We start from the raw sequence: 58,505 nt of genomic DNA on the forward strand, positions 1-58,505 counted from the left end.
CCCAGCCCATTTTGCCCAGATCCATGCTATTTTGCAAGAGGGAGCATGACAATAATTGCGAGCTACCCCTCCTGGCAGGGTGCAGGGTGACAGCTCCCACCCAACAACGTGGCTGTGGGTTTGCTCCACGCTGATTCCTGCCCCAAAACTCAGTGCGGGGACCCTCAGCGCTCAGCCCCTGCTTTGGCTGGTGCAAACCCCATCCAGGCCTGCAAAAACATCTTCACGTGGTGCCAGATGAACGAGAGCAGAGGTGGGAAGGGGTGGCTGGGTTTTGGCCAGGGAAAGCCCAGTGCCGTGCAGCCCCAGGAGGCAGGGGGGACCACAGTGCGCGGTTCCATCTGTCCTTCCCGGCTGGGCACCCTTGCTTTGGGGAGTCAGGACACCACAAGCACGGTGGCACAGCAGGAATGGGGCACCCAGGAGCTCCTGCTCAGCTTCACATCCTCATCTTTCCATCAGGAACCAGGCCAGCACCACCTCCAGGACCTGCTTCTTTAACCTCTGAGACAGGTTGAGGTGTGGCACCTCTGGAGCCAGACCCCACAGAGATATGTCCATGCAGGAAAAAGTCACCCGTGCCCTGCATGGGGCTCAGGATCTGCTGTCCCACTGCAGCTGGAAGAGGCACTGGGATGGGCTGACACCGAGGGGGTGGGTTGGAGAGACCCTGGGGACAGCGCATGGGCTGGCATGGCCCTAGGTGGCACGGTGGGACACAGCTGCCTGGCATCCAGGGCGATGGAGGCAGGGAAACGGTGCCCTGGGGACAGCCTGGTGACCCTGGGAGGTACCAGAGCCAGCTGCCAAGGGGAGAGATGCCAAGGGGAGGTGGTGTGCTCGCACAGCCTGGTGCTCTTCCCGATGGACCCGTGGGTGAGTCTCCACTGTCACTGCAGAAATGGGATTGGCACCTTCTCTGGTGCATGGCGGGGCCACACATTTGCTCCCGGAGCCTGTAAGCATTTCAAACCTGCACGTCCTGCTGCTGGACTGCTCACCCTGCCCACAAGGGTGCTGAGATCCCAGCGGGGTAAGCGAGGTGCTCCCCGGTGTGTGCCACCGAGGGAAGGGCACGGCGATGTCCTGCCCAGTGTCAATGCCAGGTGTCCAGGCACCTCCACTCCGTCTGGAGAGCAAGGACACCCAAAAGAGGGGTGCCCAGCCTTCAGCAGAGCCGTGCCGTGCCGTGCTGTGCTGTGCTGTGCAGGAGGAAGGATGCTGCCTGGTTTCAGCAGGGGAGACACGGGGCTCCAGCTGGTGGCACACAGGTCCAGCATCACCAAAGCTGGTTTGGGGACCGCAGCACTGGGTATCCCAGACATCAAACGTCTGTTAAAACCATCAGAAATGCCTGCTGAAGCTTTCTTTAGCGATTCCCACCGTCTGGGGAGTCTGGGCAGGGACAGAGACCTTCAGGGCTGTTACAGCCAACCAGAGCAGAAGCTGCCTTGAAAACACAACCAGAGTAATCCAGAGCATTTGTTCACCTAAAAAACCTTCCAAGCAACATTCTCATCCTCTGCCAGCCTTTTCAGCCTGTCACTTTTCACTTCTCAAGTAGGTTTTGAAGTCCATCTTCTTTGAAAACCCCTTGTTCAAAGCAGGAGGAGATGCTTGGCAGGGCTGTGTTTTGGCAGCTCAGCAGCACAGGCTGCGGATTGAAGCTCAGGTAAGCACGGCCAAGAGGGAGCGAGGTGCTCCAGCATCACTCGCTTAATATCTGCCACTCTGCTGGGTTTTAAACCAGCGTTGGTGGAGGAGACCTTTGAGGAAGAGCCCTGCACAGAGCTGAGGGTAGCTCGGCCAAACGGATGGCTGGCCAACGTGCTGGTGGGCTCACACCCCAGTTGATTTATCAGCTGATAAGAGACTAAGTTTATTTGCATTCCCGAATGAGGGAATGCAAATAAACCTGCTGCCAGAGGAGGCTGAAGGCCAGGAGGTCCGAGGCTGAGCTTTCTTCCTCCTCCTTGCAGGAGCATCCTCCCCTGGCTCCAGACGCGGTGCCTGCTGCCCCGATCTGCTCCACGTTCCTTCCTCGTGGGGCTGGGAAGCTCGTGGCTGCTCAGGGCGGGTGAAATCACGGCGCTGTTTGCCGGAGGATTCTCGCTGCTCTCTCACAGGCTCTGTCAATGTTGACCCAACGCCGGTGGATGCAAGGTAACACTCCGGGAAATCTCTGTAAATACCAGCGAGGCTCCGTGAGCACAAAAAGCAGGGCAGCTTGTGCTCGGAGCGAGGCAAACCAAAGAGGACAGAGCGAGTCCCAGCCCTCCCTGGTGATGCAGAGGGAAACCGAGGTGCAGGAAAGGTCTGGCTCCATGAAGGAAACCTTGCTGCCAGCCACCCCCAGCGCCTCGGTCCCCCTCCTCCTGCCGGACCTCAGCACGATTTTCTTTCAGCCGGAGCACACCCAGCTTACAGCACGACAAAGCTGCTCTTGCGGGTGTTTGGGCACTTTCAGACTTACTGCGGCTTATAAATATATATTTATTATTAATTTTATTCCCTTTCTGGTGCCAGGGTGCACAGGATAAATCACCGCCGCGCTGCGATAAAGGGTCCAGGAGCCAATCTTTAGCTTTGCCTGAGATTTATGCCCCTTTAAAAACAAATATCCTGACAAAGAGAGAGATTTCCTGGCACAGAGCAGCTCTGTTTAATTAGAGAGGTGATTCATGTTTTCAATCACGGTTTAATACCGAGCCCTTTGCAGTCAGCAGCAAAGCAGGAGCCTGCAGGTCTACCAGGCTCCTGAAAGCAAACCCACCTCGGGTTGCCCCTCACCACCAGGGGCCAGCCCTGGCCACCAGGCTCAGCTCCATCCCCCTGTGGTCCTCCTAAGGTGGGACCAGCATCGCCCCAGGGCTGGGCAGCTGCTGCTGGAGAGGCAGAGCCAAGCTTTGGTGAGCCCAGCTGGAGGATGGGAGTCTCGTGCCACCCCTGGAAACCAAAGCTTTGGCCCTAATTCTGCTCCAAAGTGGGGGCAAAAGGTCCGTTTTGGGGAAAAACAACTGAGGAACGGGGACAGCGTGGTGGAGCAGCTCCTGCTTCTGGTGGCCGTGGGTCCAGCCGGTGTGGGACCAGCACCAGGAGCCCAAGCTGGCATCACCCCTGTCCCCGCACCCTGCTGAGCATCTCGACAGAGGGGTGGGAGCGAGCCTTGGGGTGGGACCTGGGGCGAGCCCCCAGCCCCACAGATGATGACTGGCAGCGTGCAGACACCGCAACTGCCTGGGCAGCTTCTGAGAGCCGGCGGACGCCCTGCATGCTGCGCTCCCGACCATCCCATCCCGGGCATCAATTCAGAAATAAAGCAGACGCGGCCAAGGCCCATAAAATTAATTAGCTCTCACTTGAAATTAAGCATCTCCAATGGCTGTTTCATGGAGATTTAATTAAAAGTCTGAAAGTTGTGCTGTAAGCAGGAGCTGCAGCTGAGCCGGAGGGGATGGGGCGGAGGCACAGGGCTGGAAGCCGGCACCACGTCCCCAGCCGTGGCTGCGTGTGCCACTGCGTAATGGGAGGGCACGAGCTGCTGTCTCCTGTCCCCGACTGCGTGGCCCTGGCCACCCTCTCTCAGCTCCAGAGGATGTGAGCTGGCGGCTCCCCCAGCTCACAGGAGGCTCCTTCTGCCCCCTGGGATTTGCCCCTGAGACAAAACCCAGCAAAGGGATGTGGGTTGGGGGCAGAAATCCCCTTGAAGTCTGCTTGGGGGCTCCAGGCAAAGCCCAAACCACTGCCAGGCTCCCCCTGTATGACACAGGCTTGATGCTGAAGCCATCGCTCCTAACATTCCTCCCAGGAGAACGCCCGTGCTGGCGTCTTGTTTTTCCCTGACACACTAATTTCTGGAGAAGGACAAGGAGCTCGAATCTGAATAAGGAGGCTTTGATGGAAAAGCATCCAGCCTCGCTTGCTGCCTCCTGATGCTCCAGCCTGCTCCACGGGCGAGCTCCCCGTTGCTCCCCACCTTTCTACACCCCTCTGTGCTGCCTCTGAGGTCCCATCCCGGCTGCACGCATCAGACAGACCCAATGGGTGTCGTTAAGTGTGAGTTACATAATGGCTAATTTATCTTAATTATATAAAGCCTATATCCACGCAGTATTTTATCTCATTCATAAACGATTTATGCCACTTTTTTTTTTCCTTTTTTTTTTTTTCTTTTTCCCTGCCATGCCCCGGCCTTGTGAACCCTCTCCATGCCCCCCCTCCCCGCAGCATGGCCCCAGCTTATTTTTGCAGGGGAAAAAATGAATTAGCATCGTGCTAGTGACATGCCAGCGTCCCTGCTTCTCCATCAGCGTTTCAGGGGCGTTCGTCAATCTGGGGGGACGGGGGGGTGCGAAACGCCCGGCATGGGGCCAAGGCGCTTTGCTGTCCCCCCGCGCAAAGGCACGGAAGCCGTTTTGCTGCGGATCCCTACAAATTCACCAGGTTTTCGGTGCAGGGGCTTGGTGGGAGGGGGGGTGACACCGCTGTCTCAGCGCTGGGGACTTGCTGCCACCCGGTGGCTGCCGAGGGCAGAGCTGGAGCCCGGCACCGGGGCCCCCGCGCGTGGGCGAGCGGGTGGGCGACCACGGGGACGCGTGTGCACGAGGGTCCTCCCGTGTCCCCCGTGTCCCCTCATCACTTCAGGGTGTCATCTGGAGCCACACGTCCCCCCTGGGTGCTCTGCGTGCCTTAGCCCACCCCAGGGGTGCCCACAGTTTGGGCAGCCTCCGTCTCCATCCTCTGACCACGAGCAAGCTCGGCAAGAAGGAGGCTTTGTCAGGTTTTTGGTAAATTAAAGTATCTCCCATAAATCAGCAAGGGGAGGGAAGAAGCTGTCCCGTAACTGTGGGAGCTTCCCGGGGAAGGGAATCGCTTTGCAGGGATTTAATCACTCGAGGGTTCTCAGGGGGCTGCGTGTGGGGTGGGTCTTCCCCAGGACCCGTGGCCCAAGGGTCTGGTGCTGGGATGGCCCAGGCAGGGTGGGCAGGACCTCACCTGGACCCCCCACAAGCGGCCTCCACCCAGCCCAGGCTCAGAGCAGCAGGAAAGGCAGGTGTAAGACACTGAAGAAGGTACCTGGGTAGGGTGGAACACCCAAAAGCCATCCAGGTGAGGCTCAGAAAATGAGGACCTGCTTGGGACCCTGCCAGGTTTAAACGGGACAGCCCCAGGGGGCATGTGGGCCACTCCAGGGATAATACCTCCGTGGCCCTCCATGCTCCCACCTCGTGATGTGCAAGAGACAAGCCAGCAGCACCAGGGTTGTGGTGGCACCAGCAAGGGGACTCGTTTGGAGCTGGCACCTCCTGGGGTGGCACCTGGCTCACAGGGCACCGGGCGTGACAGCCTCCAGCCCTGGAGGGCCTGGGGTGATTTCCCCGTGCAGAGGAGCACATCCTGCCCCGAGGAGCCAAGGTGAGGGCAAGTGGCTGCTGCACCAGGTTCCCCTGGTGGCCCCAAGAGATCCACCAGCAGCCACAGGGATGTCCGGACCCACACCTTGCCTGCATCGTTCATGTCAGGGCTGTGCAATCCCTGTTGGGGTGCTGGGACTGCAAACGAGGGGGTGCTTGCAGGGCAAGGGTGTGCAACGAAGAGTCTTGCACCATCTCCTGCTTTGCATCGAGATGTTGGGTTATGCTACGAGAGAGGATGGGCCTTGGTCGTCCTCCAGCAGCAGATATGAGGAAAAGCGACAGCATTTTGGGGGCCATCCCTTAGGTCATTGCAGAGCCATACGTTACAAACCCACTTCGGTCCTTCTATCTAGACAGGGTCTTTCCCTCTGAAAGGGCTGGAAAGACGGATTTCCAGCCAAAAGCATCGCTCACGATTCAAAATGCTCAAAGCTGGAGCTTATTGCCATGGGGAAGCAGCCTGCGGATCCCCAAGGAGAGGAGTGAATGTCTTGGTGACTGCGCGTACGCTCTCCCAAATGCCACCAGGAATAAGACGTCCTGCTACCTGCCGCCAGTGCCAAAACCGACTGCAGAGCAGAGGAGCCCTGCAGAGAGGAGGGGACGAGGAGGGGAAGCGCTCGCCCACGTGCAAGGGAGCAGGGTGGGCGCCCACGTTCCCCTCCCACCCCACAGCACGCGTGACGAGGCATCGCCCGCACCCCATGCCCTGCTCCCCACCGCCTCCCTGCTGCCCCACGTCCCCTTCCTTCCGCCAGCCAGCTGGAGAGGCTTCCAGAGCCGGCAGCTCGGTGTGCCACCTTGGGTTCGTGCAGTCTGAAGCAGGCGGAGAGGGGGACGCGGTGACACTCCTGACGCACGGGGACATCAGCAGGAGGCAGGGTGGGGGTGGCCAGACCCCCCGTGCACGGCGCGAGGCAAGAGGCACGGGCTGGAAATTAAGGCAGAGGAGCTAATGAGCGAGAAGAGGGGAGCACGGCAGAGGGGGGCATCTCCTGCAGGGTGGCTTGTCGCCTCCGCTCCTTCTCGGTGGCACCCTGGGAAGTGTTTAGCACTGCAGCATAATGCCTCTAATCGCAGCCACGGCACTCACACCCCCGGCACAGGTGTTTCTTCCTCATCAGAGCAACGTGAAGCCCATTCCGTGCAGCAAAACCCCCTGAAAACCCCTCAAAACCCAGCCAGCGTGGCTCCATCCTTGCTCAGCCTGCACCTGGAGAGCTGAATGTCAGCGTGCGTCGGAGCCGAACGCGTGCAGCGAGGTGGCCGATGGCCTCCTGAGCCACGAACGCCCTCCTTGAGGGCATCGGAGCGGGACGGATGGCGCGTGGAGACCCACGTGCGCCGAGGAGCTGCTGGGCCGGGGCCTGTCAGGGCATTTTAGGTGGTTTGCTGGAGCGTTACACGCGGAGGAAAACATCCGCGGCTGGCGGCGGGCTGCGTGACTCACCGCCGCCCGGTTATGCAAGCAGAGCAGCTGCGGGGCGAGCGGGTGCCCCGGAAAAAAGCCACCCGGTTTTGGGGCAGCACACAGGGCCTTGGGGGGAGCACAGATTCCCTCTGCCTTGCGGGGGGGGGGGGGGCAGGGGAGGTGAGCCGGGCTGGGAACGGCTGAGAAAGCTCCCCAAAAGCTTGGCAAAGGGGAAGGTTTTGTAGGGGTGGGGGAGGAGTGTTCTCTTTTTCTCCTTCCCCTGGGAAGCCCCGGTGCCTGCTGCCTTCAGGGGAACTCCACAGGAGCCCCCAGGCCAGCGGGGGACACCCACAGCCCCTCTCCTCTCCCAGCAGCGAGAGCTCCCCACGGCCCCGTGCGAGGGGAAAGGGCCGAGCTGGCTTGGAGAGCACCGGGGGGGCGCACGGAGCCACCTCCCCTCCGTGCCCGGTGCTCGGTGCCAACCCCTCCGTGTCTCTCTCCCGTGCCCGGAGCCCCGCCGCCGGGCGATGCCCTTCTCCCTGCGCCCACGGGATGGCAGCAGCCGCCCGCGGCTCCTGCTGGGCACCCACGGCCACGCGTGGGGCTTCCCCGAGCCTTTTTTTCGGAGCCGGGGGCGTGGGGAGAAGAAAGCCGGGGCCTCGGCGGCCGCTCGCAGGGCTGCGTAGCCGCGGTAGCCGCGCGCCTTCCCCGCTTACGGATGGGCTGGGAAGTGCTTCACCCTCATGTGATGCGAGCGCGTCTTCCTCCTCGCCAAATAGGGAACAGAAATGTTTATCCAACACTTCTGCCTCCCTCCCCTCCAGCCGCAGCAGCGGCCCCGTTAGCATCCCGTGCTCTGCCGCCGGGGCCGCCGCTTGCCCCGCTGCTGCCCCGGGTGCTGGTGCCCCGCCGGCCGGATTTTGACCTGCGCTATCTCGCCTTATCGCTCCCGTGCACTTCAGCCCCTCTGCTTGTTCCCTCGATCGATCCCGTCGCAATGCCTACGTGCGGGCATCCTCCCCGCTGCCCTCCCTTCCCCTCCTGCCTGCTGCGGGCTCCTCGGCCCAAAGCTGCTCCAGCAGCGCCCGGAGCCCTCTCCGGATGCGTGCAGGGAGGGTGACAGCAGCCAGCCCTGGGCGTGTGATCCCCAACTGGGACCTCAGTGCCCCCCCTACCCCTCCCAGCATCCCAGGGCAGCCGTCCCCACATCTCCACCGGTCTTGTCCCCTGTCCCATCACCATCAGGACAGCATGCCATGCTCCAGCCTGCAGCTCGCCGTGGGAGATGCTCCCACCGGGGTGCCAGAGCACCAGGGAGGTCACTTCTCCTCCCCTCTGCTGAAATTTCCTTTTCCCATTGCCTTCCCCTGGTGCCCCACAGGCAAACGAACCCTTCTGCCCACCTCCCTCGCGCACTGTCCTCCCGTGCCTCTTTCTGCCTCTGGAGCCGAGGGTTTCCAGCTGCAGCAGTGCTGCTGGGTCACTCCAGGCTTTCCTGTCACCCGGGGGCTTTCCTTCTCCATTTTCTTCTCCAGAGCCACATGGGGCTTTGCCCAAAGCCTCGGGGGCTGATGGCCACACTGGCCACACTCCACCCCATGAGACGCAGAGCGGGGGTGGCAGGGCCATGGGTGCCTGTGGGGTGGTGCCCCAGGGGGTGACAGGGCGGTGGGTGCCCGGGGGGGTCAGCAGGCTGCGTCCTGAGGGTGGGGGGCCAGTGGGCAAGCAGGTGCCGGTGGGTGCCAGCAGGGTGGTGCCCCACGGGGCGCAGCGGCAGCGGGTCCCCGCGCCATATCACGTCCCCAGTGAGTCAGCGGGTGCCAGTGGGGTGGCGTCCCGTGGGGTGGAGTGGCACGGGGCGGGGGGGGGGGGGGGACGACACCGGCTTCCTAGTGCCACCGCGGGTCCCCAGCGGGTCACCCAGTGGGTGCCGGCGGGGAGGTGCCCCACGGGGCGCAGCGGCAGCGGGGTGCCAGCGGCTCCGGGTGTCACCGCGTGTCCCCAGCGCCTACCGGCGGGGCTCCCCCCCCCCAGGGGAGGGCTGGCAGCGGCCTCGGGCGGGGCGGTGCCGGGGCTGGCAGCGGCGGGTGCCGGCGGGGCGGGCTCCCGCGGGGCGGCCCGGGGTGGGGCGGCGGCGGCGGCGGCGGCGGCTGCGGGGCGGGGAGCGGAGGCGGCGGCGGCCGGGCGCTCGGGGCCGCCGTTACCAATCAGCACCGGGAGGAGCGGAGCGGGACCGGGAGCCGGGAGCCGGGAGCCGGGAGCCGGGAGCCGGGAGCGGGGCCGGGGCCGTGGCCGGGGCCGGGCGGGCGGCTGGCTGTGCGCGGCGCTCGGTACCGGGCGCGTCCTGCCGCCGCTCGCCCTCCGCGCGGCCCCGGGAGCGGCCCGGTGGCGGCGGCGTTGGAGGCGGCGTTGGAGGCGCGCAGGGGCGCGGGATGTCCTCGTCGCCCGGCGAGGAGTGCCGGTCGCCCGTGGGGCTGGACTGCTGCAGCTGCTGCCTGGACTTGGCCAACCGGAGCGGGCCGGAGGAGGGGGCCGGGGGCGAGAACAACAACCCGGGCAGCCCCACCGTCAGCAGCTTCCGGCAGCTGCAGGAGCAGCTGGTCCGCAAGAACCTCAACACCGACAAGCTGAGCTCCATCATGCGCCAGGACTCGCTGGAGCCCGTGGTGCGGGACCCCTGCTACCTCTTCAACCAGGGCATCTGCAACAGGAACATCGACCAGACCCTGCTCTCCATCCTGCTGCTCTTCCACAGGTGGGTGCCGCCGGCGGGGACGCGTTGGGGTGGCAGGGTGCAGGTGTGTCCCGCGGCTGGTGGTGCCCGGCGTGTGGCCCCTGGCTGCGTGCCTCGGTCCCCAGCCCCGTGGTCGTCCCCCTGGCTCCGTCATTCCCGTGCAGACGCTGCCAGCAGGGCCGTGGGCAGCCCTCCTGCGAGGACAGGGGCAGCTGCTGCTCAGAGGCTGTGCCACCTCCGGAGCCACCTCTGGAGTTAGTGAGAAGATGTTGGGGGGGGGAGCCCAGGAGCCCCGCTGCCAGGCCCTGCTCCTTCAGCAGCTTCCCTCGCAGTAAACACAGCGGGGACAGGTTTGGCCTGGGTGGCATTTCCCATCACCCAAGCCATGGGGCTGGTACCATGCCCGTGGGCTGGGGATTTACACCCCCAAAGGCTGGGCAAGGGGCACCCAGAGCTACTTTAGGCATCTCCCCAAAGTGCTGGTGGCCCCCTGGGTCTGGTGCTGCACCCGTGGCACCTGTGTGACCAGCGGGGCACACGCACTGCCTCACCCCACGTAGGGTCCCTGCTCCTTCTGAGCCACCCTCGGCTCCTCTGGCACTTGCATAACACGGGGCCCATGCTCAGGTGGGAAAGGAGGGGCTGGGCTGCCCGCCAAAGCACCCGGCTGCACAGCGAAGCAGCCTGGGCGGGAGGGAAATTGGGGCGAGAAGCAGAGATTTCCCTCGGCGGCGTGATGCTGCAGCCAGCTGGCACCACGGGCAGGGGAGGGAGGCGAGACCATCCCCAGCGCACGCTGCGAGGGCTGGGGATCGGAGCCAAGCGGCCGGGTGCTCCCCCGGGGAAGGCAGAGGCAGTGCCCGTGGGCACGGTCTGCCCGCTTTGGGGCCGGTCCCTGCTGGGGCAGGACCCTGGTGAGCACCAGTTTGCTCTGCCGAGGTGGAGAGCGAGTGCAGGTGCTTGGGGAGCAGGGTTCCTCCCCACTGGTGTACATCGGTGCCCCACACTGCCTGACCCCGTCCCCTGGTGCCATGTCCTGGAGGCTGCGCTCGGTGCCGTTCTCAGGCAGTTGTGTGCCCACACCTCCGTTCGCTGCTGTTTTGCTCCAGCCTGAACTTTCTCCTCCTGGGGAATGCGCCAAGATACCCAAGAGGTGATAGCACACGGGGCGGGGGATTGTGGGTGCCGGAGGAACACCCCGATAACATGCCCGATAAGGGCACCCTCGCTGCTGGCACCAGGGAACTCGAACAGGTTGGTGGCCCTTGTTGTGACCGATGTGCTCCTGCGCTGGCATGGGAGGAGGAGGAGGAGGTCGCGTGGGTGCTCGTGCTCACGTGGGGCCAAAGCCCATGCTGGAGTCAGCACCATGCTGGGGGTTTGGCCAACCTGCATTCAGCATTCCCAGCCTGTTTCGGGGTTTTTCCCCCAGGTTGCGTGGTCCTTGCGGGGCTCTCCGTGCTCTTTGCTCACCGCCGGGACGCAGGAGGCAGGGATGCTCCAGCCCTCTGCTCCCGCACGCAGAGGCTCCTGCAAGAACCCCGGAGGGCACACGTTCAGAAAGGGCTTCCCCGTCCCGTGCCACCTTCCCCTGGTCCCGGGCAAGAAAATCAGAAAGAGCCAGGGCCGGGCAGGCGGCAGAGACTCAGGCAGGAACCTTGCAGCCCCCGCTTTCCAAGCACGGGGTCAGGCTGGCGAGCAGGAGGCGCGCGGGGTGGCATCTGCGGCACGGCACCGCTTGTTCCCGTCCGTCTGGCGTCCCTTGGCAGCAGCGATGCCACGGCCCAAAGGGCAGCCCCGGGGAGCACATTCCTGCCCGGCGAGTGGGTTGGAGCAACAAGGAGGCATTGAGGCAGCGGGAGCGGGCACGGGCGTGAGAGAGGGGTGGGTGTGGGACGGCGCTGCCCGGGGAGGTGGCCACGGGAGCATCCCCAGCCCACCAGGACAAAGCTGCCTGCGCCTTTCCTACGAGGCTGTGGCCGAAGGGGGTCACCGGGGTCTCAGCATCACAGCCTCACACGAGTGGGAAGCAAATAGACCCCGTCTGCGGTGCCCCGCTGGTTTTGGGGTGCACGACCAGGTGCACGTGGGCGAGGGCCACGGAGGCGTGGAGGCTGCAGCCAGCCCCGAAGCCATGCTCCGCCGATGAGCACCGAGTTATATTTATCCGGGCACTGCACATCGCTGGCTTCGGGACAGGAGTTTGTCACCCTCCGTCTGCGTTTATATCTGTCAGGAGGGGGGGCTGCAGAATGGCTCTGGGGGCAGGTGGGGAGCACAGGGTCCTGAAGATCAAGTCCAGCCTGGTGGCTCCTGTGGGGATGGCAGCACTATGGGACAGGTTGGGATTAGGGTTGGGGTTGGGTTAGGGTTGGGTTTAGGGTCAGGGTCAGGGTTAGGAATGGGTTTAAGGTTTGGGTGAGGGTTAGGGTTAGGATTGGGGTTAGCACTGGGGTTAAGGTTTGTTTTAGGGTGTGTGTTACGGTTGTTGTTAGGGTTGGGATTAAGGGTGGGGTTGGATTTAGGGTTGGGTTTAAGAGTTAGGGTTAGGATTGGGTTTGCAGCTAGGGTTAGGGTGTAGGGCTAGGGTTAGGTTTAGGTTTAGGATTAAGGTTAGGATTAGGATTAAGGTTAGGATTAGGGTTACGGTCAGGATTAGGGTTAAGGTTAGGGTTAAGGTTAAGGGTTAGGGTTAATGTTAGGGTTAGGTTTAAAGTGAGTGTTAGGACGAGGGTTAGGGTTGGGGTTAGGGCTGGAGCTGGGTTTACGATTGGGTTTAGGGTTAGGGTCAGGGTATGGCCTCGGGCTGTCCCCAGGTGGTGGCACGTGCCCGCGCACAGCTGGTGGCCAAGGCTGGGCCCGTGGGGGACGGCAGCAGTCGCAGCTACAGGTCCTGCTCGCGGCCCCTTTGCGTTCGCCCTGTTATTGTTTGGAAATGTCAGCGAGGGCAGGGTTTCAGCGACGCGGCCTGGCTCCGAAATGCCCGGGATGCTTCGCAAAGGCCAGGCGGGGTATTAATAACAGGCTCTGCCGAAGACTGCGCAGCTCCAGCACCCGTCCTTGCCTGACCTCCTCGGGGGCGGCTGGTGGCGCTCGGCTCCTCTCCTGCTCCCGACCCCACCACCCGGCGTCTGTCCGGGCTTCTCGCGTCCGTCTGTCCGGCTTTGGGGGCTGCCAAAGCTCCCCCAGCGCCCAGCGTCCCCAACAGCGAGCGCCAAGCCCGGGTGGCACCCCTGAGAGGAGAAGCTGAAGGACTCCGGGGTTTCCTTGGGCGCTGGGAAGAGGTTGCCCCGGGTGCTGCTGTGCGGCTTCCCAGCTCCCGTCCGCTCATTATTATAATGAGCTGCCTCCCAATTAGCAAGCTGGGCACTCCTCTAACGGGCCCTGCAGCCTCACGGCCACGTCCTCTCCGTCCCTGCTTCCCCCAAACCGGACGGGATGCTACCGGGGTGCGCTGGGGGGGTGAGCTCCGGGAGGAAGAAAGGGGGCCCGGTGACAAAGTTGGAGAAAGAAAGGAAAATTGCAGCTCTCAGCAGGCCGGCGCTGGGGTGTGCGCTCGCACGCCAGCGCGCAGAGAACTGGGAGTACGGCCAAGTACCTTTATCAGAGGAAGCAGGCCGCCCAACAGCTGGACGGGGGAGCCTGCCAGGGCCCCCCCCCGCGCCCTCCTCAGCCTCCCCCAGCCCCACGGGTCCGGGGAGACCCCCCAGTGCCACCGTCCTCATAGGGTGGTGGGCGGGAGAGGTTCTCCTCCAGCCGTCCACACCGCAAACCCTCGCCGGGTGTTTGTAAGGACTGTGATCGCCTTCCCACGGCTCCAGGGTGCCGTGGGTTGGGGTCTAGCAAAGCCCCCAGCAGCACCTCAGAGCTTGCACGCCTACAGGTGCACCCCGGGGGGGTTGTTCTCTGCTCTGTGGCCACTCCTGCCCTGCCTGGGGACATCTGTGAGCCCTCCGAGGTTCTCAGGATGAGGAAACCAGAGGTGGCCGACTGGCTCAGCACGACACTGGGGATTTGGGGCTGTGAAAGGCAGGGTTTTCTTCGCTGCGTGTTTGCAAGCAGTGGCTTTTCCTCTCCCCCCTGCCCCCCCCTCTCCGCTCTGACCCTTTGAGCCGGAGGTCTGGCTGTGCTGGGCAGCTCTGGCTCGGTGCCTTTCCCATATTGCTGCTCTCCAGCCTCTCCGAGGCCCGGCTATAAACATTTCCCACGCCTCAGCCCCTCGGAAGGGCCTTCCTCCCATTGAACCGAGTCCTTGGAAGAGAGCAAGCCAGCCAGGAGCGCTGCCACGGAGCAGCGGGAAGGGCCTGGGGGCCGGGGGAGAGCGGAGGCTGAGGCCGGAGGGCTGCTGCGAGCAGCACTCGCCGTGCAACGTGCCTGCAGGACGGGGTAGCGTGCGCGCAGCAGGGGCGTGCTCGCGGGGCATGCGCGCACAAGCGTGTGCATGCATGTGCGTGCGTGCAACTCTGTGCAAGGTGCACGCACGTGGGCTGCCAAGCGCACACGTGTGCGTGCCACAGATGCATGTGCTAGGCTTGCGTGCGTGTGCGTGTGTGTGTACACGGCACGCAGGTGTGGGGGGGGCACGCGTGGGCTGCAAGCTGTGCCCGTGCTCGTGTGCGTGTTGCATCCTTCCCAGATGGGAGCCATCCGGAGCGATCCGTGGGGGCTTCCCTCGGTGCTGCGGTGCTGGGGGCAGCCCAGATTTTCCCGATTCACCTGGGAGGGGTGCCCCAAAGCAGCCAAGCACCCACGGCACCGGGGCTGGGTGGGCACCCACCACGGGAGGGCCCCGGCACGGTGCCACCAAGCGCGTCCTGCCCCGCGCAGCGGCGTCCCAGGGGCTGTCACACAGAGCGCCTTTCACCCGCCCGCTCCCCAGCTCGGGGTGGCACGCTGGCCCCTGAAAGGGACAATTGAGCACGGCTGAGGTCACCCCCACCCCCCCCAGCGTCTGTACCCCGTGCCCGCGTCCCCTCCCCGCAGCCTGAGGACACTGCCAGCATCCCTCGGACATCGCTGCCAGCGCCGGGGCGCAGAGGGGCCGGAGAGGGGCATGGCCATCCCCCCGCCGTACTCCCCCAGCCTCTTCAGGAGGAGGGACCGGTGAGTGGGGTGCTGGGGGGGGCGCACAGTGCCTTGCTGGGGGCTTTGCGTGGGTCAGGGTGCTGCCGTCACGGGGCAGTGCACGTCACCTCCCCGGAGGGACACGGGGGGCCCTGCGTGTGTCCCCTCCTGCGTGTGTCCCCTCCTGCGTGTGTCCCCTCCTGCGTGTGTCCCCTCCATCAGGCCGGGGCACGGTTTGCGTCCATCCTTGGGGCACCGACCCCAGATGCGGGTTTTTGGGGTCCTCCACAGCATCAAGACTCAGCTCCGGGAGGGGGGGGTCTCTTGCAGCAGGGGGAACGCGGTGGGAACGGGGCTTGCACACGCGTGTGCGCACGCAGGATGCTGCCGGCTGCATCCACACACGCACCCCGAGGACCCCCCCAACCTCCCCTCCAGGACGCAGCTCCGGGGGTCCCGCAGCTCGGGACACGGTGGGGGGCACCGATACGGGGCCAGGGCCGGCTCCGGCCCCGCTGCAGCCCCGGTCCCGGCCGCAGGGGGGCGGCTCCCCCCCCCCAGGCGCGGCCCCGCCGTGCCGGGTTATGCAAGGCCGGGGCGGGGCCGCTGCTGGCCCCGGGCTTGTTTTGCGCCCCGGGGTTTGTTTTGCACTCGGGGGTTGTTTTGCACTCCCGTTTCTGTTGTGTTTGTGGTGGTGGATTCATTTTTTTTTTTATGGTGTTTTGATTTTTTTTTTCTCCCCAGTCCGGTTTTGTTTTGCTCGGCGTTTTTGTTTGGGGTTTGCCCTCCCGTTTTGGGTTTGCACTCCCGTTTTGGGTTTGCTCTCCATTTAGCTTTGCCCCCTTTCCCCCTGCGCGCCCCCTTTCCCCCTGCGCACCCCCTTTCCTCTTTGCGCACCCCTTTTTCTCTTGGCGCACCCATCGCAGCCCCTTTTTCTTCTGCACCACGACCCCCCCCGGGCCCTGACCCCCCAATAAGGGTCGCCCCCCCCCTCACCCCCCCATCCACCCCTCCCTGCAGGTCGCGGGGTGCAGCACCGGGTGGGGAGGGGACGCGGTGTACCGGGGGGGGGGACGCGTTGTACCGGGGCAGCCCCGCGCGTTACCGGGCGTTACCGGGAGCGGCGCTGCGGGGCTGGGGGCGGCCCCCCTCGCCGACCCCGCCCGCCGCCCATATAACCGGGGGGGCGGCGGCAGGAGCCCGCAGTGCGCCCCGGCCCCTCCGTTCGTTGCGTTCGCTCCTCGCCGCCGCCGTTCCCCGCAGCCATGAGCACCGGCGTGTACCAGTCCCCCATGGAGGTGGCTGTGTACCAGCTCCACAACTTCTCCATCTCCTTCTTCTCCTCTCTGCTGGGGGGGGACGTGGTCTCCGTGAAGCTGGACAACAGGTAGGGGCAGGCCTGGGGAACGGGAATGGGAATGGGAACGGGGGTGGGGGGGGGGGGAGCCCGTGCGTTGCCCCCCTCCGCCCCCTTCCATCCTCAAGCGTTGCCCCTCCGGTGAAGGGGGAGCCTGGGGCACTGCCCCCCGTGAAATGTGGGGGCTCTGTTGGATGCCCAGTGAAGGGGGGGGGTGCACCCTGGTGTGTGGATCCGTGGGGGCTTGCTGCTAACGCCCTCCCTCTCCGCTCTCTTCCAGCGCCTCCGGAGCCAGCGTGGTGGCCATCGACAACAAGATTGAGCAGGCAATGGTGAGCTCCAGCCCTCCGTCTCCACCGGGAGGGGTGCGGGGGGGGGGTCCCCGTTCTGTGGGTGGGTGTCTCCCCCTGGAGCTGGGGGTCCCCCCCGCTCCCCAGCCTGTTGCTGGGCAGAGCAGCTCCTTTGTCTGCCTGCTGCAGCTGGCAGAGCTCATTGGCTCCGGCTGCGCCGCAGTGCGCAGGGAAAAAAGGGGGGGGGGATGGATGGGGGACATGGGAAGGACCCTCCGGGGGTGTGTGGGGGACAAGCCGCGTCCCCCGGCTGCTGGGGACTTGCAGCCTGCCGGCCTCCCCCTGGGGAGGGGGGTGATGGATGCGGGTGCCTCTGGAGGTGGGGAGATGGGGACCCTGGGCTGGGGGGCACCGGGGTGCAGGGGATGAGGTGGGGGGGATGTGGGGTGGGGAAAAGTCCTGGGAAGCCACCCGCCCCAGGGCACGGCCGTGACGGGTCCCGCTCCTTCCCCCTTGCAGGACCTTGTGAAAAACCATCTGATGTATGCGGTGCGGGAGGAGGTGGAGGTGCTGAAGGAGCAAATCAAGGAACTGTTGGAGAAAAACTCCCAGCTGGAGCGCGAGAACAGCCTCCTGAAGACCCTGGCCAGCCCCGAGCAGCTGGAGAAGTTCCAGTCGCGGCTCCCCGCCGAGGTGCTGTGCCCGCAGGAGCAGAGCCCTGGGGCGGCCCCCCCGGCCCCGCAGGCGGGGGGCTCTGCGGTGTAAGGTGGCTCTGTCCTCGGGGTGGGCAGAGCCACGGAACTCTTTCTACTTCCATCTCCTGCAAAAAAAAACCAAACAAACAACCAAGAACCTAAAAACCACAAAGCCGTTTTTCCGCCTCGCGCGGAGGACTGCCGGAGCCCGGCGCTGAGCCGTGCCCCCCGGGCAGAGCCAGCGGCCGCCTCCCCCGTGAGGATGCTCGACCGCCGGGGAGGTGCTGGCAGCAGCTGACCTCGCCGAAATCTGGGTGCCCCGCGGCCCCAGGGTGGGACCCCGCCGTTGGAAGGAGCGCGCCCCGAGCCCCGTGCCTTTGCTGCGCTGATTTTGTTTTTCTTTTGTTGTTGTTGTTTTTTTGGGGGGTTTTGGGGAGGGAGGCAGCCGAAACCTGACTCTCGAGCAGCACGGGCAGTTGTGGTTGCACGCACGTCGGCGTGGGGATTACGAGGAAAAAAGGAGGAGAAAGAAGAAGAAGAAAAAAGCTTGTTTTACTAGTTCAGAGTCTTCTGTAGCCGTATCTATGTGCAAACATGAGCAGCACCCGCGATGCTGCGGGTGCTCGGGGCCAGCCGTGCCCTTCTCTGTACAGCTGGGGGATGTGAGTGGAGACTGGAACGACAAGCGGCTGTAACTGGGTGAACTGGGCGGCCCAAAGGAGGGAACGGCAGCGATGGGGGGGCTGCGCTCCTGCCTGCGCCCCCCGGGGCTCGCCGGCTTCCCAGGTGACGGGACGTCCCTGCGGACGTCAGACAGTTGGAGCGGTGACACGGTTGTGTAAATTTTATTAGAAAAGGCAATAAACTCTACTTTTTTACAGAAATGCCTCCCCCACCTCTGTGTACGTAGCTGGGGCGGGGGGTGCTGGGTGGGATGGGGCTGGAGTTCCCTGGGTGCTGCCAACCTGCTGGGTTTTGTGGTGCTGCTCCTCTGCTGGGGAGCCAGCAAGAACTGGGTCTTGTTCCCTTCATTTGGGGATCTTGTTTCCTTCATTTGGGGATCAGCCTCCCTGGCTGGGCTGAAACGGGATTTTAGAGAGGAGAGCATCCTATGGAAAGGGAAAGGCCTGATCCTGCGGGTCTTGCCAGGGCTGTGTGTAGGGTGGGGGCAGGCAGAGCGCTGTGCTCTCCCTCCCCAGCTCTTCCCATGGCTTCTTGCAGCCCCAATGCAATTTTTTAGCCATCCCGAAGCGCCCTGTGAGGGTTGGAGCAGGGCTGGGTGCATGCGGTGATCCTGAATTTGGGCTTTTGGCTGGGGCCAGACGCAGCTCCCTGATGGGTTTTGCACCCTGGGCCAGCAAAGGGACTGCAGCGGTGCCCCTGGGGAGCCCACATCCTGCAGCCTCCCCTGCTGAGGGTGGCGTGAGGCAGGGCAGGGCAGTGCCGGGGCGCTGGGTGCCCTGGAAACGCCGCGCAAACACCAAAACAGCAGCCCACGCAGCCGCCGGGGTGCCCGGCCCCATAGCCCGGGGCTGGGACTCCCCCCCCGCCGCAACCCTTTCGGGCACCCCCGGGGACATCGTGCAGCTTGCACACGCGTGTGCAAACGCGCTCCCCCCGCCGGGTGCGCGCACGGTTGCACGCGCGCTGCAGCGAGCTTGGAAAGGGCCGGGGGGGGTGCGCGCGTATGGGGCGATCCCTTAACACACACACACCCCAAAACCGCTCTCTCCAGCTACTCCTTCCCCCCCCCCGGGGGTGGGCAGAGCCCTCTGCAGCGTGGTGTGACACGGGGACAGCCAATGGCACCGCCAGCGCGGCCGCAAACCCCTCCCTGCGGCTGGCACCGGCCCCCCCGCACCCCCTCCCTGCGCCCCCCCCCCCAGCTCCTTAGGGCTGCGGTGTCCCCTCTATGGGACAGGGGCTGTGTGTCCCGCACCCCACACCCCCCAGTGGGGTCAGGCGTGGCTGTGGCAGCCCGGGCAGCAGAGGGTTAACGCGCCGCCTCAGGGAGTTTCCAAGAAACGGGCGATTTGTTAAAAATGTTTAAAATAACCAGAAGCGGCCGCCCCGGGCCAAACGGGGCTTTCCCGGTGGGATGGGATGCGGGGCGCACGGCTCCGGGTCCCCCTGCTCCTGAGGATGCTCTAGCCCCAAATGGGGAGCAGGACCCCCGCCTGGGTGTGGGGTGGGATGGGGATGGGGATGGGAGGAGGTAGGGAATGGGCCAGAAACTTCCCTAGGAGATAGAGATTGGGATGGGATGGGATGGGATGGGATGGGATGGGATGGGATGGGATGGGATTCTGGCTCAATATGAGGGGGCACTTCTTTACTGGGAGGGTGCCAGAGCACTACAAGAGGTTGCCCAGCGAGGATGTGCGGTCTCCTTCTCCAGAGATATTCATGACCCTGTCTGGACGCCGCCCGATGATCTCCAGAGGTCCTCATTCTGTGACTCTGTGGGATGTGATGGGGGAAAAGGGGCTCGCAGCCTCGCCAGCAGCTGCTCCAGCCACCTCCACCTCCCGGAGGCCGCTGCCTGCCTCGGGAAGTATTTTCCTGCATTTAAACAAAAAAATCTCCCCATTTCCTCAGGTGCCCCCCCCCCCGCTTCCAGCAGCACGGCCCCATGCAGGCGGAGGAAGCGGAGCCTTGCCACGGAAAGCCAGCTTGGGGAAGCCCAGCAGTGGGGAAATGAAGCCAAACGGGGGCAGGGGATCCAGTGGGAGCTAAGGGAGGTGCGGAGGGGCCCGAGGGCGACCTGAGCGCCCGAGCAACCCGAGCTTCTTCTGCCTGGCTGTGCCAGAGCCAGCGTGACTGCTCCGCGGGGTTAATGGGCCCTATTAGAGGAGATAAGGAGTCTGCCCAGCAGTAAAACCTTCTGAGGAACGCCAGCTTCCTCATTCCTCACCAGAAAGGGAGATGTGTTTAGAGGAAAACAGCAGCAGAACAAATCAATTGGTGACAAACAGGGCCGGGCAAGCACCTCGGGGGACCCGCAGGGCTTCGGTGTGGGCTGGGAGCAAACGCTTCCACCCCGGGGAGCGCAGTGTAATGAATGAGCGACGCGAGTGCCAGGGATTAGCCAGGATTTAGGGGCCTGGGGGACCTGGCCAATTTGGTTTAATTGATCATTAGAAGCAGCATTAATCCCCAGGAAAATCAGTGTGGGAAAGCCGGGCACCGGGGAGGACTTTGCTGGGGTTTGCAGGCAGACAGAAGGCAGCTCCTGCCCTGGTTCCCCCCGCCACCCCCACAAACATTTTGCTGACACAGCCGGCGGCCTGGTGCCACCCCCTCCGCCGCCACCCAAAATCAGGAGACACCCCCGGCTCCCTGCCCGTGAGGAGCTGAAATCTGATTGCAGCTCCGGGGCTCGCCGGCACCCGGTTATTCATTCTCCCGGAGGGAGACCTTTGGACCATGCAAAGCACGGGGAGAGTCCGGGCTGGCATCCTGCCCTCCGGCAGCCCGCTTGGGGCTTTTTGGGATGGCAGGACGCGAGCCAAGGGTTCTGCCCCAGGAGGATCCACGCTGCGGTGCCTTCTGCTTGTGCCGTGGTCCCTAGTGTCCTCCAGCAGCTCGCTGAGACCTCGCCATGCGTGTCCCCGGAGCATCTCCACCTCTATCCCCACGCTGACCCCGCACCGGTGCCGCCGGAGCAGCGTGGAGGAGCGGCCGGCGCGCCGGCTCCCAGCTTCCTCCCAATTAAACTGATTTCTCGGACGGCTCCAGCCATGCAGCAGCTTTGTAGCTGCCACCGCCGGGGTCTCCCTGCCCTCCCCGTCCACCTGCTCGCTTGTGTAATGCGTGGCCCCCAGCCCCGCCGCGGGGACATGGCCCGGCAGGGGACCGTCCCGCCCGGCCGGCCGAGAACAAGGCAGCGCCGTGCTGGGCTGCGAGCAGCGGGCGCCTCTGAAGCTGCCGCCCCGGGGCCGGCCGGTGCCAGCCCGCTGTGCCCAGGAGCCGTGGCGGCGAGCGAAGTGGCACATCAAAGCCCTCCCAGCTCAGCTCCCTGCGGCCCCCAGCCAGGCGCACGGAGAGGATTTGGCCGGGGAGGGCGGCGGGTCTGGGGACGGGGCTCGGGGGCCGTGCCAGCATCCTCCTGCTCCAAGCGTCCTGGCTGCAGGCTGGGTGCCCCCCTCGCACCTCCCAGCCGTGTGGCATTGGCAGGTGACAGGGCGAGGCTCGCTGATGCAGGGGCACGAGGAGCAGCACCCCAGGGCACGGGAGCTGTGCTCTGCTACACCCTGGATGCACAGGCAGCGTGGCTGCACGGACCTGTGCTAACAGGAGGAGGTGCCGAGATCCCAGCGCAGCAAAACCCCCTGCTCAGCACCCCCAGGCAGTCCCGTGCCAAAGGCTTCAGAGGTGCGAGAGACGTGAAGCAAGGGTGCAGATCAGGCAGCGTTTGGGGGTTTTGGAGTGGCAGCACTGGGCACGGGCTAGAAAGTTGTCTCTGATGCTGCTATCGCAGGATGGAGAAAGGAGGGGTCAGGACGCACGAACAGCCTGGATGGCAGAACACCAAGCCACCAGCTCTGGGAGATGAGGTAATTATTGTTATTGTTGTTCGTGCAGTCACAATAACAGCCGCTGCTTGTTGCAACTGCATCGCGGCTGGCATCGCCACCAGCAAGCAGCGCCAGCGCCGCGGAGCCGTGCCGGTGACACCTTGCTTCTGTGTCCCCAGCACCCTCCTGATGGTGGTCTCCTCCGGGGAAATGTCCCAAGACGGGTGCCCAGCCCTTCATCCTATCTGGATATTTGGCTGGGAGGCGTTTGGGACGAGGGGAAGGTGATGCTGGGCCGGCAGAGGCTGGGTGAAGCACCAGCCGTGCTCAGCTGCCCACCCCCGGGCTCTCAGTAGGACTCCAAGGCCCTGGGGGTGTCCTTAGACCCCAGCCCCTGCTGTCGGGCAGCTCCACGGGGTGGCACGGCGCATCTCCCTGAGCCTGGCAGCCCACGCGGCCCCACAGCTGTGCCCTCAGCGTCTCCACAGCTTCCCCTCCCCACGCCGTGCCACCTCCCCGCACAGGGGCTTTCCAGCCCAAACCACGTCCAAGGGGAAGCAGCTCCCAGGCACATCCAAAACCAGAACGCTTTCTTCCTGCTTCTGCCTTTTATTTATTTATTTATTTATTTATTTATTTATTTATTTATTTATTTATCTATCTATTTGTGTACTTGTTCGTTTGTTTATTTATTTAAAGAAGCCATCAGCCCGGAGAGCTGAAGTCCACACGTCTGGCTCAGGTGGCCTCGTGGCACCCGACAAAGCGCCGCCACGCCGCTGCTGCGCAAAGCCACGCCGGAACGACATTTGTTTTTGTTTTTGCTTTAAGCTAGGGCTGGTCTCGTCGGGTCTTGCAGATAACGCTCCCCACGTGCCATGCGCCCTGTCCTGGAGGAGGAGCGTTTCTGGAAGCTGCCGCTCGCCTCGCCAGGAGGGGCTGGTGCCTCCCCCCCGCCGCAAAGCCCCAGCTGCGCACCGAGCCCCGGCTGCAGCCGCTGCCAGCCCCGCCGGAGCTGCCGCTTGCCCCGCTACCATCTTTGGGTGTTTTTGGAGCCAGATGATGACTCAGGCAGCCGTTCCTGGGCAGTGTTTACACAGCCGTGACGGGAGCAGAGCTGGAAGCCGTGCCATGCCCATCCTGGCCGGTTGTGCCCGGCTCCTGCGCTCGTGCCGGTGACAGCTCCAAAGTGGGTCATTTGGGACCGCTTCACCCCCTCCCGGCACGATCTGCCCGGCAACTTTGCTTCCTTACCCAATGCCCGTGCTATGCAGGCCCTCACCCTGTGCTGTGCCCGTGGCAGGGCTACGTCCCCGTCATGCTGCAGGCATCTGCGGCCCCTGCTGGAGCTCATGCCATCGGGGTTTCTCGGAAACTTCTTGGCCAGCACAGTCAGCAGAAAAAGCATCCCAGTCCCACGGGGAGCCAAGGGCAGCGTGACCCACCTGGGGCTCTTCGCAGCCACAGGCATAGATAGATTTGGAGGTTTGGGGTGAAAGCAGCTGGGATGGAGCCCCTGGGAGTGAAAATCCTCCAAGCAGGCTTTCCACCTCTTTCTTTGCTTCCTGTGCGATGGGAGGCCCGGCCCTCGTGATCCCCATCCCGCATCCAGCCCTGCTGCGACAGCAGAACCAAAGCCCTTCCCTGCCCTGCCCACAGAGCCTCGTAGCCACTGCCCAAAATAGCTGGAAAAGCCCTAAAATAACCCAGCTCTGCCCACTCACTCCACTCCATGCCCCGAGGAAGGCGGAGGAGTGCGTGTAAAGCCCGGGGGAGCACCAGCCCCGAAATACACCCCTGTGGGTGCTGCTGCCACGGCTCCCAAACCGCAGGGTGCAGCAGCCGCCGGTGGGTGCCGGGGGGCCCCTTGCCACGCTCCGTGCGGCCGCACAACCCTCCGTCTGCTGACGCACGGCCTCCCCGTGGCGTGCTCGGGCTGTTTGTGTGCCCGCTGCCCCGGCTACCAGCCGCTGAGTCACCGCGCATCCTCCCCGCGTGGGAAGCACCCGGCCTCGTCTTTGCCACAGGCGCCCCACGCCTTTCGGGGTGGGGGGAGATGTCGGCGTGGGGCAGGCAGGGGGACAGCCTGGGGACCAGGGCTGCCTGGCAGTGCGGGGAGCATCCGAGGGTGTCGGGGAGCAGGGATGCTGGGGTGGGGGCTGCTGATGGCGTGCGCACGAGGGTGGCTGCGGGTTTGCTCCATCAGCTGCCACCTCACTCCTGCGCCACCCCATGCCCCACGCGGGGGTCCCGCCAGCCCCGTCACTTCCCGGAGCGCAGCCTTTTGGGGAAGTGAGCGTGGATGCCAGTGAGATGAGGCAGAGCTTGGGCAACGGGGGGGGGGGGCAGAGCCCGTCCCTTCGTCACTTCGCGCCTCCAGCCTTACGCCAGCCCCGCTGTGGGGAAGGCAGGAGGGGTGAGGTGCCCGGCAGCGTGCCCACCCTGCTCCCCAAACCCCAGCAGGGGCAGAGCAGGAGCTGCGGTGCCAGCCCGAGCCCAGGGCCTCTCCATCCCTGGGGTGATTTGGGGGTGCAAAATGAAGCCAGAGCCCCAGCCCTGCGGCCACGAGCCACCCCGAGGTGCCGGCAGCATGCCCAGGGGACCAGCCCAGGGGACCCCGCTCCCTCGGGGTGGGATATGGGGACAGCCCCCCCTGCACCAGGGCAGGGGGGTGAGCGGGTTGGGCACCAGCAGACTTCCTGCAGGTGTCACCGTCACCGCCAGCCCTTCCTCTCCCCCAGACGGACGGACGGATGGACGTGGGACAGGCAGCATCCCCCACGCAAGCAGGTGCCGGCGCTGTGACCGCTCCCCGGCACCCCCAGCCCCACCGCCCAGCCCTGCCCCACGGCCCCCCAGCGCGGTGCAGGCTCCAGCATCTGGAAGGGATCAGCGGGGAAAGGGGAGGGCTATAAATAGCAGCCAGTTCCCAAATCAGAGATTAAAAACAACAACAACAAATCAAGACCAGAGCACGAAGTGCTGGCGCTGCTGCCCGCCGTGTTTATACATATATAGTTTTTTCTTTTTTTTTCCCAGTTTCTCGCTTGTTTTCCATCTTCCCTCCTCGCTGTGATGTTCCGGGGCTGTCCTCTCGCCCACTGGGCAGGCTCCCAGGGACACATTTCTTGGAAGGTTGCAACCTCCTCCGTAGCTTGAAAACAAAGTGCGGGCAGGAACATCCCTGGACCCTTTTTCTGCTGGTTTAAGCTCAAGCATGGGCTTGTTCCGCGGAGCCAGGCTGAGGGATGGGGAGGTGGCCCCACATCCCACCGAGGTCACGGAGGGGAGGTGGAAACACGGGTGAGAGGAGAAACAACCCCGTGGCCCCGGAGCCGGTGCGGCGGTGTTTATCCTTGTTTTATTGCCCTTTGAAGCCGTGTCAGTGGAAGGGCTGAGGTTTGGCAACACCACGATACAGCCTGGGCCAGGCCGGCGTGACACACGCCGCCTTCGTTGGAGAAATAACCTCGTAAATCTGCTTAATGCGGGCACTGAATCATTCCCGCTCCTCTCCCATTGAGCTGAGCCTTCCCTGCTTTAAAAAAAATAAAAACAAGGATGGTGAAAACAAGGAGCAGGGAGGATCCCTGGAGAAACAGCCTGGCTGGGGGCAGGGTCCCTGCCCGTGGCAGGAGGTGGCACTGGGGGACCTTCGAGGTCCCTTCCAACCCAAACCATCCCGTGGCTCTAACGCCTGGCCCTGGAGGCACCGAGCAGCGTGGGGCTCGTGCTGCCCCGTGGTTTCTGGTTCAACGTCACGTCTCCAAGAGCGGCCAGCAGCGGGGTGGCACATCCCTCCCCGTCCTGGTGGCCCCCAGGGACTCCCCCCATCGATGCCCTTCTGCAGGGCTGCGAAGTGCCCCCAGCCCCACGGGCAGGGCAAATCCTCCGGAGAACGATCTCACCCAGCACGGACCTGGGCCTTCAGGGCTTTCTTCAAGGCTTCAGGACCACACGGCCACCCCAGTTTTCCTTTTAGAGGCAGCGACGCAGAAACTGCGAGTTTCCTGCGTTCCCAAGCGGGGTGGGGAAAAAAAAAAAAAAAAAAAGAAAAAAGAAAACAAAACAACAAAACTTGGAAACTTTTCTAAATATACGCTATGAACGTCCGCAAAGGAAGCGTCGCTAGAAAATACGTGACTTAAAAGGACAAAAAGGAAAAAAAAAACCATGACGTCCTCGGGATTACGCACGGTGCCTGCGTGGTGCATCTCAGCCCCTCTACGTGCCCGGCTCGCAGCATCCCGAGGCTCTCGCAGCCGAGGCAAGGAAAGCCCGGGCTGAGCCCTGGCTCTGCTGACACAGCACGAAGCGGGGAGAGCTGCGCTGGGCTGAGTTCAAGGTCGAGGGCTGTAAATTCCTGGTTATTTTTAGCTGCGGGACAGCAGCTGGCGGAAAACAAGAGGAAGAACAGCTGGGATGCAGGGAGGGAGAGGGGGGTGCGAGGAAGGTGGCTGGTTTGTCGCCTGAGATGAGGGTGAGACCTTCGGGGATGGAGGGGAGAGATGCTGGGGGCGGTGGCCGGGGGCTCCCACCTATCGTGCAGACGCAGGTGTGAGGGCACCGTGGTGGGGCAGGAGGACCAGGGAGCATCCTCGGCCAGCATCCCACGGCAGCGGTGTCCCCTGCGCCCAGCCAAGGCTGGCTGCGGAGCTGGGAGGCACCCGGGCTGCCCAGAGCACGACCGTGCCACGGGACGTGTCCCCGAGCACCACGGCCCCGTCACGGGCTGGGGACACGGGTGTCCCTCCCCGCCTAGCGGTGCCAGCCCTGGCAGCAGGATGGAGGCACGTGAGCAGCTCCTCCGTGCCCTGGCTGCCTCCAGCGCGAAAAATGCAGCGCGAGACCCCGTGTCGGGAGCCAGCCACCGCCGGCGGCGCACAAAGAGCCCCTTCACCGGCCCAGGAATGAGAAAACTGGGACGAAAACTGGGGCGGGGGACAGCCGGGGTGCTGCAGACAGAAAGGCCTTTGTGCGACGGCCACCACCCAGCAGCATCGCCACGGCCCCCACGGCCACACCACCTCAGCTCCCCCTCCGCGATGAGGTCTGCAGCTGCTGCGGCACCCTTGGGGGTGAGGCTGCGGGGTGCTGGGGTGGCTGGCACCCGCTGAGAGCTGGGATGCTGGAGGAGAAAACCTCCAGAGGCTCGCCCTCACCACCGCGGGAAGGTGTTGCCTGACCTTCCCTGAAGAAGACTGGAAACTGCGTTGGCATCTGCGGGGTCTCCACAAGTGAGACGCTCCCAAAGGGCCTCGTGGCACCCCCAAAGGGTTTGGAAGCTGCTCCATGCCCCGAGGGCACTGCAGGGTGGACGTGCTCTCCTGCCAGCAGCCAGCGCTGTTGTTGCAAACCCCTTGTTTTCGATTTTATGTAAGCAGGGAACCCAACCCTGCTCCGGGACATGGTGAAATTGCAGCCGTACGGAAACAATTAGAAAGGGGAGGGATAAGGAAGAAGCTCGGCTTTATTGGCACACAGAAGAAAACAGAGCCCGTCAGCCAGCCCAGATCCGTCTGTGCTGGGAGAAAGTAGCCCACGAGTGCGAGAAGGGCGCGGGGATGGGACTCACACCCAGGGGGGCTGGGGCTGAGGGCTTTGCTCAGGGGCAGGTCCTGCTGCACTGGCAGGAGAAGGCTCTCGAGGAGATGCTGCCTCACTGAGGACGCTTCTCTCGCCAAGCTGGAGACCTTAAGAAAGGCCGAGGCAATGGCACGCCGACCCCAAAAGACCTGCTGGGATCCCCTCCACCGAGCACACCTATGGGTCCCCGCTCTGTCCCATCATCTGCCCTGGGGAGCGTGTCCTCTCCGTGGGATGGAGGACAGGTCCAGCGCCTTGTGCCTGGGGTCATCACCCCTCCAGCAGCTCTGGGTACCAGCAAACACCCCTCCAGGCACGGTCCTGGCTCGGGACCAGCCTCGCAGCTCAGCCTGGCACCCAGCAGAGCAGCCTCGCCAAGCTGCAGGGCTCGTTGACAGGGGAAGCTCGCCACCAAAACTGCTGGAGAAAGGCACCCCGTGGGCATGGCGCGCTCCGAAGGCAAAGTGATTTTATCCCCCGTCCCCGTGGCGAGTCAGCTTTTACAACACCGCATCGGGAGAGCTTCACCCTCTCCTTTTAGGACAGGGGGGACGCCGGAGACAGCTGGGAGCTTCGCAGCAGGGTGCTGGCCGTGCTGCTCAGCCGGGGAAAGTCTGATGCAAGCACGCAGGGAACTTGCTCCGCTGGCAACTTCCACCACGTCTTTCATCAGCAGCCCTCTGGGGCGGGAGTCCCACGGAGTAAATACCTGGGATGTGCTGGGGAACAGCTAATCCTGGGTTTGCCCTGCCCGGCAGGGGAGGAGGAGCAGGGCAGGTGAGATGGGGCTCGGGGCGCTGGCTGCTTCCCTGCGCGCCTGCTCGGGCTGAAACCCCTGCCAGATTAAAAAAAAAAAGCCAGCTCTTGAGGCCAGGAAACTGCAGGGCTTGGAAAAATCCAACGCCAGGGTGGCCAGAGCCCACTCGAAGCTCCAGCACGAAGCATCGCCTCCTGCCCCAAGGTGTGCCCGTGCCAGACCCAGCTCACATCCCCATGGCCAGCACCATGCTGGAGACGCAGCCCGGCACCTCCTACACCCACCGCTGCCGACCCTGTGCCCAGGTCTTCAACAGCTCTGGCCTGGCTGCTTGCTCCAGAGTGCCCTAAAATACCCCAAAACATCCCCCTGGGGTCAGCAGACCGGCCTGTGGGCCTCATGGGGTGACCAGACCGACCTCCCGGCCCAACCACCCCTTTGGCTTATCCAGGTGGCTGTTTCCATTCCCTGTCCCTTCCCCTGTCCTTGGGTTTAGGGTCGGAAATGATGGATGCTTTCCTTAGTTCCAAATCTGAACATTGTTTTCTTCTGCTCCTCTTTTGGTTTTGTTTCCTTTTTTGTGGAAAATTCCCAGCGCTCGCCTGTCTTGGGGGCCAGGCAGGGAAGTGAAAGCGAACGCTGCGCTCAGCTGAGCCCGGGGAGGCTGGAGGAGCTGGAAATTTGAAGCACAGGCTGACCCCGAGCGTTTTCCACATCCTACAGCCAACCCCTGGCTGAGCCTTTTGCAGCAGCCAGGTGTCTTTGTACCATCTCCCAGTTCCTCCTTCCCAGCTCGCTATTTCCTACGAGCTGCAGGAGTCCTGGCCCGTACTAGAGTGATCTGACCCGGCACAACTGGGTGCCCCAGGGAACCCCTTTGTCCTTTGAAACACCCAGCACCCTGGGCCCCCTCAGTGCGATGGGGAGAGCATCCTGCAAGAAAGTCCGGGAGGAGCCGGGGTGGGCACAGCTGGTAGCATGAAGCCACGGGTTGGGTTGTTTGGGGCATCGGGGCACCCTGTCCCCCACGGTGTCCCCCACACCGGCCCCTCTGTGGCCAGCCAGAAGTCACCTCCTGCTTTCGCTCTGGCTGCCCGAGGGGCTCGTGCTCTTGCCCCCAAGGTCTGGAGAGGAATCACTCCCACCCCGGCTCGTGAGGGGGCACGGGGACGTTTGGTGCTCCCCACCCTTGGGGGCCATCTTCCGCGTGCCCTCTCCGGGCTCCCCGCAGCCCCGTTACTGCTGTTGCGGAGGCAGCGGGCTGGGGCCATGCCCAGGAGCTCGGGCTGGCTGCTCCCCAGATAATTATAGCTCGGCTGTTTATATACCCCGTCCCGTGGCCGCAGGAAGGAAGGCTGCAGGGCTACGTAACCGGGCTCCCCACCCCTTTCCCACTTCCCCCTCCCACCCGCACCCCCGCGTGTGAACCCGGCACTTGTGACGCCGCGGCGCAGCCCGGTGCTTCTGAGCCCCGTTTCCCCTTTCTCCTAAGGCTCCCCGTGGCACCGTGCACCGGGACGTCTCCAGGCTGTATGGGTCGTGGTGGGGCACGGGCAGGTGCAGCCCCACCAGGCTCCTGCATCCCCCAAGCTGGGAGCTCCTCAGCTCATTTGGGGACGCCAAACCTTGTCCCGGTCCCCGTGGCTCAGCCTCGTGGGTGCTCCCCGCGCTGCAGGCGCTGTGCTGGTTCTCCACAATGATGCCAGTCCTTGGCGAGCCCAAACAGGAGGGCTCGAGGCCACGCTCAGCCCACCAGCACCCCAGGGGCTGTGTCCCACCACCACAGGGTGCTGCAGGCTGCCCACAGCATCTCCATGCAGGTCCCTCCACCCTCCATCCCCAAATGTAGGATCAGCTCGGCCATCCCAGCTTGTTTTGAGCAGGACCAAGCAGAGCACGGTGCTCCTGCACAGCCTGCTTGGCTGCAGGAACGGGAACGGGAACGGGAACGGGGATGGGAACAGGAACGGGGATGGGGACGGGGATGGGGACGGGGACAGGAACAGAACGGGCTGTGCCTGCACCACACCACAAGCCAGCTGTGACCAAGCCAGCGCTTTCTGTGTTTGTTTGGGCTGTTAGATAACTTCGAAAGCAGAAGCTGGAAGGGCTGGCGGCTGAACAGTTTGTTCTTTCTGACTTCTGCGTGCCGGTTTCTTCAAACCACAACGCCTCAGCGATGAGATGCTGAAGCCGCAGCCCAGCTGTGCCCGCTCAGGGAGCCACACGGTGCAGAGCCCCTCCGTGTCCCCCGGTCCCCTCCTGCAGAACCTGCCCTTGCTCCGTGCCCAGCCCCTCGCTGCCCGGGCACTGCACCTTTTTGGCACCGCGGTGAGGGGCTCTCACCCCTTCTGGCCACGCTCCCAGCCCCAGGGCAAGCTTGTGCAGGCTCCGTGCCCTCTCCACCTGGTGCCCAGCGACGTGGGGAAGCACCCTCCAGCTCCAGGGCTGGCACAAGACCTGCTCTCAGTGCTCAGGGCACGGACCACCATGGTCCAGCAATGTGCTGTCCCCATGGGGGCCGAGCAAGGAAGCCCCACGGCTTGCTTGAGCGCTGGAGGGAGGGGTGAAAACTCTTCCCAGCAGGGCTTTAAAGCTCCCAGCAAGCGCAGGAAGACAAGGGCTCGCCGTCACCGAGGCCAGGGCATCCTGGGGAGCTGCGCAACCTCAACGGCTCGCCACCAAGCGTGCTGGGGAAGAGGCAAGATCAGAAGCAGGAGGAAAGCTACAGGCTCATGCGCTTTCCTGTGGTGTCAGGGCAGGCTTGTTTTTGAGCTGCCGAAGAGGAAGCTCAAGCTCAGGCTCCAGCTCTGCTTTTGCACCCTCCCGTGCCAGGAGCGTCCCTGCTGCTCCGTCCCCGCTGCTGGCCCAGCCTCTGGCGATGCTCTCTGCTCGCTCCTGGCTTCCACCTCGGGAGCCCCAGGCAGGGAGACGAGAGGAGTGGACCCAATGTGGAATTGGCGAAAGCCAGGGGTGAAAACCCAGCCCATCGGACTTAAAAGCAGGGAGATCTCCCCGGGGAGGTTCTTCAGCCTCCAGTCCCCTCTTGCTCCCAGCCGTGAGGTCCAAAGGACGGGGCCGTCCTTGCGCAGGGGACAAGGAGCACAGCCCAGGCTGTTTATTCACCACTTTGCTCCTCGCAGGGAGGAGCGAGGCGATGGCACGCCGGGCGAGATAAGGCATGGCTGCTGCAGCTGCACTCACCGGGAGCCTCGTCCTCCGCTCCGGGCCCACAGGTGCATTTGAGGTCAGGCAGAGGAGAGGCTGCCAACTGCAGCACAGCCCGGACTCGCCGCTCTCTGCAGCGGGGAGGGCACGCCGAAGCTCCCAGCCACCTCCAGCAGGCTGCTGGTGGCCCAGAAATCCACCTTTGCACGGCAGCAGGGGGTCGGGACGTGCCAGGGGGGCCGCCCTCTGTCAGTGGGAGCACTGGGACGCGGGGGTGGGCGTCCTCATCCCCGCGCTGCCCCGGATGGGTGCGCAGCGGGACGCGCGGCTCCGGCACAGCACGGGACCACGGTTCTCACGAGTGCAGCCAGCCACATGAGCAGGCAGCTGGGAACTCGGTGGCCGGGGCTGGCTCCCTGCAAGCAACGTTATTTATAACTCTCAGTTCCTCTCTTCTTTCTGCCGGGTGGCAACTGGTTCTGCTGTTGGCCGAGCAATATATATTATATATATATATATATATTTTTTTTTACCTCCACTATTTCTAGGCTATTTTTGGCCTCCTTGCTGCGGATGCTTTCAAAGGGCTGGAGCAGGTAGCTTGCTTCGTGTGCCCAGAGGAAGAGGAGGGATGTATGGGGAAGGCTTCCCAGACCGGGTGGGGGAAGCAGGCACCTGTAGCATCAGCTGCGTGCCAAGGAGCTGGGGCGCAGGAGGGGCAGCCTTATCCTGAGGGTGCCACGATGGCCACGTCCTCCCAAGCATGCCAGCAGCACCAGACCCTGCGCACGCTGCAAGAGCACATCTGCACCCTCATCATGAGGAAGTGCAGAGTGGGGAGGAGGAGAGAGAAGCAGCCCAGGGGTACTGTGGCTGCGACCCCTAAAAAAGCCACCTCATCCCAACGGGCCTGAGTCAGAGCTCCGTAACGGGGCAGGGAGGCCGGGCCCTGAGCCACACAGAAAGCCTTGAGAAGCTCAGAAAGAGCCAGAAGCTGCTGCAGGACAGACGCCCACCTTGGATCTCGGCCAGCTCGAACCTTCCAGGCTGTTCTGCCGAGCTGGAGCCCTGTCCCTGGAGCTCTGCAAGGACTTGGCTTGCACAAGCACGAACCTTTTCCCTTCCCGGGGTCACGGGACCCAAACAGCCCCGACCAGGAGCTGTTTTTCTTTTACTATTTTTTTTTTTTTTTTTTTTTTTTTTTTTTTTTTTTGCTTTATCAGGATCTTGCTGAGACAGGCGGTGTTCCCAGCGAGCGGGTCATGTTTGCGCAGCGGTTTGTAAACGCAAACCCTTATGTAAGAGCGCGGGGTGGCCGCGGGGGCTCGGCCGCGCGCATGTGCAGGGCGCCTCGCCTGCGCCGCTGCCGCTGCCGCCACCGGCTCCCCGGCTCTCGAGGTGCACGGCGTGCGCACGAGGTGTCCCCTGCGGCAGCCTCTGCTCGGGGTGTGAAGGGCTGCACGCCCGCCGCACGCTCCCCCGGGCGCTTCCAGCAGCAGCGCTCCCCCTCCGCCGCCCGGCCCCGCTGCCAAGAACGCCTGTGCTTGCTCCAGTAACCCAGCTCCTGAAGGTCGCTGGCTCGAGGCCGGGCTCGCGTCCCGGCTGCCTGTTTTTATTATTGATTGTCCTTATCGTCGCTCGGCGAGTACACCCTGTCCCCTGCACGCCTGCTGCCTCTCCTGCTGCTTTTTGCCCGGGCTCTGTCTCTCCCCGCTGGGCAACCTGCGAGGACCGCGCTGCCTGCCCCGGGTGGTGCCAGCGGTCAGCGCGGTGTCACCAGTGTCACCGCTGGGAGAAACCTGTGAATCAGCACTTGCTGATCCAGTGGGAAAACCTGCCTTTGGGGGACCATCAGGCTTTTTTTCTCCTCCATCCTCCTGCCTCCTCTCTGGGAGAAGGGCTTCTCCAGCCTCGGCAGACACCCCTGCCACAAGCCAGGTCTGGCTGTCCGTGCCATCCCCCTGCCACCGTGTGTGGCACACCACCAGTGCCACCAAACCGTGCCCGCTCCCTGCCCGTCGTGCCCACGCCTGATGCTGTCAGGGCATCTCCAGAGCGGTCTCACCGCCTGCAAGCAGGGGATGATGCAAGGATGTCCACAGCACCTGATGGCAGGGGAGGGCGCAGGGACGCCAGGGTGGCAATGTCCCTCTGCCAGGCAGGGGCAAGCCCAGGAAGCAGCAAAAGAGAGGAAGAAAAAGAGGAAAGGGAGAAACAGAAAGAGAAAGAGAAACAGAAACAGAAAGGGAAACAGAAAGAAGTGAAAAAGGAGAGAGAGAGAGCAAGAGGGAGAGCAGATGGAAGGGAGGGAGGGAGAAAAGGAGGAAGGGAGGGAGGAGGATGGAGGAAAGATGGGAGGGAGGCTGGAAGGTTGTCACTCCCTGCACCACATCCGCAGCAAGCCACGTGCTGATGGAGCCCACCAGCAAACCCAGCGGCTGGACACCGAGCTCTGAAACGCCTTCCCAAGGGAACGGCCAGGGTCTCTGCCACTCAGGTCCCTTGAAACCAAGCTGGAAAATGCATTGCAGGAACATCCCAAAAGCAGTGTAGGGGACATGGGGGGGAGAACCCCATGTTACACCGGGGCTGGCTGTCATCGGGAGCATGGGGCACCCCAGCCGTCCCCGTGTGCGTCCTGGTGCCAGCTGCTTTCCCCACACTGCTGAGCGCCTCATGCCAGGGCTCAGCAGCTGCCGACTTACAAATGTTGCCCCAGATAATCCCATTTCCTTGCTGCCCAGCAGCTGTGGGTGCCCCGCTTGCCTCTGACTCTCTGCAGGGGCCAGCAGGCTTCCCAAACGTCCCGTGCGCTCCTCCTTGACGAGCCCAGCCAGCCTCCCTGCAGCAGAGCCTCGCTGTTAGGAGCACGTTCAGGCTGCACGGCAGACGACGTGACCTGCAGCTCCAGGACGTGAGCCGGTCAAATTAAATTGGGTTTTAGCACGCTAATTGCCATGTAGCAGCCAGCACGTGATGCAGCACACCCCTTTCATCCCGCAAACCCGCTGCTCTTTGAGAGGTTTCCAACGTGCCAGAAGACACAGCAGAAGGAGAAGGCAGAGCTGACCCAGGCGGCACCCGGCACCCCTGGGGCACAGCAACAAAGCAAATCCTTGGGGGACACATCCTTGGAAAGGGGAAGCGAAGGACACCAGGGCCCCAAGGGGATGCTTGGCTCACCTTGGGCACGGTGGCATCCCAACCCAGCCCTCTGGGGGTGCCACCATGCCCAAGGCAATGCAGCCACCCCTTGCCTTGCCCCGTGCGTGGGGCCGCATGGCAGGGCTTATAGGGCCAGACAGGGACACCAGTAAACAGGTCTGCACCTTTCTGGGGACAATCCCCAGCGGGGTGAGATGCACTTTCTGGAGAAGAGTGGAAAATTCCTCTCGCTGTGCCGGGCACTCCCTCAGCCCAGCACATCAGCTGTTGTCTCGCAGGACTTGGCATGCCCCGCAGTGTTTATCAACACCGTTGCACAAGGGCCGTGGCACACAGCTTGGCAGGGCCGCGTGGGCCGCTTGGGCAACCGGCTCTGCCGAAAGCCAGAGCACTTGGGAAAGAGTCCTGCAGCCTGCACGGGCGGCGAGACACGCCTGGCAGTCCGGCACGGTGTCGTCAACATGACGGCCATCGGCACCGGATGACTGTCAGCGTTGTCTGCTCTCAGGCACTGGCCCCTGGGGTTCGCTCCATCTCGTGTGACTCTTCCAGCACACCCTCAGCACGTCCACAAGCACGAGGTGTTGCCATTCTCTTCGGCCCTGGGGCCCACAGAGCAGGCACCAGCCCCAGAACCCATCCATCCCCAAGCCACATCGGTGTCCAGAGGGCTCCGTATGCCTCCAAACACCTCTCCGTGGGGCTGGTTTCATCTGGCAGGGCTGTGAAGGACCTCAGTGTGTTGGTGCCCCCTTACCCAAGGTGTGTGGCTCCCTTCTCACTGAGGAAACCCCTCTGAGGGGCTGGGGGCACCAGGAGGAGCATGGACACCACAACAGCACATCTGGATGAAGGCTGCTCTGTGGGTGCAGCTGAGCACCAGCACTTTTTCACTTCAGGTGTGCAGAGCTGGCACGGTCCCCTGGGGCAGAGGAGGAGGATGGTGGCTGGGGGGCAGAGGGGACATGAGGCTGAGATGGGGGGGCAGCAAGCGGGCAGCCCCAGGACGCAGTGGCTGTGGCAGGCAGGGCGGTGGGAGCTGGAGGTGTTGGCCAGGAGGCTGCTGAGAAGGAGCAGCACCACGAGCAGCGTTCTGCGCTGCCAGAGACACCCTGGAGCCCAGGAAATTCCTCAGCTGTTTCTCAAATCCCAAGGTGCGCCCCAAAGCCCGGCTGGAGCCAGAAAGGGCTGGCAGGTTCGTGGGGGGTGGGTGCCAACCCCCACGGGGCAAGGAAGCAAAGTGTGGTCCCTCTGCAGCCCCTCCAAGGGGCCGGCAGCTCCTCCGGGCACTAAAGGCACAGGGACCGAGGAGAGGGCTGCCCGGAGAGGGGTCACATCGGGAAGAAGGGCAGCAGCCCCCTAAATTCAGCACCACGCAGACCCTTCCCCAAGCCTCCAGGCAGCTGGAGCCGCGGCGGAGAAGCAGGCTTCGTGCAAAGCCGGCCAAGAAGTTAGTCGGAGCAGAGGCATGCGTAAACATTTGGTTTCACCGAGGGCTCTGGGCGAACACAGTGTACCCTGGCTCCACGCAGCGGGAACAGCTGTGGCCCTGCGGGGCCCGGAGGCACCAAACCACAGTGGCAGAGCGACCTCCTGCGGCACGGCCACGGCCGGGGGCACCCCAAAACATCCTCGGTCCCCGGGAGCACCCCAAAACATCCTCGGTCCCCGGGGACAGGGCGCGACGCCGGTGCCAGGCAGATCCGCGCCCCTGCGGAGCCCCAGACAAACTCTGGCGAAGGGGGCTGGCAGCTGGGGTGCCTCTGCCCGAGAGCTGTTAGCAGCGGTTAAGCAAACGATGCGGCAAACAACCCAAAAATTGCCTCGCCTCGCTTGTGGCCGGCTGCAGTTTGGATTTCCAAGAACGGAAGCAGCCCGGGGCATGCTGCCGCGCCGGCGAGCGCAGCCCCTCATAGGGGAGAGAGAGCTGAAATCCAGTCCTTGCTCCCTCAGGTGGGGAATCTGGCAAAATAAAAATTAAAATTAAAAAAAAAAAAAGCCACTCGCTGCACCTCCAGATGCTCCAGAGCACAGCACCAGCCCAGCCCTGGGCTTCCCTCTCTGCACCAACAGCGGGACCACCGCCAGCTGGGGATGCACAACCCCACACAGACACCAAAACGCGACAGCCACAGCCCAAAACCACTCCCAGCATGGCCACAGAGCACAAGGTGCTGACAGGAAAACTCCTCCAGCTTGGGCGAACTGCGGGGCTTGTGCCCATGCTGCCAGCAAAGGGGGTTCCCAGACCATTCCAGGGACTGCATGGACCAAGGGATGTCCCTGAGGTTTACCCGTGCTCCTTGCCCAATCACTCCTAGCAGCGCTAGAGGCACAGCATCATCACCAAACACAGCCCTGGGTGGCAGCGCTTGGGAGGGGAGCCCCAGCGATGGCACAGCCTGTGCCAGGGGCACCCCAGAGCTCACAGAGCTGGTGGAGGAGCCAAGTGCCCTGCCTGGACTGGAGATTTTAGACCTCAGGCCAGTCCCAGTCTTCCCCAGCAGCTGTTCAATGGAGAGATTTGAGCTTGGGCACAAGGAACAGGTTCACAGTGTTTCCAGAGGCTTTGTCCCCGTGGTGGGTGCAGGCAAAATAATTCAGCTTCCCTCCACGCTGCCAGCCCGACCAGGCAGGGGCTCACAGCACCCTGGGTCTTGCCCCAAAACGTCGGGGCCCTGAGGCTGCTGGAAGGAGCCACGTCTTCACCCTGCCTTCCCAAGGGAAGCCGGGGCCGTTTGGAGGCAGCGGGTGCTCCCATCGCACGGAACAACAAATGCCCAAACGCAGGAGGAGGCAGAAGAGAAGAAATGAAACAACCCACCCCAAAACCCAGGGGTGGAGGGGACAGGGGCTGGTGGGGGGCACCCCACAGCCCCCAGCTGTCTCCGCTGAAGCTAAGGACAGCCTGCACTGCAGGTCAGCTGCGGGACGGTGACTTTGGACAGGTACCCGCATGCTCTCCAGCTGGTATTTCGGAAAGCTTTCCCGGGTTCCTGCACCCGTTTCTCAGCAGGCCCTCCCCCCTGACACCAGGCAGAAGTTCCTGCGAAGCCTGTTCAGCTCGGGTGCGAGGTTCCTGGAGCGATTTCGGAGAATTTCTCTCAAACCCCTGCGTGCTGCACCGTGGTTATTCAACAGCCACACAGCACAGCAGGCGGGCTGGCTCCTGGCAAGCTCTCAAGAAGACAGATAATGGAAACGCAGAGCACAGCATCGCTCAGCGGTGGATCTGATTAATGGCAGGCTCGGAGGAACCTCAAACTTGGTGGGTTGGGTTTTTGTATTATTATTACTATTTGTTTTTGTTTTCTGGGAAATAAAGTGTCTGAGGTGTTGTGTTTCAGGCTGAGCATTTAAATGTCCCTCCTCTCTTCCCCCACCCCAGCAATGTTCTGCGCAAACCAGTTTTCTCCTGAAGCTTTACATATATGTTTTGAATGACTCATTTTCCCAAGGAAAGAATTGTACTCCCAGGATTATTTTTTTTTTTTCTTATTTTAATTTCCTGCAAGCCTTTTCTTTTTCTGCACTGGAGAAAAGACCCGGAGCGGCTCGGTGAGCTCGGTGAAGGTCACCAGAACACAGCACCATCCATCAGCGCACGCCTCTCTGCTCCCCACCAGCCTCGAGCTCTGCTGCTGAGCTTACTGCATGGTTTCTTGGCCAATTAGTGTTACAACATATATACATGCAACAAGCAGAACCACGCCAGCTTTCCACATGTTCTTGCCAATCGCTCTTGTCTTTTTAAGCCTTTGTTAATACTGAAATGTCTGGTGATAATGACAGGCCTAAGTCCCAGGGATGCAAGACCCTGAATCATGCTTTTCTTCTCCCTAGCTGGGGGACAGCTTTGGATGTGTGAGCTTCACTGCTTATTTCCAACCTCCTTGCTCTCGGCTGCTTGTTTTTTAATCAGCTTGGAATTAACTGGCTTATGGGGTGTTGCTTGCTTGTTGGGTTGATTATGGCCATTGAAAAGCAGTCTTAATTTTGATCGTAGGCGTCCTGGTACTTTATTTCTACAGCACCTTCTATCTCATCTTTCCATTTTTCATGGAAATGAAGTTCCTCTGGGATACCATGAATTATGGTAGCTGTTCTTTTGGCTTTGCTCCCAGAAAGCTCGTCCTAGTGAGAAGCAGCACTAGCTGCGATCTGGGGCAGCACTGGCACACAGCGTGATTAGCGGGGACGCGGGGCACTGGTGCCAAGTGACTGGGTATGAATTTCAAAGCTGTTCTTGAAGATGACGAAGATGAAGGGAGACACTTTGCACAGCAAACAACACGAAAGCTGGGCTGCCTAAGGAAGAGCAGCAGAGGGAGCGGAGACCTTAGGCAGAAGAGATTTTGCTCATACCCCTCTCTGCCAACATTTGGCTAGGACTTGAGGGGGAACGGCAAATTTGCCAGAAAAATGACAAGAGCAGCACTGGGAAGGTGATTAGGAGGGGCATTCTCTCCGTCTCCTTCCTGGGGATGGATGCACGTCAGTGCTCTCGCTCTGGCAGAAGCCTGTGGGGCTGACCCAGGCTCCCCCAAGCTCCGAAGTTGCCTTCTCATTGCTAGCTCCACATCAGCAACACGAAGGTGCCAGATTTCACGGGCCAAGTGTTAACAAGTCCTGGCTTACTGTTTCTTCTAAGCAGGTGACTTTGGGGCTTTGCTAAACCACGATTACACAGAGACGCAGACACGAGGAAACCTTTCTAATCCGCCCCTGTCGTAATCTGAGGGCGTGTAGGTGCTTAGATATTGCAGGGGAAAGTGCAAAGACTACATGAGGACCTAGATAAGGCCACCTGTGCGGGTGTTTCAGCAATGTCAGGGCACACGGAGTGGTTCCCTGCTGCTGCGCTGCCGGAGGCACACACGGGGACACGGAGCGCGGCGGGGGACCCGTGCCAGCGCGCGGTCAGGGCAGACCTACCAGGGGAAAAAAAATAAAGAGATTGGGTTATTAAAATCACCAGGGGACAAAAAAATGTCCCATCTTCATGCGGGACAAAGAGACTCCCCCGCCTTTTACAGGGAAAGCAATCTCTTTGATAACAGCTGTATATATATATATATAAAAAAAACTCTATCGAGATGACTTGGCTTTGATGCTAGGCTTGTTTTCACAGGGCAGAGGTTGCTCTGGCATCCTCGTGGAGCATGCACACCCCAAGTGACTCCCACAAACAGCCTGGCTTCACAGGCACAAAAAAAAAAACCTTCAAAACAGCCAAAAAGCCGGGATTTTGGGTCAGCATTTTTGTCCGGGGGGCGGCGGGGGTCTCCAAAACCCTTTCGTCTCAACTTATTTATTCCTTCCCCGCACCACCAGCTCCCGCAGCGCCCTCCCTGGAGGCGATGACCCCGAGGGAGCCCTCAGAGCGCTGCCTCGTTCCCCGGGACCGCCCCGCTCCCCGGCGGCCATTTTGCCGCGGCGCTGCGAGCCCGGCGCACTACGCCGGCTGCGCACCCTACGCCGTTACCACGGCAAACGCGCCCTCCTCCGGGCGGCGGCGCCGTTGCTTACGTCGCTTCCCCGCCCGCCCCCAGCCGCACTATGCGCACTAGGGGCACTAGAGGCACTAGGAGCACTAGGAGCACTAGGTGCACTAGGGGCAGTAGGGGCACTAGGGGCGCTGGGAGCGGCCATGGCGCTGTCTCGCGCCGAGCGCTGCCTGGCGCTGCTGCTGCGGCTGCTGTCCCGAGCCTGCCTGGCGCTGCTGGGGCTGGCCGCCCCCTCGCCGCCCCGCGCCGTGCCCCCCCCGCGCCGCTCGCTGCTGCTGCTGCCAGCCCGGCAGCTGGCCAAGAGGCTCCGGCAGAGGGAGGTGGGCACCCAGGGGTGCTGGGTTCGGGGATTTTTTTTTTTTGGGGGGGGGGTTGGGGGAGTGTAGGGTGAGTTTTGGGGCAGCCCCGTCGCTCAGCGCCTTCCTCCCCCTTCCCCAAGGTGACGTGCGTGGAGGTGGTGGAAGCCTACATCGAGAGGATCAAGGAGGTGAACCCGCTGATCAACGCCGTCGTCAAGGACAGGTAGCGCGGGGGCTACCTTATCCCCTTTATCTCATCCCTTATCCCTTATCCCTTATCCCCAGCACCTGAGCTGCCTCTCCCCTGGGTGCCGTGCAGGTTCGAGGAGGCTCTGCAGGAAGCCCGGCAGGTGGACAAGCTGCTGGCAGAAGGTCCCGGCGATGACTACCTGGAGGAGAAGTTCCCCTTCCTGGGGGTGCCCATCACCGTCAAGGAGGCCTTCTCGTTGCACGGTGGGTTCCCCCCTTCCCCTGCCTCTTGCACGCAGCGCCTTGGGTGTTGGGTGGCCGCTGCAGGGGACTCGGGGGGGGAAGCAGTGTCCTGCTCCCCATCTGCCTTCTCTTTGCTGACCCTTCCCTCGCAGGGATGCCCAACACCTCTGGCCTGGTGAACCGCCGCGATGTCATCGCCACCTGCGATGCCACCGTGGTGTCACGGCTGAAGCAAGCCGGCGCCATCCCGCTGGGGGTGACCAACTGCAGCGAGCTGTGCATGTGGTACGAGTCCAGCAACAGGGTCTACGGCCGGACCAACAACCCCTACGACCTGCAGAGGATCGTGGGGGGCAGCTCAGGTGAGCACGCTGCTCCGGGGGGGAAGGGGTCAAAATGCACAAAGGAAATTGCTCCCGCTGAACGCTGCTTTCACTCGCTGCTGGGTTCCTGCAGAGCTTGCAGGCATTGTCCGGGGCGGTACAGGAGGTGATTTGTAGGCCCAGCGTCTTCACACCTCCTAGGTGTTACACTTGGCACTGCTTCATCTTGTTATGGGTACAAAGAACAATGCAGATGTGGCATTTAAGCAAGCAAAAATCCGCTTGGCCTGTTTTCCCAGACATTGCAAAAGTGGCTCCCACTTTGCGTGCACACAAAGGGAAGTGCCTACCACGGGATGCTTCTGCTTGTTCTGTACTATCGACCACCGTTTTTGCTTTATTTTCTCCTGTGCAGGCGGGGAGGGTGGCGTCCTTGCAGCCGCCTGCTCGGTGATAGGTGTGGGCTCCGACATCGGCGGCAGCATCCGGATGCCAGCTTTCTTCAACGGCGTCTTTGGCCATAAACCCACCACAGGTGAAGCTCTGCAGGTGAAATGCACGGAGGAGGAGGGCGGTGGGAGGGAGCTCCGCTGGTTGCCTCCAGTGGGTTTTGCCACCGTGGGGCTGCCGCGCAGCGACAAGCAGATTCTTGCACGGGGCAAGCCCACGGCGTGAGCGCCGTAATGAGAAACCATCTGATGGCAGGACGTCAAGTGCATGGGAGGCAGGAGGTGTCTTGTGACAGGTATTGCATCCCCAGCGTGGGATGTTTTCCCAGCACCGGTATATGCTGCTTGGGTGTTTCCCTGACAGCAAGAACACAGGGTGCTTTCAGGTGGCGTCAAGGGTGGTTTTCAGCCTGGAAGGGTGCTTGGCTGTGCCAGCCGGCTGCTTTTGCCCCTTGTGCACGTTGCCCCGGGGCTGCAAACGCTCTGAGGAACACCACTGGAAATTCCTGGAGCACCGGTGCAATCCCCAGGGTACCTCTGCAAATGCCTGGAGCAGGAACACAATCTCCAGGGCACCGTCACAAATTCCTGGAGCAGAAATGCGGTGCCCAGGGCACTGCTGCCAGTTCTTGGGGCAGCAATGCAAACCCTTGACTTGCAACCCCTGAGCTGCAGCGGGAGACCGTGGTGCTTCAGGGCTCGCCCCATCTGGCACTGGTGGTGCTGGGGACGTGGCTCGTGGCGAGCGACGCCTCTCCCTGCTTGCAGGAGTGGTCCCCAACGACGGGCAGTTCCCCATCGCACAGGGGGCACGCACCAGCTTCCTCTGCACCGGGCCCATGTGCCGCTACGCCGAGGACCTGGAGCCGATGCTGCGGGTCATGGCTGGCCCCGGAGTCCACAAGTAGGTTGCTCTTGGTGCTTCCCTGGTGGAGCTGGCCTTTTCTGTGTTCCGCCTGCTTTTTCCTGCCGCTGCAGAACTGGTTTTCCATCCCTACTGCCACCGGGTTGCTGCTCTCGCACCCGAGCAGCGTTTAGTATGCACGCACCAGCACGGTGCAGGCAGGGCAGGTCCTGCTGCTTGCTGCAGCCCCTGCAGGCTCACGGTGCTTCACGTGACCACGCGCTCCATTACTGCTTTCATTTCTGCTTTGGCCCTTGCAGTGCAAAGCTGCAGTCCTGACCTCAGCCTCAGGCAGGATCTGTCCCTACAGGGTGCACCTCGAGGGACAGGGTGCACCTCGAGGGACAAAGTTTCTTCCGACTGCTAGAGCAGCAATAAACATGCAAAGCTAGCAGAGCACGGGGCCAGCAAGGGAATGGGCAGTTTTGGGGTGTCTGTGTGTCTTGAGGGACCTTCCTCCCCCCACTGGCCAAGAGCAGGGTGTCCTGAGGATGTTTCCAAGCCTGTGAGCAGCTCCGGAGCAGGGAAGGAGCCAGGCACGGATTTGCGAGCAGCCTCGTTCCCTTTGCAGGCTGAAGCTGAACGAAAAGGTGTCTCTGGAGAAAATCAGGTTTCTCTGCATGGATCATGACGGCGGGTCCGTTTTTGTGTCGCCTGTGGACAAGGAGATCCTGCAGGCCCAGAAGAAGGTAGGAAGGAAGGGGGAGAAGATACTTCTCTTGTTCCTCTTTACAGCGGAAACGGTGGAAATGTGAGTGGCTGCAGGCGGCCTTGTGCTGGTGTTTGACTGTCCCGGGGTATCCAGGGCTTTTGGTGTTTTGGGTTTACGGCAGTATATTGTGTCCTGGCGGAATCAAACCCTTCCCCCTGTCCCCACCAGGTGGTGGAGTACCTCGAACGCGATCTGGGGGTGCAGGTGCAGCGCGTGTCCGTCCACAAGATGAAGTACTCCTTCCAGATCTGGTCGGCTATGATGTCTTCCAAGGACAGCGACGGGCAGGTGGGTGAGGTGGCACAGGCAAAGGCAGGCGTTCTGCGGGAGGAGGGGAGGATCAGCCCTCTGATCCTCCAACTCTGGAGAGTTACAGAGCTCCCAGACCTGCCCAGAAGTTTTCTGTGCTCCTTTGCATGAACAGGAATGGGAATCGCGTGCCTCGTGGCGTGCTGTTGCTGCAGTAGGGGTGTGTGTGTGTGCTTGCAGGATGCGCAGCTCTTCACGGACCTGCTCGGGGATCACGGGAAGCCGGTGTGGCCGCTGTGGGAGCTGATGAAGTGGCTGGTGGGGATGTCTTCTCACACCCTCCCAGCCATCGGTAAGCGCAAGCCCCGTGCTGTGCGGAGGTGCTGCTGGCTTGGCAGCAGGTAACGGGGGGGATAATGGGGAGCCCTCGTTAGCAGTGCTAGCATCGCCTCCTGATGAGTGCCGAGGTTGCTCTGCTCAACCCTTGGAGCAGTGGGCGTGCTGAAAGACGTTCCCCCACCAAATCTGGGGAGCGTCTCCTCCACCTCTACGCGGTGGACAGCGCTGCGTGTGGCTTCACAACGTGCCTCCGAGCCTGCTGTAACCCACGGTCCTGTTGGCCCCGCTGTAACGCCGTGCTCCTCTTTGTGTCCTTGCCCTGCAGCCCTGGGGCTGACGGAGAAGCTGGTGAAGCTCAACCGTGGCGCTAACGCCAAGCTGGTGAGCATGGGGAAGAGCCTGCAGGCTGAGATGGAGACCTTGCTGGGGCCAGACGGAGTGCTCCTCTACCCTTCCCACCCCACCGTAGCTCCCCGGCACCACTCCCCGCTCTGCATGCCCTTCAACTTCGCCTACACAGGTGAGCAGCCGCAGCTCCCCCGCTGGGACCTCCAGCGCTAACAGCAGGCTTACCAGAGGGTTCAGAACGCCACATCATCGCTTGGCCTTCGTGCAGCCTGCCCCAGAGGGCTGTGCTCGACGTGGTACAGCTGGCAGCGTGCTTCAGCAGCCGCCCCAGAGCTGCTGCACGTCTTGGGGTGCAGCTTGGAGCTCCCCGTGGGGCTCGCCTGCATCTTGAGCTCCTTGTTACCATCTCCATGGTGCGATGCTGCCTGGCTTCGGAGCAGTGTAGGGATGGTGCCTGGAGCAGATCTTGGCACCTCACAGCAAGGGTGGCATCGCTTGTGGGTCATCCCTGTGATGCTGGCAGCCTCTGGCCGGTGCTGTCCCTTTGTGCTCTGCCTGGTGGTCACCTAGCTTGGCGGACCTGATCCGGGCGAGATAATCGGCCTCCAAGTCAGCTGGGGGAGAGCTCTGATGTGATCTTCTCTCTTCCAGCCATCTTCAACGTCCTGGGCTTGCCCGTCACGCAGTGCCCGCTGGGTTTGAGCAGCGAGGGCTTGCCGCTGGGCATCCAGCTGGTGGCTGCCTCCTACAACGACCACCTGACGCTGGCAGTGGCCCGCTACCTGGAGGAGGCCTTTGGAGGATGGGTGCTGCCTGGCAAAGCTTAGCCCGGCCTCCAGGAGGCAGGGACAGAGGTGGCCACGCTGGGAAAGGCGGCGGCGGGCGCTGATGTCCTGCCACTGCCTTCTGCCTCCGTGCTTGGAGCATCCTGCCCGCGTCCAGCCCGTGTCCTCCTGGGCAGGGGGGTGCCCGTCCCTCCGTAGCGCCTGCTGCTTTGAAGACGCTGCGTGAAGGCGAGGGAGAGGAGGCTGGATAGGGCACGGGTGCTGCAGAACTGTCTTCATTCTCCTTGGCCTCTCCCTACCCATGGCTTGGGCCGCTCGTGGGCTCCCCAGAGGCGTCCTGGTCCCCGCAGCCTCCGTGATGTGCTGCGGGGCGTCCCCCCCAGAGCCGGCAAGCAACGCAGGAGGTGATGCTGGCGGTGATGCTGGCGGTGGCTGCGCACAGAAGGGACGAGCGTTTGCTCTCGTGAGCCTTTGACAGCACTGAAGAGCTTTTGGGCTGCAGCTCTCTGCGTGCTGGGATGGCTGACGCGTCTCCTGCCCGCAGCTTCTTGGCATCACCCAGCCTGATCGGCGTCCCGTGCTCCTGCCCTCCGAGGTGCCCGCTGCCTTGCCGTCCCCCATGAGTGACACGGGCAGAAATTTGGGCCGGGGGGGGGCTATGGGGCAATAAGTGCGACGTGTTCTCAGTGAGGATAACATTAAAGAGTTTGTCTGCCCGGTGCCTGCGTGTCCTTGTCCCTGCAGCCCTGCTGGTGTGGTGTCGGTGACAGCCTTGTCCCCAAGGAGCCCACCTCAGGCTGCAGCTGCTGCTTGCTTTGCAGGGGTTGCACAGTGTGGTCCTTGGGCAGAGCATCAGCCTGGTGCTCGTCCTCCTGCTCCCTGGGGTCCTGCTGTTTGGAGGGTGTCCTGTGGGTGCCAACCAGCAGCATCTGCACTGGGTGATGCCCGAAGGCTTAAAACCCAGGGAGGCGCCGATTTGGGGAACAGCTTGCAGAGGGCACTGCTGAGCCAGCTGAGAGCCTGGTGGGGCCTGCAGCAAGGTAACCGAGTCAAGGAGGAAGGAAGAGAGAAGAAACCTGACCCAGGGGTAAAAAAAAACACCCACGAACCACCAAAGCAACATCACGTGTTGTGCCCTGGAACGTCTCTGTCAGCTTCCAAGTGCAGCTGGGTCGGGCACGGAGGACGCAACCGGTGGCTTGTCCCCTGCGAGCAGGTGGCCAAAACGGTGGGCAAACGTCTGGAGATCCTTCCAGTGGGAGCTCAGAGCATCTCAAAGGCTAACGGGGGGTTTTGGAGCCGGACTAGACCTGAGCTTGGACTCCAAAGCTGTTTGCTGCCAGGCATTCCCACCACAGCAGGGCGCAAATGGGCAGCTGCACGGCTGAAGGTAGGGAGAACCCGTGTGGCGATGGGGGAAGCTGGGGGAAGAGGGCTGCGGGGAGCTACCTCCACGTGGGACGGCTGAAAAAAACAGGAGCAAGCGCTGCTGGGCATAAATGCTGCTCTGCTGGGTGGGTTTTGGAGCTTTCTGATGGCTGGGGGCGCCTTGTTTTGCCCAGCCAGGGTGCAGGCATGCATGGCATCCTCCTCATCTCGTCCCTGGGGTCACAGCACCGGTGCCACCGGTCGTGCCGGTCTGAGTGCTGTCCCAAACACACCCAGATCCTGGCAGCGCCAGTGCTTGCCTTCTGTGGGCTTCCCCCGAGCACCCGGGCGTGCTGCGTGAGCAGACCAAGGCAGCTGCAGCAGGAGGTGGCCGCAGCACGGTGGGGCAAGGGGTGGCGAGCTGTCCCCGTGCACCCCCTGGCCACCACAGCCCCCGGCGTGGGGGGGCAGTGGGGACAGTGCAGGGTCCCCAGCAGGCTGCGGAGGTGGCACCCCGTGCCACGATGCGTGCAGCCTCTGTGGGCGAGGTGTGCTTGCAGCAGCTTTGAGGGAGTGGAAAAAACAACTCCTGTTTTTTATAATCCCAGGTCCTGGCTGCCCGGCGTGGCCACGGGTGGCCAAAGTGCTCGAGCACACGGCGGGATGCGGCACGGCGATGTAGAGCAGATGGCTGAGGGATGAGCCCGGCGCTGAGCCTGCTGCTGTCCCTGGCTGGCTGCACCCTGCTCCAGGGTGAGTCCTGCACCGAGCAGTGGCACCACGAAGTGGCCTCAGGGCTGGGAAAAACCACGGGGACAGCTCTTTGAGCAACAAAACACACCCACAGGGAGGTTGGGTGCAGGGGGTGCTCGGTCAAAGCAGGGGGACCCCCGCGACGTGGCCAAGGAGGACGGGATATGCTGGGATATGCAAAGAGGGGTGACAGAGCCTCACTTCCCCCCTGCTCCCTCCAGGCGTGCCGTTCCCACCCCAGGACGTGAGGCTGGAGGCCCAAAACTTCCACGTGCAGCTGCAGTGGGAGCAGGACCCGCGCACCCCTGGCGAGGCCGCGTACCAGGTGGAGTGGAAGCGGCGGTAGGTGGTCTGCACGGGCTCGGCACCCCAGCAGTTAGAAACAGTTCCTTGGCTTGGGGTTGTTTGCTGGTCGTTATTTCCCCGTGCTCAAACAAGGAGTTTTGTATTTCAATCCCTGCCCCTCGCCTCCTGTCCTTTCGCTGGGCAGCACCAAGAGGCTCCCAGCTCCAGCAGCGTCGCTCCACCGGGTGCCTGCCCGCGTTGATAAGGTCTCCTTGCCCCAAAGACCTTATCTCCTCGCTCCTTTTGAGGCTGAGCCTTCCCAGGTGGTCTTTTCGGACCTCTGCTGGGCTCGCTCCTGCACATCAGCCCCCTGCCTCGACCTGCTGGTGATGCCCTTAGCGCAGCCCGCGCCTGGATCTTGCTCTCCAGCCCCTCTCGCTTGGACGTTTGCTGGCCAGGGGAGGGTTTTTCCTTCTGGCACCTTCTCCCTGCATTTTCTCCGTGGGCAGAACCTCCAAGTGGACCAGGGCAGACGCCTCCTGGGGGAACCACACGGGCTCGTCCTGGGTGTGCCAGCTGTATTTCGGCGAGATCTACGATATCTACTGGGCGAGAGTGAGAGCCGCCGAGGGCGGCCAGCTGTCCCCGTGGGTCTATTCCAACGAGCTGCAGCCATACAGAGACAGTAAGGACCAGGGAGCCCCTTCAACCACATCCCTGCTCCTCCTGGGGGGGCTGATGGGCAGAGAGGTCCTTGGAGAGGTGGGAAAAGTGCCCGGGCAGAGGAACGGGGAGGGGGGGGCAAGGAGAAGGGCTCGGTGTAGAGAGAGGGGATGGAGGAGGAGACGCAGTTGAGATGAAGACCCTCGGTGGGACACCCCAGGCCATCAGGAATGTGGGTTTTTGGAGAAGGCTTTGAGATGGGGAAGCAAAGGGGATGGGATGTCCCTTCACATCCAAAAGCATCCCTTGTTCATCCCAGCCGGGGGTGCAGGAGGCGCTGGCTGGGGGCAGTTTTGTCGCAGCAGGCTGGTGAGGGCAGGAGGATCAGAACAGCACAATTTCTAGAGAGACAATTCTAGAGAAACGAGATATTTTGAAGGCTTGTTCTGCTTCCTCCTTGTTTTTTTTTTTTTTTCTCTCCCTACAGCCATTGTGGGCCCCCCCACGTTGTCCTGGCTGTTCCAGGGCCACAGCCTCAGCGTCAACGTCAGCGTGCCGCTCACTCCGTTCCGGAGCAAGAAGGGCTCCTACAAACCGGTCAACAAAGTGCTGCTCAAGCTGTGGTACTGGCTGCACCTCTACGACGGGGAGGTGCTCACCCAGCAAGTGCGTGGCAGGGGGGGGACACGGGGGGGGGACATGGGCAAGAAGGGCACGGGGCATGCAGAAGCTTCCCTGGTGCAACGGGGATGCTCTGGAGCCCGCACCCCATTGCGCAGGGGTGGTGGCAGATACGAGGGGGCTGATGGTTTGCACGCCCCCCAAAATCAGGGCTCGCAGCCTGATGCTGGAAGGGGACCCCCTTTCCTCTTCTGGCTCGCAGGCGTACTGAAAAACGAACAATTTGGGGATGGAAACACGGGGAGGGGGGGGGGTCTGTTGCACAGGCAACGACGCTCGGTGCCTCGGCCACGCGTCCCCTCTGCTTGCAGGTGCCCTGCAGGCGGAGCGGGAGGGGAGCACCCTGCACCTTCAGGCACCTGAAGCAGAGCACGCGGTACTGCGTCCGCACGGTGGCCGTGGGCACGACCCCCGAGCGCAGCCGGGAGGCTGAGCAATGCCTGGTGACCCCGGCAGCTCCTGCAGGTGAGAGCTCACTGCGTCCCCCTCACAGCCCGCCTGCGTCGCGGGCACGCGGGTCGCACACCCTGGGCTGATCTGCTCGGGGCCGGACCCGTTTCGGGGGGATGCTGCCTGGCGTGGGAGCTCCCTCCACCCCTCAACCCGTGGGGACCGTCCCAGCAGGCTTCCCCTGGGTCCTCCTCGCCGCGCTGAACGCCACCTTCCTGCTGCTGAGCGTGGCCGGGCTCTGCCTGCTCCATCTGTACGTCTTCCCCAGGCCCTCGGAGATGCGCCTCCCGAAAACGCTGGTGAGTGAGGGCCACGGGGATCCCAGCACCTCCTTCCCTCCGCCCCTCCGGGCGTCCCAGTGCTCCCAAGCCTTGCTGCATGGGAGGAGATGCTGGCGGGTCACGCTGCAGCAGGGTCCTGAGCAGGCTGGGAGCAGGAGCCCTCCGGCCCTTGGGGTCCCTGGGGGTGGGTGCCCGGCTGCACCAGCTCGAAGAGGGGAAGAGAAGAGCCAGGGTGCTGTCCTCGGGATGTCTTTGCAATTTCTGCAATTTTCTGAAATTTTTTGCAATTTTCTGCAAATTTCTGAAATTTTTCTGCAGCCCCAGAATTTTTTCTGGGGCTGCAGTGCTGCTGGGCTCACCCGGGTATTCTCAGCCAGCAGAACGGAGCCATAAATCTCCATTTCCTACAGGAAAAGCCCCATGGAAACACTCACCGGGGCAGCCCATCTCCCCAGATCCTATTTCCCCTCTTTAATCCCATTTCCCAGGACTGTGGGTGGCACCTCCGGGCACACAACTGACCTGCCAGGCTACGAAGCCCCCCGTACCTCGTGCAGAGGCGGTGGCCAGCTGCTCCCCCTGGATTTCAGCAGCTGGCTTCTGCTCGGGGGTCGGGATTTTGGCAAGCCGGGACCGACTTCTTTTGCTGCTTGCTTCCCCCCAGGCCCCTCTGGACAGGAACAGCGGGGTGCCCACCCTCGTGCCGCGGGAGGACGCGCTCGCCCTGCTGCTGCCGGCCGGCGAGGAGCTGCCAGCGCCTGGAGCCCCACCGCAGCCCAGGGCGAGGCGTCCCCAGGAGCCGAGTGGTTACTGCCCCAATGGGTTTGGGATGTCCCGTCCCGAGGGCTGGGACACGTCCTGCACCCACAGCCAGCCCGGGCAGGCGCTGGGCACCTGGGCTTCGCTGCGGCTGGAGGAGGAAGAGGAGGAGGAGGAGGAAGAGGAGGAGGAGTGTGATGGGGATGCTGCGATGCCTTCCACTGACAGCAGCACGAGAGATGGGGACTATGGGACATCCGAGACGTGGCTCCCCCTGCGCCTCCAGCTTTATTCCCAGTGCCCGTGGCCAGCTCCAGCAGCGGCTGTCAGCCTTCGTCCCTCCCTGCAAACCATCAGCTTCAGCCCCGGGGAGCCGCAGGAGAGCGGGGCAGGGTGCTGGGTGCCGCTCAGCTCCGTCAAGCTGCCGGCCAGCAAAGAGGAGGACGAGGAGCAGCTCCCCTGTGCTGCCCACCCCCCGAGGACCGAGCTGCAGCTGGGGGACAGTGGCACGCAGCAGGGTGACACGGGACGGGCAGCACCAGGCTGCCCCTGCCCGGTGCCCCTCGGCACGTCCCACGTGGGCACACTCCGTGGACAGGCGGCAGCAGCATCCTCAGAGCATCCCTCAGTGGTTTTGGGGGCTTCTGAGGCAAAATGTGAGGAATAGGTGCCCCAGCTGAGCCCCCCCACACCTTTATTTATCCACCTACAGAAGTGTGTGTGCACTGATGCCTCTCTCTGTATCCACACGCACAAACGTCTCTTTCATTAGAGGAGATTAATTTTATTATTATTTTTTTTTAATCTTGTCTGGATAGACTGATTGCGCCCAGTTATTTCTAAATAACACTAATTTATGACGGGAGCTCGCTTATTGCCTCTGTGCCACAGGACGAGTGCTGCCCGGCCTGGGGAAGCTGCTGGGAAATTTGGGCTTCCCTGGGGGAAATTACAGCACGCCAAAAAGGCCGGTTCCTCAGCAGGATGGATTTATTATCCCTCCTCTCCAGGCTCCTGGACCCGTGATGCTCAGTCTGGATTTGGGAAAGGTCCCCGCGGTGGCACGAGGGGCTGCCCCTCTCTGGGGCTGTCCCCAGAGGGGTGTCCTGGGGTTTTCATCCGTCCCTGGGGCAGGTGTGTTGGGTGGTGCCTCACCAGGGCTCATCTCGGGCTCAGCTGGAACAAGAGAGTCTGATTTTCCTTCACTGGTTTCACTTTCTTTTTTCACTACCACAAAAAAAAAAAAATTGGGGGGGTGGGAGAAGCACCTGCTGTCACGCCGGGCCATGTGAAAAGGCCTTTTTCATTTTCAGGTGTTTAGAAAGCAAACCCAAAAGCCAAGTCAGAAGAATTTCCCCCATCTTCACATCAGGCAGACTTCAGAGGGGGTTGAGGTTTTGAGGCAAACGCGGGAGGCAAAAGCGGCGCAATCTGTAAATCCTCGGCAAAACGTTCCACGCTGACCTTCCCTCCCACGCAGCACCCTCTTTTTTTCCTTTCTTTCTTTTTTTTTTTTTTTTTTTTTTTAACAAAATCTTTCTTTGGAGCTTTTTGATGCCTTTGATCTGCCCAAGCTCACCGTACCCAAGCCCCAGGGCTGCTTTTGCTGCTCTGCAGCCCCCTGGTGACCGGCAGCTCCGCAGTGCTTATCTCCTCGGGGAGCTCCGCAGATGCACGCCCTGCTTCTGCTTGGAAACCTCCAGGAGTGGAGACCCTGCCCTGCTTGCAGCTGCCCAGCATCAAAAAAATCCAGCCCGAAAACTCAGGTCATGTCCACACTCCGGTGACCCGGAGGTGGCACTCGGCGCCGAGCACCGTGCCAGCCGGGCTCCTCTGCTGGGAGGTGCTGGGACCACGCTGGGCTGGCGGGTGCTGGGCTGGCTCTGGGATGCAGCGGGTGCTTTTCGAGCAGCCTGCCAGCTCTCAGGGTGCGGAAGACAGGCGGCCCTTTTCCGAGCCCGCGGGTGACTCAGGCGAGGCGCTCGCCGCAGCAGGAGCCACCCAAGCCCAGGGGGTTGGAGCAGCAGCGGAGTCTCTCTGCGAAACAGAAACGGCGAGAGTGGAAAAAGGCAGAGCGCCGGTGACATTTCGCTCTGGCATTTCAGCAGCACGAGTTTCTGATTGTTTGGGGGGGGGGTGTGTGGGGTAGATCGCACCGCCTGGCGGGCGCGGGGCTGCGCAGAGCCACCGTGAGAAAGCGCAGGGCCGCGCGCCCACGTGCACCGCTGGAGACCCGGTGCCACCGCGCACGGCTTGGTCTGCCCGCCCAGAGCCTCTGCTCCGTCTCTGCAGGCGTTAAAATGTTTCGTGGGATGGGGCCGTGCAGGGGCAGCCCCCCACCCGAGCGGCATCGCGCCCCCTCCATCCGTGCTGCGGGCACCAGCTGAGCCTGGCTCCTGCCCCATGCTGCAGCCCAGAACCCGGAGAGGTGGGGATGGGTCCCGAGACACCCAGGGCTCCCCTCGGCATCGTGCCTGCGGGTATTTGCCACTGAAGTCTCCGAAATTCTCTGACTCACCCCCTTTTCAGGCCTGCTCCCCGTGCTGTTGGTGTTGTGAGCGCCTGCTGGTGCCAGATCAAAGCGGCGAGGGGGGTGCAGCCGGGAACGGCTCTTTATGAGAAGCAGCCCATCAGGGACCATCAAGAGGGTATTTCTCATTACTAATTCTCGGAGAGCTGAGCTGCCAGCCACCGAAATATTGGAGAGGGGAATTTTTCAGTGCGGGGGCTCGCGGGGCTTTTGCAGCTGCCGCATGGGAAATCCGGCACTTAACAAACCCGAGGGAGACGGCAGCTCCTGAAATGACAGAGAAAAACTCAGCTCTAGCATTTTGCCAGCAGCCAGGGCCCAGGGAGAGCCCTGCTTGGTGTTGGACGAGGCAGGAGGCAGAGATGCAGGGGGCTGGGGCTGGAGACCACACGGCGTGGGCTGCCCAAGGTGGGTTTTGGGGCACTCCTCGTCCTGGCCCGTGCGGCAGGACCCGAGGGAGGGTGCCCAAACCACGCTGGGGCCAAGCCCTGGGCTGGGAGGTGGCCCCAGGGGTGGCTTCGCTGCAGAGCATTTCCCAGCGCGTGCCCTGGGCTGGGAGTGCCCTCGTCTGGGGACGCCTGGCAAGTGTCTGCAGGGTGCTGGGCTGGTGTCCTGGGCGCGCTGTCACCCCTCTGCCTCTGCTCCCCACGGCTCCCCGTGCCCCCCATCCTCAGGGGCAGGCTGAGGAGTGCTCCAAGCAGGCCTCTTGGTGCCTTGGTGCCTTCTCACCCTGCTCCAGAGACCCGTGAAACTCTCCCTGGCTGCTCGCGGGAAGGGCGCCACCAGGACCGCGCTGTCCCAGCGGAGGCGGCCGGTCTGAGGCCACCCAAGGGACCTCTGCCAGCCGGATTTCTCTGAGCTGAGCCTCCCAGGCGAAGCGGTTTAAAGGGAAGCCATCCCAGCTGGCTGATGCTGTGGTTGCTATTTTCCCAGGAAAACCCCTTTTCGTGACCCTGCCGCTGGAGCGCTGGCTGCCGGTCCTCCATCCGCCGGCTTTCCAGAGAAAAACGGTGGGTGTTGGAGCCAAAAAACATCTGGGCCCCAGCACTGGCCATGCCTTGCGTGATGTTCAACCAGAATCCCTTTGGCTTGTAGGGATCTAACAGCCGGGACGTGTGGATCTGTGTGCTTTGTCCAGGCGCTGGCCCTGTGTTCCCTTCTCCCAACCCGCCGCGGGCACGGGGTCACCTCTCCGCCTTCCCTCCCTCTCCCTTCCCCAGCACAGCCCCGGCACGCAGCAGAGCCCCTGGAAACCCAGCCGTGCGTCCATCAGGTGTCCTCACAGAGGAGGGACACGGCTGTGGAGGGCGCAGTGACAGTCCCCTCCTGTCACCGGGACGGGTGGCCGAGGCAGGAGAAGCGCCGACGCACCCGATGCACGCGTCCAGCTTGCAGGGCACCGGGGGAGGCTGGGGGCCATAAAAAAAGGACCTCTGCATGCCCCAAAACTCACAGGCTCCTGGTACAACCTGCTCAAGGCTTGCAGCAGGAGGCAGGACAACCTCCAGAGGTCCCTTCCAACCTCTGCCAAAAAGCCTCCCAGGGTCGGGCCACCACCTCGCTGCCTGGCACTGCTGGGAAGGGAGCGGGCGCGCGGCTCCTCTTTGCCCCTTGGCTGACTCACGGGGACTTCCAGAGCTTTAGCAACTCCCCCACGTGCCCGAGGCCAGGAAAATACCTCCAGAGCCTAGTGCTGGGGCTGGCTGAGCTCCTGGCACCCTGCCCCTGGGGTTGTGCAAGGACACAGGGGCTGGGGGCCATCCCCGTCGCCACCTCCCCGTTGAACCCAGACGTTTGTGCCGACGGCTGGACCCAAGGATGGGGCTGCTGCGGGGTCACAGGCAGAGGGAGCTGAAGGGGATGCCCTTGTCCAGGCAGAGCAGGGCCCCAAAAAAGTGGGGTGAGTGCCCGGCGGGTCTTGGGACCCTCTGGGACCTGCCAAGGGGACAGGGACACCAAGGGGTTGGCCTTGGGGTGGGGGTGATCATGGCGCTGACAGGGGGCGAGCGAGGCGTATTAAAATAGAGTTTATTGCTGTTCTTAGTTACAAAATAGAAAAAAAAAAAAAAATAACACCCAACAAACAACCCGAAACCCATCAGTTACAAAAGCAGTCCCCAAACCCGGTGCTGTGGGAGCAGGCTGGCGAGGACACACCTTTTAGTGCAAAGAGGGAGGTGGCAGTGAGAGCTGGCGGGTGGCTCTGCCGGGGGGGGTCCCCGCGGGGCCCTGTCGCTCACTGTACAGTATTTTTTTGGTGGCCACGGGGGGCTCAAGGGGGCTGGTGGAATTGGCAGGCGTGGGCAGGAGCCCTTGGAGGAGGTGGAGGTGTGGGGTGGGGAGGCTAGGGGGCTTTGGCACTGGGTGGGAAGGCAGAGAAACGGAGCCGGGCTGGCACCAAAGCTGCCCGGGTGTCCCCCTGGGTGCTTTGTCCGTGCCTCTCCCAGACCAGGTGGGAGCAGGGAAGGGGCCTCAGGGTCTCGTATCTGGCAGGGGCCAGGTGGGAGCTCACAGCCGGCACCGCCTGGCCCCTGCAGGGTGCCCCCGTTGGGCTGCAGGTCTGCGAGGAGCCCCCCGCAGCCAAACGGCAGGGGAAGAGCTTTTCGGGGTCTCCAGCTGGAGCCCGGGTGCCTCGTGGGACGGGCGGTGGGGGGACCTTCGGGAAGGTCTCGTCTCCACCACGGCAGTCCGGTGCTTGGCTTTTCCCGTGCCGTGTCACGAGAGCAGGGCGTTGGGTTTGTGTTTTTGTGTTTTTTTGGGGGAGGGCAAGGAGGGGAGGCACGGTGACACGGTCGCCACTGCGGCCACGCAGCCACCGGTCCGTAGGTGGTGGCACGCACGGGAGGGGGTGCAAAGCAAGGTGCTGTTTCCACAGCTCGGGGTCTCGGGGTGCCAAACCCCCCCTCCAGCCCCTCTCTCGGCCAGGCTGTGGTGGGAGGCGGAGGGCCCGGCGGGCCTGCAGCGGGGCTAGGTCATCTTCCTGGCCACGCTGGCGTAGGTGTGGATGATCTCCTCGTCCGCCGGGCACGTGTGGCTGAACTCATCGCAGGCGTAGGCGTTGTTGAGGTAGCGCCAGACGCCCGTCATGTCGGCCGGGATCTCGAAGTCGCGGTACTTTTTGGCCGCGATCTGGAGAGAAAAAGGAGGAGGAGGAAGAGGAGGAGGAAGAGGAGGAGGAGGAGGAGGCTGAGACCCTGCTCGCGGGGTGCCCCCCAGCCCGGCCCTGGCTGCCCTTACCTTGATGATGTGCAGCTTGGGCAGGAGGTTGCAGTCGGCCAGCGTCAGGTGGTCCCCGTCCAGGAATTTCCTCTTGGAGACGGCGATGTCCTCCACGCTGTCCTGGTCGATCTCCTCGGGCAGCGGGTTGTTGAGGTACTGATCCAGCCGGTGGAACTCCCGCAGCAGCGCCTTCTCCAGGTCTGGGAGGACAGGGGGGGGCTCGACACGTGCTGCCTTCAGCCAAACACCCTCTCCACACCACCTCCCTCACCCTCGGCAGGCTTTGCCCTCCCCGTCCGCCCCCTGCCCGTTTTTCTTACTGCTGTTCGCTTCCTTGCGCGGGTTCTTGATGTAAGCCGAGAACTTGGCGAAGATGTCGCTGCCCACGTCGAAGGACTCCTTGTACTTGGGGCTCAGGTGCGGGTACCTTCAGAGAGAGCAGCCATCAGTCACCGCTGCCGTCTGCAAAACCACCAAAAATCCACGGGGAAACCTGCACCGCCTGCCCCCCCCCCCCCCCCCCAGCTCCATCCCCAGCCCCGCTGCCTTTCCTCCCATTGTTTTCTGTCACCGTCCCCCCCGCCCCGGCCCCTCTCCTGCCTCGGTTTCCCCACCCGCCCGGCCCGAGGCGGGTCTGTAATTACGTGGGGGGGCCCAGGGTCTGCTCCAGGAACTCCTCGATCTTGATGAAGTCAGTTTTCAGCTCCCTGTTGAACAGCAGGAAGGGTGGGTTGGTGCCCGGCGCTAAATCCTTCAGCTCTTCGGGTTTCCTGGAGCAGAGAAAATAAAAGGGCCAAGCTGGGGAGGGCACCCAGGGCCGGGCGCAGCCCCATTAATATTCTAGACCGGGTTTGGGGGAGGCTCTGAGGTGCCCCCCATCTTTTGGCTCTGCCCTCGGAGCTGGGTGCCGAGGATGCCCGCACATCTTTGCGCGGGGCTGGAGCGCGGGGCGCTGCGTGGCAGTGGCACCTCACCTGGTCATGTCCACCGTGGTGACGTTGAACTTCACCCCCTTGAGCCACAGCACCATGAAGAGGCGCTGGCAGAAGGGGCAGTTCCCGATGTTCTCTCCATCCAGACCAGCCTGCGGGGAGAGCAGGGAGCACCCTCAGGATGGCCGGGGGTCGGACCCTTCCCGGAGATCCAAGATAAAGCCGGGAGGAGGAGGAAGAGGAGGAGGAAGAGGAGGAGGAGGAGGAGGAGGGAGGATTGATAGTGGATGGGACAGGAAGGGAGGGTCAGCTTGGCCGGGAGGCCAGGCCGGAGAGGGGAAATGTTCTCATGTTTGCCAGGAAAAGCGCAGCTTGTTTTCGTCTGCCGCCTCCTGCGCTCTGCGCGCTTCCAGAGGCCGAGCACGGCTCCCCCAGCAGGAGGCACAACCATCGTCCACGTCCCAGGGTGGAGAAGGGGCTGGGGGAGCACCACCGGGGGGCTTCCAGCCCCATCCCTGCCCACGCCGACGTGGATGTAAGCAGGGAGGAAGAGGATGCTTCAGGAGCTGAAGACGCAGGGACCCCTGTGCCTGGTTCCCCTGGGCTGGAGGCGATGCTCTGCCTTTCCACCACCTTCCAGTCTTTCCAGAACGAAACTAAGCTGTAACCAGTTTCCTATCCCCAGCTGTCACAAAGGGATGCCCCTAAGAAGAGCAGGATTGGTTTCTCAGGTGCTGTTTCTCGTGGGAATCTCTGCTTCCTTCTTCCCGTGGGTGCTCCCGAGGAGTGGAAGCTCAGGAGCCACCTGTCAGCCCCTAGAGGACTGCTTGGGAATGGGTAAAATTTGGGTCTAGGTGTCCTGAGAGGGGCTGGAGGGTTAGGAGACAGCTTCCAGGGCTGCCCTGCTCTTGTGCCGTTGAGCATCTCCACTCCCTTCCCGACTCCATCCCAAGCCAACACCGATGCCAGCCCTTGGGGCACCTCCAGCACCGGCGGCTCGGTGCGGCCACCCTGAAAGGAAAACGGGGACGGCCTCTGCAGGAAAAAACAGAAAGCAAACCTAAGCCGGAGCCCGTCCTCGGATGCTCAGAGACAAATCTTTATCAAGAGGAAGCTCCCCCGGTGCTCGTGGGCAGCAGGGAGCGCGGGGGAAGGTTTGGGGAGGCCACGTGCCCTCCCTCCGCAGCGAAAGCCGAGCAGCGAGGAGGGGAAGTCATCGCTCTCCGCTTCCTTCTCCAGCAACAGCCTCTTCCTCTGCTCAGAGCAGGCTTCAGCAGCCCCCGGCCCCACCCTGGCTGACTTTGCTCCCCGTTTCCCCATCCAGAGGATGCAGGAACCCATCAGGATGAGGGATGAAGCCCTGCAGGTGACGGCTGAACTCTTCCCGATGATGGATGAGCCCCTCCAGATGCCAGAGAAACCCCTCCAGATGATGGAGAAACCCTTCCAGATGACGGAGAAACCCTTCCAGATGACGGATAAAGCTCTCCAGATGACGAATAAATGAATAAACCCCTCCAGATGATGAATAAACCCCCTCCAAGACGATGGGCAAGGCCAGCCCGGGAGGCGCAGCCTCTCAGCCCCAACCCCGAGGCCCCACGGTTGCACGAGGCATCGAAACCCCAACGTTGCTCAGAAGTTCCTGTGGTTTTGCTCTCGGTGAAGCAGCGCGAGGAGGAAGGAGTGCCCCGACCTGCATCACCTCAACATCCCCCAGGCCTGCCCAAAATTCCTCCCCCCAAAAAAAAGCTCAGGAGCACCTTGGGGTGAGCTACAGGCAGGCGCCGTTTCCTGAGGGCTCAGGGGGTGATGCGCAGCATCGCGTTGCTGACAGACACCCGAGAAGGGTTTTTTGGTGCTAAATTAAGATTTAGGGGAAGTCCTACAGCCGCTGCTTTGTTTTCTGTTTCCCTTCCCTCCAAAAACCCCCCTCAAACGTGGTGCCGCCATCGCAGCCGCCTCACTAGGCGCCATCCTCCTCTCCCCACCCATCCTGGGGTGAAAAGTGGTGCGGGAGGGGGAATTGGAGACCTACTGAAGGTCTCAAACCCTAAATTGAAGGGTTTTCTCCCA

At 62.7% G+C, this 58,505-nt stretch overlaps 4 protein-coding genes across 6 annotated transcripts in view; 3 read left to right on the forward strand and 1 right to left on the reverse strand.

The window, feature by feature from the left end:
- The first annotated feature begins 9,030 nt into the window (after positions 1 to 9,030).
- TSC22D3 (TSC22 domain family member 3) lies at positions 9,031 to 17,283 on the forward strand. 2 transcript variants are annotated; one of them, XM_082770805.1, is made up of 3 exons: positions 9,031 to 9,583; positions 16,264 to 16,315; positions 16,793 to 17,283. In XM_082770805.1, the coding sequence occupies exons 1-3, from the start codon at positions 9,261 to 9,263 to the stop codon at positions 17,036 to 17,038; spliced, it is 621 nt and encodes a 206-aa protein (XP_082626931.1). In that variant the 5' UTR covers positions 9,031 to 9,260; the 3' UTR covers positions 17,039 to 17,283. The 2 variants fall into 2 exon arrangements, with proteins under 2 accessions (XP_082626931.1, XP_082626932.1); XM_082770806.1 differs by lacking the exon at positions 9,031 to 9,583 and adding an exon at positions 15,814 to 16,013.
- A 22,449-nt stretch (positions 17,284 to 39,732) lies between these two features.
- On the forward strand, positions 39,733 to 45,183 carry FAAH2 (fatty acid amide hydrolase 2). The gene is made up of 11 exons (XM_082770673.1): positions 39,733 to 39,988; positions 40,108 to 40,190; positions 40,287 to 40,420; positions 40,552 to 40,761; positions 41,138 to 41,257; positions 41,940 to 42,075; positions 42,647 to 42,764; positions 42,956 to 43,075; positions 43,277 to 43,388; positions 43,701 to 43,895; positions 44,375 to 45,183. The coding sequence occupies exons 1-11, from the start codon at positions 39,812 to 39,814 to the stop codon at positions 44,548 to 44,550; spliced, it is 1,581 nt and encodes a 526-aa protein (XP_082626799.1). The 5' UTR covers positions 39,733 to 39,811; the 3' UTR covers positions 44,551 to 45,183.
- Positions 45,184 to 45,459: 276 nt separating this feature from the next.
- On the forward strand, positions 45,460 to 51,197 carry LOC309883029 (uncharacterized protein). Of its 2 annotated transcripts, none has more exons than XM_082770674.1 (8): positions 45,460 to 45,898; positions 46,485 to 46,629; positions 46,851 to 46,971; positions 47,424 to 47,599; positions 48,065 to 48,243; positions 48,570 to 48,723; positions 48,880 to 49,007; positions 49,654 to 51,197. In XM_082770674.1, the coding sequence occupies exons 2-8, from the start codon at positions 46,575 to 46,577 to the stop codon at positions 50,413 to 50,415; spliced, it is 1,575 nt and encodes a 524-aa protein (XP_082626800.1). In that variant the 5' UTR covers positions 45,460 to 45,898; positions 46,485 to 46,574; the 3' UTR covers positions 50,416 to 51,197. The 2 variants fall into 2 exon arrangements, with proteins under 2 accessions (XP_082626800.1, XP_082626801.1); XM_082770675.1 differs by having other exon boundaries at positions 48,883 to 49,007.
- A 3,092-nt stretch (positions 51,198 to 54,289) lies between these two features.
- LOC309883103 (chloride intracellular channel protein 2-like) overlaps positions 54,290 to 58,505 on the reverse strand; it is a 4,996-nt gene continuing 780 nt past the window's right edge. Inside the window, exons 2-6 of the mRNA XM_082770851.1 lie at positions 56,472 to 56,581; positions 56,142 to 56,267; positions 55,818 to 55,924; positions 55,516 to 55,697; positions 54,290 to 55,407 (exon numbers count right to left, since the gene is read on the reverse strand). Coding sequence (XP_082626977.1) covers positions 55,246 to 55,407; positions 55,516 to 55,697; positions 55,818 to 55,924; positions 56,142 to 56,267; positions 56,472 to 56,581 — 687 coding nt within the window. The 3' untranslated portion in view covers positions 54,290 to 55,245. The remainder of the gene's footprint in view (positions 55,408 to 55,515; positions 55,698 to 55,817; positions 55,925 to 56,141; positions 56,268 to 56,471; positions 56,582 to 58,505) is intronic.

The sequence above is a fragment of the Aythya marila genome (genome assembly GCF_965140915.1).
Source record: "Aythya marila genome assembly, chromosome: 13".
Taxonomy (NCBI): Eukaryota; Metazoa; Chordata; class Aves; order Anseriformes; family Anatidae; genus Aythya; species Aythya marila.

What these genes read in the sequence shown, in the direction of transcription:
- TSC22D3 (XM_082770805.1), top strand. Translation starts at nt 9,261, where the DNA reads ATGTCCTCGTCGCCCGGCGAGGAGTGCCGGTCGCCCGTGGGGCTGGAC. An exon ending in ATCCTGCTGCTCTTCCACAG is followed by an intron (nt 9,584 to 16,263) that starts GTGGGTGCCGCC and finishes GCTCTCTTCCAG; the next exon opens with CGCCTCCGGAGCCAGCGTGG. An exon ending in ACAAGATTGAGCAGGCAATG is followed by an intron (nt 16,316 to 16,792) that starts GTGAGCTCCAGC and finishes TCCCCCTTGCAG; the next exon opens with GACCTTGTGAAAAACCATCT.
- FAAH2 (XM_082770673.1), top strand. Translation starts at nt 39,812, where the DNA reads ATGGCGCTGTCTCGCGCCGAGCGCTGCCTGGCGCTGCTGCTGCGGCTG. An exon ending in GGAGGCCTTCTCGTTGCACG is followed by an intron (nt 40,421 to 40,551) that starts GTGGGTTCCCCC and finishes CTTCCCTCGCAG; the next exon opens with GGATGCCCAACACCTCTGGC. An exon ending in TGGCCATAAACCCACCACAG is followed by an intron (nt 41,258 to 41,939) that starts GTGAAGCTCTGC and finishes CCCTGCTTGCAG; the next exon opens with GAGTGGTCCCCAACGACGGG.
- LOC309883029 (XM_082770674.1), top strand. Translation starts at nt 46,575, where the DNA reads ATGAGCCCGGCGCTGAGCCTGCTGCTGTCCCTGGCTGGCTGCACCCTG. An exon ending in CAGGTGGAGTGGAAGCGGCG is followed by an intron (nt 46,972 to 47,423) that starts GTAGGTGGTCTG and finishes CTCCGTGGGCAG; the next exon opens with AACCTCCAAGTGGACCAGGG. An exon ending in GACCCCGGCAGCTCCTGCAG is followed by an intron (nt 48,724 to 48,879) that starts GTGAGAGCTCAC and finishes GGACCGTCCCAG; the next exon opens with CAGGCTTCCCCTGGGTCCTC.